The following is a 72,089-nucleotide window of genomic DNA, read 5'->3' on the forward strand; positions in this document are numbered from 1 at the left end:
TATGGCCACATCCGTTGCGGATTGCCAATACGAAGGGACCAAATGCCCATCTCTACTAGCCAATGCTGGGTGCTTGCAGAGCCTGAAATGGTCAGATAATGGTGCCCTTCTGAGTCAAGGATCTTCTCTGGGTTTCCCCTTTCCATGGACCATTTGCTCACCAACTAGATCCTCTCACTCTGATTTTTCAAGACCTTTACTGTCATAGAAAACAGAAAAACACACGCATATCTAGTTTTTCATCTCCTGGTATCATCTTTTCTTCCTTATTCTCTTCTACTGAGGTCCAGTTGCTCTCTCATCTCTCTCCTTAGCAGTGACAAGCAACCCTATGTGCCTGGTTTACTTTGATACAATTTTGAAATAAGGAGGTTTAGCTATGGGGAAAAATGAATAAGAGTATGCATGGAAAAATTCTTGTTTATTTTGTTTCTCCCTTTCTTTACTTGCATTTTTTCATTTTGATTCATTACTTTACCCATGCAAATGCATTTTTCCATGTGTAAGGTTGTATTTACATGCATAAAATAGATTTTGTGCATGTAAAAATATACTCATGCATAGAAACAAAGTGAAATGAATGCATATCCCTAAAAGAGGACTGTGCAAGCTCTATTTTGCATGCATTTGCTATTTAAGATAGCATCCACATCCCATTTAGCCTTCAGACATACATAGCATGTCGCCGTTGCAATACGTTTTGTGCTAGCATGAATGATAACATTGTATATATGTGTTAGAGGCTAATTTTTGAGGAATGCTTATTAAAATTCAGTACGTTGTTCATAAATAATGTTTGAACACGCCTGTTAAATTTTAAAAAATGCTTATGCTACAAATTTTTTAGCGCAAGTTTTAGTACATAGGCCCCAATTAATAAATTCAAAGATTTTATATGGTGTATATTCTTCCAACCAGAGAGCTGTCAGATAGCAAATTTTTCCTTGTTAATTTAATTACATTAAAAAATGTCAGTATTCCACAGAGCCCGGATTCAATCTTAGTTGGTTCTTCAATCTTTTTAAGAGAGGTCAGACATGGTGTGACATATGACAACTTTGAGACTTTAACAGAAAATATCTCAGTGCAGGGAATTGATTATATTAATATTTAACCTTCACCTTGTGTGGCTTGATAATAGACTACCTTCTTTTCATAATCATACCTCTCAGTGAAATAGGAACACTCATTAATAGAAAGAAAGTTGTCTACAGATATCAACTTAACAATCAAGTTACCCCAACACCTCCTGGATCGCTTCAACTCTGACAGTTGACTTACTATAATGACTGCATAGTCAGGCACTGTGGCTGTTTTGGTTTTTTGTTTTATTTTGTTTCATTTTGTTTGTTTGTTTATTTCATTTCTTTTCATTTATGTAAAAATGAAAAAGGAAACAAAGACCAAAATTTAAAAAAATTAAAGAAAATACAAAACCAAAAATAGGTCTGCGGGCAAAAAACACCTCCAAGTCTCCCCAGTCCCACTACAATAACCTCCTTACCCTTCTGTAAAAAAAAAAAAATGTACACAGGACAGGAGCTATCCACAGCTGCTCTTGCCCCACAGCTGCCGCTACTGGAAATGGCACTGGTTGATCGAGGTTGGCACACAAAATAGAACCTGCCAGGCCTAGGCAGAAATGTACAATGACACCAGCTTTAGTCTGCTGATGCCATTTGCAATGGAGGCACCTGCAGGGCAGGAGTGACCAGGGATTGTCCCCGCCCATGAAGAAATTTTCATAAAAAGGTTATGAGGATAGAAGTGGGTCTTTTTGTTGGCAATGAGATAGCCTTTTTTTTTTTAATGAAATGAATGAAAATGAAGAAAATTTAATGCATTAATATTAAAAAAAAAAAAGAAACAAAACAGGACAATTTGTGAAAATTTCCATTTTGTTTTCAATAAATTAACATTCTTAGTGGCTGCCTCAGCAAAGATTCTATGGGGCAGATTTTCAAAGGGTTAAGCACGTAACTTAGGCGTGTAACCCCGAAAACCTGTTCCTGCAGGCGCCGAGCCTATTTTTCATAGGCTCGGTGATGCATGCAAGCCCCAGGACATGCGTATGTCCAGGACTTTGAAAAAGGGGCGGGAAGGGGGCGAGGCCATGGGTGGGGCATCGGTCCAGGGGCAGGACTGAGGCCTTGGCACAGCAGCTGTGCCGGGGGATGGTGCGCCGGCAGCTGGCCAGTGTGCGCAAGTTACGCCTGCCAGAGGCAGGTGTAAATCGTGAAAAAAAGGTAGGGGGGGATTTAGGTAGGGCTGGGTTAGATAGGGGAAGGGAGGGGAAGGTGGGGGGAGTGGAGGGAATGAGGAAAGCCATCGGGGCTCCCCTAGGGCTTGGCGCGCATAAAGGGGCAGATTTTAAAACCTGCGCGCAGGCGCAGATTTGTTCGCGCAACCTGGCTTGAACAAATCTACGCCCGATTTTATAATATGCGCGCACAGCTACGCGCATGTTATAAAATCCAGGGTCGGCGCGCGCAAGGGGGTGCACAATTGTTCAATTTGTGCGCCCCGAGCCGCATAGCCTGCCTCCATTCCCTCTGAGGCCGCTTCGAAATCGGAGCAGCCTCGGAGGAAACTTTCTTTCCGCCCCCCCCCCCCTGCACCTTCCCCTCCCTTCCCCTACCTAACCTGCCCCCCAGTCCTACCTAGAACCCCCCCTTACCTTTGTTGCGCATGTTGCCGCGCACATGTCATAAAATCCAGGGTCGGCGCATGCAGGGGGTGCACAATTGTGCAACCTGCGCGCACCAAGCCGAGCAGTCTGCCTCCATTCCCTCCGAGGCCGCTCCGAAATCGGAGTGGCCTCGGGGAGAACTTTTTTTCTGGCCCCTCCACCTCCCCCCACCTCCCCCTCCCTTCCCCTACCTAACCCACCTCCCAGCCCTAACTTAATCCCCCCCCACCTTTGTTAAGAAAGTTACGCCTGCCTCAGGCAGGTGTAACTTGTGCGCGCCTATGGGCTGCCAGTGCGCCATTCCCCGGCCCAGGGGCTGGTTCGGAGGCCTCGGCCACGCCCCAGAATGCCCCCGGGCTGGCATCACGCCCATGGCCCTACCCCCAGAATGTCCCCGACTGCTGCGCCGCCCCCGACACGCCCCTCAAGCAAAGCCCCGGGACTTACGCGAGTCCTGGAGCTTTGCGCGCGCCGGCTGCCTATGCAACATAGGCGCGCCGGCACGCAAGTCCCCTGCGTGTGTAAATCTGGCTAGATTTACACGCGCAGGGCTTTTAAAATCTGCCCCTTAATGAGTAAATCCTATGGACAATTCAATGGCATATACTGTAGCAATTTTTAAAAGCTCATTAAAATGCATTGAGATGTGTAAAACCATTTTAAGCACATAAATGTTTTTGAAAATCAGGCCCATAGAGAATACATTCAAGGGACAGTAACTTTCATACCGGTGTGCGGGCTCACATGTAAGCACATTTGTCAGCCTGTGCCCAGGGATGCATCTATTTTATAACATACAGGCGTATATGCAAACACATATGCGTTCAGTTTAAGTGGGCACGCACCTATGCATGCAAATGCCGCTTCTACCGCATAAGTGAGGGTATTTTAATAGACATGCATGCTGACATCAGTGCCCGTTTTCCCAGTTCATTCCCATTTATGGAGGGGATGTAAGTCATAAAATTAAAAAAAACTAAACAGATCAGCGGGGTTTTAAGGGTTGGGGATAACAGGGAGAGGGAAGGCTAATAAACTAAGGGGGAGGGGGCTTGGAAGTCCTATCCCTTAACTGAGCAAACTGGGAATAAACTGGGAAAATGGGCAATGATGTTGGCATGCATGTCTATTAAAATGCCCCCACTTATGCGGTAGAAGAAACATTTGCACATATGTGTTCGCTGTTAGGCTAATACACACGTATACGTCTGTATGTTATAAAACAGCCGCGTCCCTGGGCACAAGCTGACAAGCTCGCTTACATGTGAGCCCACCCACCAGTATGAAAGTTACTGTCCCTAGTAGCTAAGGCGTAAACTCCTGGATAGCTGTGTTCTGTAATTAGTATCAGGCATGGTCCAAACCATGTCATGCGTTGCCTATTGAACGTATGTTTCCCAATCCTAGAAAGCATTTCAGAATATGATGGATGATATGGCTTCTGTTTTTTGGTTTGCTTTGGTTCAGGTCATTTTCCAACCAAATTCCATTTTTATATTTTTTTCATTTTCTGGGGTTTCTTTTTTTTTTTTTTTTAGAAAATAGTGTGTGCACTATTCACAGAAAAGAAGAAATTGAAAATTTGGGAAATTTACAGAATAAGTTGATTTTCAGTTCAGATGAACCAAATTGAACCAAAAATTGGCTCATTCTGATCAACTTTCCAATTCAGATGAATACACGTCCCAATTATTCAGTCCAAACTTAAAACGTATCTCTTCAGACCAGATTATCAATTGTCTAACCCATCCCTTTACTTTTGCTTTTGCTCATTCTTCGTCTGATGATGTTTGTCATGTTCTTGCATTATTGTTCAGTACCCTGAGTAAGACACCATATAAATGTTCTAACTAAATACATTCAGATAGCAAGGTGTTCATATCAAATTTCAATCTTCATTTATGTAAATATCAAGTTCTAAACCAGATTTATTTCTAGTTCTTCTATTTATTGGCCAAAATACTGTGGGCCAGATATTCAAAGCATGTTTAGTGCTGCTAGATAGCAGGATAAATATGACTTATCTGACCATGTAATAGCCACTGAATATCCAGTTATGTTCAGCTGCTGGGTCATGTGGCTTCTTCCAGGTACATCCCAGTATGCCATATGGCCACATCATGAAGAAACTGGGCAATCTGACACAGTAAATATCTGGTAATCAGCTAATCAAATATCCTTTTGTAGCTCCTCCAGCTCAATCTCCTCTCGTTGGTCTTTCCTACAGAGGCAGCACTCTGATGAGCAAGACAGTCCATCCAATTACCCCAAGCTATGGGATACATTCCTGCTATTCAGCATCAGGAAGCGTCATTACATACACATATTCCATTTCCTTTAGGTGCACAGGACAGGATCAAACGCACCACAAGTGAAGGAGGGATGGGAGCTATGAGACCTGCCCAATGGGATGTGGTCAACTGGGTCTGGTCCTTTGTGTGATTAGCTATGGTGGTCTGCAGAGCAAATATCTCCCAGACTTTCACCTTATGGTCCTATATGGATGCAATACTATGCACGTACAAATAGTATGAGGGCTTCACGTGGCTCAATTAAGATGAAGCCCTCAGGGAAAAATGGTTGGTAATCCCAGGGTCATGTGGAAGACCCAGGATACCAACTTGAGGCTTACCCACATGTCTAGGCATTTGCATGATCCCAAAGCTCACAAGGTGAGACAGGGGACACACCCCTTTCAAGGACCAATTGGTGGCATTTAGCAGGTTAGAGGGAATTCTGCACCTTCAAATATCTGCTGATGATTTAAACAAAAAAACATCTCCTCCCTCATGACTGCCATTTCAAACATGTGTGCACAAGCTGTGTGGCTCCACAACCATTGAATAGAAGGAAATTGGCAAAAAACAGAAATAAACTTACCAACACACAGTTATTGGCCGGATAATGTGATCATCCTGACAGGCTAACCTTCCATCAAGTGTAGAATTTAATTTGTAAACAAAAATTAGTGACCTGCACTAACCATGTGTCCCCATATGGGGCTGGACTGAATGGTATGAATAGAAGGAAATTGTCACTGTTGTGTACTAGGTACTGCAATGAGTAATAATTCCATTTTGTGTTACTGTCCTCTATTTTATAATATAACCTATAATACAAACAGAGGCCTAGATTTATCAAAAAGCAATATTGCATGCAATATAAAAAGGGGCGTGTTTTATGGACTCTCTACCTGGGTAACATCAAGCTAGTTTGAGAGAACATTGTACAAACCTCATCGTTGACTGAGTTTCCTCACTCCGAAGGACATCAAAGCTTCACAAGACTGTACTGTTCTGTTCATACTTCTCATTCTGCATGTAAAAGTGGCCCCTAACCACTACACTACTACCTAAACCTCACCTCGAGTTACTAGGTGGGCCTCCTATAGAAGCATAAATAGCTGCTTGTTATGATACCACCCCCAGAGGCTCTCTTTCTCTCCCTCCCTCCCTCCCCCCCCCCTCCTCCTCCTCCTGCATCTCATGCCCTTCCCATAGCCTAAAAATGCCCAAAATGGAATTTGTGAAAAAATCGCAATTTGCATTATGGGCATATCTCACAGCTTAACACCAATGAAAAAGGTGTAGTCATTTTCGGCATTAAACTGTGCGATATCATGCGTTATGGCTTTGCAAAGTATGAAGCCAGCCCATTTTTACAAAATTCCCGCCTCCGACTCCTCCCCAATCCCTCCCCTTTTAAAAATTTGCATTGCACCATGCATTATGGTGCTTTTCGCATGCGTTAACACATGCAAAAATGCCATAACATGAGTTGATAAATGATCCTGAGAGATTGTAAGTAGATGGATATAAAGACTGAAATTCTGACTGTTTTCTATAAACACCATTTGCTAAGTGCCTTTGAAAGGTAGAAATGGTGCCAGAAAGTAATCTTTTGCTGATTTTGAGGGCCTCTACCATGGCTGATTGGGAGATCAGGAGATATGGCTTTCAGATATCTGGAGTCCCGAGCCATCGAGTTGTTAGGGTTTCTGAAATGGCTTCAAGATTTCTTATAGCCGTATTTGCAGTACATTCCATTCTACACCCTTTCTTACAATATTTGTTTCTCAATTGGCAATAGTTCCTAAGGATTCAGGAAAATATAGGTTGATATACAATCTTTCTTATCCCAAGGGTTACTCTGTGAATTCCTTCATCCCACAGGAAGAATGTACTGCTTTGACTGCTCCTTTGTGCTACTACGTAGCTGTGGCTGCAGCTGCAGTGCACCCATGGCAAAAGTGGACATTGAGTCAGCTTTTTGCCTAATGTAGGTGAACTCCTATGAAAGGTGCATGCCAATGGGGTGATTTATCTTGTGCACTTATTTCAAAATGTTCAGCATGTTCTTGCACTGGGTAGTCGCACAGCACATTACTTTCCTGAAATTATTTCCCATTGTGGTAGCTTTACAAGTTTGGAGCAGCAGTTTGAGCAACAGTACAGTGGTGTTCTGGTGTGACAGTGCTGCAATTGTCAGGTGATTAATTCACAGTCTGCAAAATTCCCCCTTGGGTCTGTGCTTCTCCATGAATTTGTAATAGTTTGTTTCTACCTGAATAGCAATCCTAGAGCATGCCATGTACCTGGAACTCACAATGAGATAGTGGGCTCTCTTTCTTGTTGAAAGCGATCCTGGTTCTGAGAACTGGCGCCAGAGGCAGATCGGATGGAACAGCCCATGCCATAACATCTGTGGGATTTTGAAGTGAGGATGTAAGGGACATGTTGCGATAGTTCATTGCCTCTGCTACCTGGAGAGCCTGTACTTGAGGGTGTGAAGCAGTGACTTCATTCTTAACTGGTAGAGATTTGGATGCTGGGATAATCCTGGAATCCTTAGTGTTGCCATACATCCTGGAGGCTAAGAAGGATGGTGTCCTGGGGGTAGTGTTAAATCCCATTTAGCAGGTTTGGTCTTCTTTGCTAAAGCCAGGAACTAGTCTAACCCTACAACCTCCTTTATGGAGAAGTAGTAATAGTTGGGTGGGTATGTGAGGTGGGTCTGAGCATCGAAGGGTGATGTTCAATTACTCATGTTCTACTCGTCCACCTCTGGCACTTTTCTGAGCTGCATTCATGATGGCCTTCTTTGTGGCCTTAAGACTGAGAGAACTGGTGGCAAGCACCTCCAGAGTCACTGACTTGGGTGGCATGGCCCTTTCTGCAGTATCAGTCACTGGTAATTTGTTGAGCTTATTGATATAGCATTCAAAGACTGCCCAAAGTAATAGAAACTAGCGCCTTTCTCTAACGGCAATTCCCAGCTTCACAAGATGCCAAGTTGCTATTTTCTAATGTAGCTGCCTATCTAGTGCTTCAACCAATCGGAGTGTATCTTTCTTATTTATTTATTTATTTATTTATTTATTTAAAAGCTTTTATATACTGCAAATTGGGCAGTAGCCTACCGTCTAAGTGGTTTACAATAAAACATTCATAATTAAAAGACAAAACAAAGCAAGTCATAAAATACATCACATTTACAATGCATCATAGTTCATACCATATATAGCTATTTAAAACTAATACAGTAAAGAATTTCCTGTTGAAAATGTGTTTAATGGTTAGCAGATATTGTAGGCAATGGTATAAAGGTAGATTTTAAAAGATTTATTGAATTCTTTGGTACTTGCAGTTAGACAAATTTGTTCAGGAATGGAGTTCCAGAGAGTCGGACCTGCGACGGAGAAAGCTCGTTTGCGAGTTAATGCCAAACTTGCAATTTTTACAGATGGTATTTCTAAAATGCATTTGTCCATAGAGCAAAGCTGTCTGGTAGGTTTGTATATTCTTAATAGGGAGCAAAGCCAAACTGAGTTAGAGCTGTATAGTAGATTATGGATAATTGTAAGAATTTTGTAAGTAATGCGGTAAGATACCAGTAGCCAATGAAGATGCTGCAATACAGGTGTGATGTGTTCCCTACGAGGTAGATTAAACAGAATCTGGGCTGTAGCATTTTGGACAAGTTGTAGGGGATGGATGGCAGATGTGGATAGTCCCAAGTATAAGGAATTACAGTAGTCTAGGTTTGTTAAAATTAATGCTTGTGTGACTGAACGAAAATCTGACGGAAGTAATAGGGGTTTTAGTTTTTTTAACATTTGTACCGTAATTTGAGAAAGGATTTCTTTACTATGGCTGATATGTTATTGGTCATAGATAATCTGGAATCAATGAGCATGCCTAGGTTTTTTGCATATGATTTTATTGGTATTGCTAGACCTTCAAATATGAGATTTTTGGGAGGTTGATGGATTGAGTCCGGAACTGTAGATAGAAAGATTAACTCTGTTTTTGAAGCATTTAGCTTTAGTCTGTTGTGAGAGAGCCAGGTTTTTATTGTTGTTAGGTAGAGTTGAAGTAGAGAGAAGGTTTTTGACCAGGATTCAGAGAATGGAATAATAAATTGGATATCATCTGCATAGATTTTGAAGTTTAGGTTAAGTCCAGCTAAGAGATGACACAACGGTAAGAGATAGATGTTAAAAAGGAGTGCAGAGAGTGATGATCTTTGTGGTATACCAGTCTTGGTGGTGTACCATTCAGATTTTGAGTTTCCAATCATGATTCTTTAAGGACAGTCTGATATAAAAGAAGAGAACCATTGAAACACTGATCCGTTAATGCTTATTTGTGTCAGGTTGGATAGTAGAATATCATGATTTAAAGTATCGAAGGCTACAGATATGTCAAGTAATACCAAGAAATAGTTCATATTTGAGTCGAAGCCTCTAATAGAATCGAAAGATGAAATGAGTAAAGATTCCTTACTATGTCCTTTTCTGAAACCATGTTGATTGATGTGTAATATGTTGTTGTCATCTATATAGTCAGAAAGTTGATGAAGTACAATTGATTCAATGATTTTAGCTATTGAAGGTAGGGTAGCAATAGGTCGATAATTTGATATGTCTGATGAATCTTGATTTTTATTTTTGGGAATTGATAAGATGGACTTTTTTTTTAAGAGATGCTGGAAATATACCTTGTGAAAGTGATGCATTTACTATGTCAGCAATCGAATGAGCAATATGGTCTTTGATGTTTCTGAGTAAGTAACCAGGCCAAGGGTTAAAAAGACTATTTGAAGGTTTTGATTTTGTTAGTATATTGACAATAGTACTGTTATTGATAGTTGTAAATTCAGAAAAGGAACAGGCTGCTTCAGGTACTGTAGGTTTCGGGATAGGAAGTATGGAGAATTCAGTTGAGATATCCTCTATTTTCTTTTCAAAATATTTTGCTATGCTATTACATAAATCATCAGTTGCAGTATGAGATGGATTTTCTTGCATTGCTATTAATCCTTTTACGATAGTAAATAATACTCTCAGGTTTTCATTGGCGCTCTTAATTTTGGTTGTATAGTATGTTTTCTTAGCATTTATTATTTCTTCTTTGTATTTCTATAGGTAAGTAAAATAGGCTTGTTTGCGTGCTGATAGAGATTTTTTTTCGCCATCTACGTCCCAAGTTGTGTAGTTTACGCTTAGATGTTTTTAGCGAGTCAGTATACCACGTCGAGGTAATTTTTGAGGATTTCTTGTAAGGTTTTAAAGGTGCCGAAATGTCCATGTTCTCTATTATACTTTTATCCCAGAAAGATAGCATTTCTGTCACATCAGAGTGTGGTTTCTGACTTATTGTAGGTATTAAGAAATCAAGGAAGGTTTCGGTATTAATCTTTTTGCGTCATAAAATTATGTTTTTGTTGTGTTTTAAAGTAGTACTATTGTTTAATGCTTTCTTATTTTTTCCTACAGCTTTTATCATAAAATGGTCTGACCATGGGACAGGGGTAATTTCAGTTGAAAAGTCAAAAATCGATTGATTGAAGCAGATTTGGTCAAGAGTGTTAAGTAATTTGTGAGTTGGTTCATTTATTAAAGTTGCCAAATTAAGGCCAGAAAGTACATCTATTAGGTTTACTACTGAGGATTGTGGCTGTGGGTTATTAAAGTGCAAATTAAAGTCTCCAGTGAGTATGGTATTTGTTAGATCACAAGGTAATGTTACAATTATTTCAAGAAATGTGGATAGGTGATTTGTAAGTGTACCTGGAGGACTATATATTAAACAGATGTTCAAGCTACTAGTTCAGATTAAAAGAATTTCAATCATACTTTCATTTTTTGGGATTTTTTTTTTACAAGGGAATATAGAAGATTTAACAATAGCCAATAACCCACCTCCTCTTCGGTTGGGACGTGGTTGTGACATGGAAATATATTCTTCTGGGCACAGATTATTTAAGATAATTGTATCATGTTCATATAGCCAAGCTTCTGTTATAAGGACTATATCTGCTGATGTATCTGTTATTAGATCATCTATTATGGGAGATTTTTCCTGATAGACTGAGCGTTAATTAATAATATAGTTAGAGATGTGAATAACAAAACAGAGGGTTCGGTAGAACCTTAGTTGTAGAAATTGAGGCTAGTTGGCGAGGTCTTGTTGTATGATACATAACTTGAAGTGGTCCATATCTTCCATTTCCTGTAACTGTTGGTATATTCATGCTTTGATCTTGAACAGTCCGGTTAATTTCTGAAATAGAACAAAAGCAGAGGTTTAATATGAATATGGCAAATATGAGATGCGCACTAAGGGGCGCACAAAGGGGCATGCCCCTTTTTCGCACACCTTCGGCACGCAACACTCCGTCATCGCAGCTGGGTCCTTAAGCCGACGCCTCCTGATGACGTGGGAGGTAGGGCGGGACAAGCCCGCATGGCTAAGGTTGATCAGGGTGTTTTAGCTCAAATGCACATTAGCAGCGAGTTTCAGAGAGAAAAACTCCCGCGCTGAAGCTGGGAGTGTGCAGAGAGATTGGCTCCGAGGCAGATTGGCAATAGTTGAGTTCAGCGTTGCAGCTGGGTCCTTAAGCCGACGCCTCACCTCCTGATGATGTGGGAGGTAGGGCAGGACAAGCCTGCATGGCTAAGGTTGAGCAGGGTGTTTTAGCTCAAATCCACAATAGCAGCGAGTTTCAGAGAGAAAAACTCATGCACTGAAGCTGGGAGTGTGCGAGCCTCCTTCAGCATAACAGGCCTGGGCGTTAGAGAGCTGGACCTTGTGATACACAGCAGGCCTTGGAGGAGAGCTGTCTTTGGCAAGAATATGGTATGTCTTGCGCTGTGCCAGAGTAAGAGCCGCAGAAGCGGCCAGGAAGGGCAGGTCACTTTGACAGCCCTGGAATGGCACCTGAAATGGGGCAGGTTCAGAACCCTCCCCATGGGGAGGTAGGGGGTGGAGATGAGTACGTAAGGTTGAGGTTTCGCACCAGATTTTTGTCATCTTTGTTAATAATAATAAAGCCATGATCAACTTATTCCAAAGCAATATAATGCAGTGCTTGTAATTCTTGTGGATTAAATGACTCAGGTTGAGGGGCGGATGGGTTCCGGATGCCCAGATTATATGCCTTTTAACTATATTTAGACATTTAAATTTTAAAAGCCTGGCCAGATTATTGTAGATCTGTCAGAATAGTTATATCAAAAGCTGCCTGTGCTAAACAATAGTGTAGCACACCCAGTTCACTGAGATCCATAATAGTGGAAGCTGCTAAATAAGGCGAGCTCTCAAAAATTTTAGACACTCACTATACCCTGAGAATGAAATGTTACAGAAAGTAGAAAGAAGGGGAATGAGGGTGCTTTGCTCTATTCCCACTGCCAATTAAACTATTTAAAAAGATATAATTTTGGTAAAACTGCAGTGTTAGGGTGGTGACTGAGAATATTAACTAATGTCTGTACCACTTTGCTTTTGATGTCAAAGTTACAAGCCAGTGCACAGGAAGCTAAATTGTCCAGACTAGATCCCTAGATCAGTTGCAACTGCCAGTTTGAAGGATGTGAGCTTTTACCTGTGAACATTGATTTTTTTTTTTTCAGCAGGACATCAATATCTCTTAACCTCTCGCCTTCACTCGACAACCCTATCAGCAAAAAGTCAATGGTGATTCAACAGAGCTAAAACAAGCCCCTTCTCTGTAATGTTTACTTTTTATACCACCAAGCTGGAGCGCAAAGCAACCAGCAGGAATGAAATGTAAACAAACAGATGATGTGAACTTCACAAAAAAATTATATATAATTTAGTGAGTGATATTGGAAACAAGAGTTCTGAATGTTGGGTTTTTGCTCTCTCTTTACAAAGTGTAACATAAACTCCCTAATCTATCCCGCCTCGCCCTTCCCCTCCCAAAAGTCAAAGAAATAGCTGGTTCTCTATGGTCCCTGGGAGAAACCTCATACAGTTTAAAGAAATATTTTATTAAAACCATAAGTTTTTGTTTGAGAAAAAAAAAATTGAAATCCGGAGTTTATTTTCCTTCAGCAATGCTGTACAGAGGCAACAGGAATTGAGATTTTATTTTTTCTTCTGCTGTTTGTGTGCCCACTTATTAAAGACATATGTGGCCCGGATTCCTTGGGTAGGTGCAAAGGAGTGGAAAAAAAGGTGTAACCCCCCTGTCCCTTGACCTGTCTCCTTGCCCTCAGGACTCTTTCGAACAGCTGTGCAAAAAAATAAAGGGAAGGTAATTTAACTACCCAAATCCAGATGTTCACTAAATACACACCCTGCACAGCTTTTACATGGTTTATTTCGTTTTCTCAAACCATTTTTCACCAGCCTGTTTTTTCAGCTGGAAAACTTCTGGTGTAATGTTTTCAAAAAAATATTACATTTGGCATTACAAGAAAACAGAGCCTTTAAGACATTAAAAGGACAATATCCTTGTTTGAGTTGGCTGAGAAAAGTAGGGATTGAGGAATTCTAGATCTCTGTACCACCCAAAGAATAGGTAAAAAAAAATTTCCACTCCTAAATACAGTTTACATGGGAACTTGAGAGCTGGTTTAATTGAAGAAAAAATATCCCTCTCTTTCTCTCTCTGCTCTCCAACCTACTGCAGGACATCTTTTGGCCATTGACATATCTCCTTCTAGTACTTAGCACTACATATGCAGTATCTGTCATTTGGAATACCAGCTGAAAGTCAGACTGCATGTTGGAAAGCACCCTGGATATGTTCATTTGAAGGCCTGTCTGCATATTAGGCTACTTGAAGACAAACAACACAGTCATTTGGGAACAGACATTACACTTTCTCAAAGTCTCGCTGAACCCAAAAAAAAAAGTACAATGGGTCACAGACAAATTCTTTGAGCCCGAAGGCATTCTTTCTACAGATGAGATTTATGCAACTGAAAATGCTGTATCTGTCAATCCTACTGACTGATTCGGTTCTTTTCTTTTCCCTCTGCGTGAGAGCACAAAAAAAAAAAAAAAAGCCTGAAAGTTTTTAATTTATCCTGGTACCTGGAGATAGACTTTTTTTGTCCAAACTTCTGCTTCCTACAAGATTGTTGACCTCATAATGCATCAGTGTGGTGTGTGCATTTTACTAGCTCATTCTTTGTGGCCAGCCATGTTACCAACAAACATGTATAGTTCAATGTTGCAGACTTCATGGAAGAAAAAGCATTCTTTCTGATTTCTCATAGTGAAACTGCCTTTATTTTCAAGTTCAACAGCACCTGTCAATATGCAATATCAATATAATTAGCAGCAACATATAAATATTGTCAATGGAAACCATCTGGCAAGAGGATTCATTATGACATGTGGTTAGTGGGGACTACATTTTATCATTAATAGGCTTCAATTTGCTAAGTCCACAGTGTTTCTAGTCAGCAGGGCATTACTAGTCAGACTGAATATTTCTAAGATATTGACATCTAGGGATTGATATTGAAAAGCTAGCCGGCTAACCAAGCCCTGGATTCATCATTCCGCTATAAATATAGCGGAATGATCACCCTTGGCCAAAAAAGGGTGGAGGGGCGAAAGTGTGTAGCCGGCCGCATCGTGGTGGTGCGGTATCGCACGTCAGAGTTGCGGCCGCACTGAACACTTTTGCCCCATAGCGCCAGTAGAAAAGGTGTAGTTATTTCTGGCACTACTGCCGGCGATAATGTGCGAAGCATTATCGCCTGCAATGCTACCGGCCCCTCATTATTCAAAACCCCACCCAAACTCCTCCCTTTTTTATTTTAATGTCAAATTTAAATATTAAAATCGCAATGTGGTAATTATCACATGCATTACTGCGATTTGATGAATGACCTCTAAGTTAGCTGGATATACTTAGCCAGCCAACTTGGCCAGGATATTCAGCAGTATGATCGCATTCCTGAATATACCTGAATAACTTTAAAGTTAGCAGGATAAGTATATCTGGCTAACTTTAGACCTGTTCAGTAGCAGATCTAATTTATTCAGCTAACTTAGGGCCTGATTCACTAATGCTTTTTCCCATTTTGTGTCTATGGGTAAAATGCTTAGTGAATGAGGCCTTTAGCCAGATAAGTGTTAGGGTTTGTGTGGACCCTTGGCCTGAGGTGGAGTTGGCACTACCTGTGGGGGGTGAGCCCCTCAGGTCCTCACCATTGGGAGGCGAGGCCGGATGGGAAGCAGAGGCTGACAGGAACTTCACCAGTACCAGTCCTCATTCCCCGCAGGTTGAGCCCTTGGGTGCCGGGGCCGGCTGGTCTTAGGTGGGCCTCTGCATGGCTGGTCCCGAAGAGCGGCCGAGGTAGGATCTTAGGTCCGAGAAGAGTGGAGCTGGAGATGATAGGCAAAAGGGCAATCTAGTCCAGTTTGAGGTCAAAGGCAGGCAGCAGAAGGCGATGGTCACGTCCAGTCAAGGTCAAAGGCAGGCCCAGATGGGCCAGAGCCGGAGACATCAGAATGACGTCTGTAACTGAGGTGTGGAGAGGAGGCGGCTGAGCTGAGATGTAGAAGCAGGCACTTCAGAGGCCGGAGCCTCCAAGGCAGGCACATGGAAACCAGGACCTCCGAAGCAGGAAGGCTGGAGCCAGGACCTCTGGTGCAGGAAAGCTGGGGCAGGGACCTCCGAAGCAGGAATGCTGAGGCAGGAACTAAAGGCAAGGATGCTAAACAGGAACCTCCGAAGCAGAGACGCTGAAGCAGGATCCAGAGAACTCGTTGCCAAGTCAGTCAGCTGGAGCTAGAGGCGGTCTTTAAATAGGCCGGGAGGCCTGACGTCATCAGAAGGCCTGGATTGCTTTTTCCCGCTGTTGGCCCTTTAAAGGGAGCCAAGGTGGCGTGCGCGCGCATGCCTAGGGAAGGCCCAGATGGAAGCAGCAGTCGATGGTGTCTCAGCCGCCATGTAACCTGCAGGAGGGCTGGAACAGGAGAGGAGTGGTGGCAGCAACTCGCTGCAGTTACAAGGATGCCAGAAGCCAGAGGGAGCGAGAGGCTGCGGGTGAGTGGTGCTGGTTGTGGTTTGCTGTGGCTGGCGAGCGTAACAATAAGTGTGAATATCACCACCTCTTATAAAGCTCTATTACAGGGTAGCAGAGGGTTGTTCTCTGCTGAATGAGATTCAGCAGAGCTGGAAGGCAGCAAATCTTAGCCAACCTGCTGCCACTAAATATTTGCCAACCTAGGCACAGGCATAATGGTTGCCTATGAACAAACTCAGGGATGGTCCCAACCACTACTTAACTGGCAAACTATTTATCCAGATAAGTGACAGCTGCTGAGCATGGCCGGATGTTCAGGCACCATCACTTGGACAGATAAGTCCCTACTTATCCAGCTAGGTAGCACTGAATATCAGGCCCCTGTTGTTTCCCCTTTGGTACAAGCAATTGATAACATGATGCAGCAAGAAAAATGTTGCTTATTTTCCTAGGATGTTCAATATCTTTGTGAGAGACATTGTGGAAGCGTTAGAAGGTAAAGTTTGTCTATTTGCGGAATGTAAGAACATAAGAACATAAGAAATTGCCATGCTGGGTCAGATCAAGGGTCCATCAAGCCCAGCATCCTGTTTCCAACAGAGGCCAAACCAGGCCACAAGAACCTGGCAAGTACCCAAACACCAAGAAGATCCCATGTTACTGATGCCAGTAATAGCAGAGGCTTTTCCATAAGTTGACTTGATTAATAACAGTTAATGGACTTCTCCTCCAAGAACTTATCCAAACCTTTTTTGAACCCAGCTACACTAACTACACTAACCACATCCTCTGGCAACAAATTCCAGAACTTAATTGTGCATTGAGTGAAAAAGAACTTTCTCTGATTAGTCTTAAATGTGCTACTAAGATCTGCAACAGAGTGGACACGCCAGAAGGAGTAGAGAGAATGAAATGTGATTTAAGGAAGCTTGAACAGTAGTCAAAGATATGGCAGCTGGGATTCAATGCCATGAAGTGCAGAGTCAAGCATTTGGGGTGCACTAATCCAAAAGAGTTGTATATGATAGGGGTGAAATATTGTTGTGCACGAACCAAGAGAGGGACCTAGGGGGTGATAGTGTCTAGCGATCTGAAGACAGCAAAGCAATGTGACAAGGCGATAGCTAAAGCCACAAAAATGCAAGGCTGCATAGAGAGAGGAATAACCAGTAAGAAAAAGGAGGTGATAATCCTTGTTGAGGCCTCACCTGGAGTACTGTGTCCAGTTCTGGAACCCATATCTCTAAAAGGACAGAGACAGGATGGAGGTGGTCCAGGGAAGGGCAACCAAAAAGGTGTGGGGTCTCTATCAGAAGACTTATAAGGAGAGACTCAAGGATCTAAATATGGATACCCTGGAAAAGAGGAGGTTCAAGGGATATATGATAAAGACCTTCACATACCTGAAATGCTTTAATAACGCATGAACTTTGAACCTTTTCTGTTGGAAAGGAAACTCCATGGATGATGACTCAGAACCATCAGGACATTTTTCTTCATGGAGAGAGTCGTGGATGCCTGGAATGCCCTCCCAGAGAAGATGGTGAAGACAAGAACAGTTAATGAATTCAAAAGGGGCATGGGACAAACACTGCAGATCCCTAAAGGCTTGAAAAAAGGGAAGGTTTAACATTTCCACTGGGGGTAACCTGCACAGAACGGCAGTTACTGCCCCTAATAGAATGCATGGGAGAAACCTTCATGGAACTGCAGTTACAATCCTTAACAGAATGCATGGGAGTAACCTACACAGAACAGTAGTTACTGCCCCTAATAGAATGCATGGGAGAAACCTTCATGGAACTGCAGTTGCTATCCTTACCAGAATGCATGGGAGAAACCTATACAGAACGGTAGTTACTACCCTTAACAGAAGCATGGGGGTAACCTGCATAGAGCATCAGTTATTACCATAAGAAAATTGTTGGGCAGAGTAGATGGACCATTTGGTCTTTATCTGCCATTACTATGTTACTATGTTACATTGCCATTTTTTTTTCTTCCATAGATACTGAATGGAAGAGAAAATTGATAAATCATCCCCTGAGTAATTGTGGCAAATAGGGATGGTCCAAATGTTTTAGAGGGTAATGTTCCCATTTATAATTTTAGAATCAGGGCCACATAGGACATTTCAAGTCACCAAGAGGGCTGAGATGGTGCCTGCCTACCCTAACTTAAGGTCTGCGTACACTGAGTGGGAAAGGGGGAGTATGGGGGGGTGGGATTCCCCTTCAGAGCTTGTTGCTGAGCAGGGAGGTGGAGAGAGAGGGGCATGCCTGTCCCTTTCAATGACTGGATTGCTGGAGTGCGGTAATCCAAAAGATCTGTATGTGATGGGGGGGTTGGGGGTGGGGGGAAGTGAAAGGCTGTTGTGCACTGAGCAAAAGAGGGACCTTGGGGTGATAGTATCTAGCAATCTGAAGATGATGAAGCAATGTGACAAGGCAATAGCTAAACCGTAGGTTAACTGGAGTGTGCTTGGTGGGGGGAGATGTCAGTGTTCTTCCATACACTTTGTAGAGAACGTTGATTCTAAGCTGATCCAGTTCTTTTTGGGGTAGATGATTAAAAAAAGCTTTCTATTCCAAAAACATAATGAAACTTTATGAAAAAATTTAGAAACTTGATGACAATTTTGGGAAGGATGGTAGAATTTTGAATTTCTACCTCTAGGGATGTGACACTGACTACAGTTTGCAATTTAATATTGCTCAACCCTAGAAGAAATTAGGGGCTTTATGTGTTTTATATCCAATTCTTGACAAAATGTAAGGACAATTAAAATTGTTTCAGAAATAACCAACAACATGTAAGGTACAGAGCACCTGATTTCCCTTTTTGGATGCTTTGCAACAGTATTTAATTAGAGAAGGTAAAATTGATAAACATATTAGAATCAATGACCATTTACAGTTAGGAAGACTGAAGGATAAAGTGAGATAAAGTGACTTATCTAAAGTCTCGCAGATTGTCTATGAAAGAGGTCATACGAGAAGAGAGTGGTTGTCTTCAGGACTCACTATCAACATTATCAGTAGGAAAGTGAACAAAATCATTAAGATTTCTGTTTTTTTAATTCAGTTCCATAGTCATTTCTCAGAAGATGTTAGGTAGTAAAAGACTTTGGTCGCTCCCGTTACTTAGTAACAAAGTAAATGACAGTAGATAAAAATCAAACAGTCCATCCAATCTGCCCAACTTTGCTAATGGTAGTAACTATCACTCCATGCAGGTTCCCCCATGTAGAAATGTTACATCTAAAGTTAATGTTACCCTGTTTCTTCATTACCATCCTCTAGCCTCTAGGGAACTGCAATGTTTATCCCATGCCCTTTGGAATTCCAGTACTGCTCCCATCTTCATCGCCTCTTCTGGGAAGAAAGATATTCCAGGCATCCACCACCCAGATGTTGGTTCTCAGTCTTCCCTCTTGGAGTTTCATACTGTAATCCTAACAGAAAATGTTTGATGTTTGTGCATCATTAGAACTTTTGAAGGTCTGTATCATATCTCCCCTGCACTTCATACTGCAGGTCTTTCCATACTGACTCCACACCATTTCAGTTACATTTCATTGGACCGCATTCATCCTGTCTTTATCCTTTTTGAGACAAAGTCTCCAGAACTGAATCTAAAGTAAAATGAGATGCAGACCTCATGCATATATAGTAAAGCATAAATACATAGAAACAAAGTAGCAACCATATGGAAAGGCCATCAATCTGCCATCATCCTATGTTTTTGGCCTGCATGTCTATAGCAACTCATTGTTGCTCATAATAACAGATAGTAGATGATGGTAAATAAAGACCAAATTAAGCCATCTAGTAATACTATGCCCAATTTAGATTCATCCACCTCGGGCAGATAAGCATAAAAATTCCTATATGCAATCCAACATTAAGTTACCCCCACATCCTTTACCCAACATTGCCTGCCATATTTGTCCCATGCTTACCCAAAGTATGTTAAAACTGCTGACCTCCATTATAATGGATTTAAATTTGGAGCTGCTTATAATTGTGATTTCTTCTTTCTTATTACCACACTGTTATTGAAGTTTATATGATGTAGCTCCTAAAATTATCTTCTGAAGCTGTCTTGAAGTTGTAATCGAAAACTAAATAATTAATAAGCTGAAAAAAAGAATGCTAACCTTGAAGTTGTAATCGAAAACTAAATAATTAATAAGCTGAAAAAAAGAATGCTAACCTTCAATATCTCCATTAGTAAGTAAATACTTACTAATGGAGTATTACTAATGGAGTATTACTCCATTAGTAATACTTACTCCATTAGTAAGTAAATACTTACAAATAGCCAGCTCAAAACCTGGCTATTCAAACAAGCCTTTCCCCAACACCCTTGATGAATATTGAATTGTGATGGATCATGACCTGAATTTGACTATGACCTTGTTCTTATGACATTATAGTTCACTTGTTGTTTGTTCCTATGCTTCTCTGCTCTCCTTATGGATTTTTGTACCCCTTACCCTTCCCCTGTTACTTGTAATTTCTGTTGCTTTTGTTCCATGTAAACCGAGGTGATGTTTCGACTAACATCGGTATAGAAGACTTTTAATTAATTAATTAAACAAATAAATAAATAAATAAATAAATAAATAGTAAGTGATTTCAGGCCTTGTCATCTTTAACTTTGATTCTTACAAGACCACTGTTTAACCCAACATCAGGCCCTCTTTCATGTCATAGTAGTAATTACTAATTACTCATTTTTGTAATAATTTCCCACAGCCATCATGGGGCTGTTGTCCATAAAACCCAGCCCCCCCAAGCCCCATGAAGGTTACCTGCATCATCATGATGGCCTGATACAGTTATAACACTATTGTTTGGGTTGTAACTACTGCTCTGGGCAGGCTACCCCAATGCCTCTTTGCATTCCCTTTTGCCATTAGGGGCCCTCTCTGCTTATCCCAAGCTTTTTAAAATTCCATTAGTGTTTACGTCTTCAACACCTCCTCTGGGAATACTTTCCCTGCATTCACTACCCTATGCATATAGAAATATTTTTAGATGTTGCATTGACTTTAATGGAGCTGGCCTTAAATTCTAATTGCAATTGGTGGCAAAATGGAAATAAGAAAGATTTCCCTCAAACCGCTATCACTCTAAAATAAGCAGCTAGCCCGTAAATTTGAGGAAAGAATGTTGTACAAGCAAGGTGTGTGGCCACAAGAAAAGGTACGCACCTTGCATTGTAAATCCTCAACATTCCTACAAACATACCAGAATAAAATATATTAGGAAAAATAAGAATAAAAACCTGGGAATAAAGCCAAAAGAGGAAGCAAGAGATCTGAGATACAGACAAGCCCATTTTTCGATCAAATCTAGCTGGTGTTGTTTTGAAGTGTTAGTGTCGCCTTTGAGGTAAGGAAGAACTACATTAAGAATATACATCTGCAGTAAATGGTGCACAACATTGTATCCTAAAGTGAAACCACTAAAGGTTAGGAATTTACCTTTAGCAGTACACAAATTGCAAACAGGTCATAGTTAATCATGTCTTGAGTACCTACCTACAGTGCACCTATGCAGGCCAAGCAATTCTATTAAGTGTACTTTGACTGGTTTGTCTTCCAGTGATGTGATGAGCCTTTGCCACATGGCTCCTAAAAAATGCACTCTATTTAGCCAAGAATTAGACCCTGTAAACATTCTCAATCACTTTATTGCCATGGCTATATTATTTATTATGACAGCGAGCAATACACTTTGGTTCAATAGCCTGTTTGAGGGGTTATACCAATCCTTGGACTCGTGTGTCAGCGCTGAGAAATTCCAGCAGAAGTCTTTGTGCTTTTACAAACTTCCCCTGCAACTTCAAATCACTTACAGACTCATGCTCTCTCCTCTTTTGCCCTTTTTTTAAAAAAAAAATTATTCTTTGTTCATTTCATGCAGTTTCAGACCAGCATGAAATGGAGTAAAGGTGAAATTGTTATTGGCAGTGTGCAGTGTTTGTGCTATGCTGTACTATACTCCAAATAATCAAACGGCGCCTGACCTCTGTCATTTGTTTGCAGCAAGTAATTCAAGTCATCAGTACTGTTAAAGAAAATGATTTTCAGTTATCTTAAATACCTATAAAATGAATAATAAAAATGGTGAGAAAAACAAACATTTCAGTTCAATCCTGGATTCCTGGAATGCCTTTTGTGATGTCATAAAGGTCTCGCGGGCATGTCAATGTCTAAAGAAGCTTCTATGAAGCTTCCGCCAATTGTGTCCCAGTTTGCAGACAGAAAAAGACTGAAGTACAAGGATGTACGTACCTCTAAGTTTGATGGCATAGAGATGAACTAATAGCGTGATACATGTTCAGTAAATTATTGACAAACAGCAAAGAATTTTGCTACTCAAACAGGAGAACAGCCTCTGAAATGGAAAACAAAATAACATCATTATTACTTCTACCCAAATAAAGGTGAATTTTAAAAGCTGGCGCATGCCAAAACCCAGGAGATACGCACACAAGTCAAGCCAGCATGCAACGAGCAGACTTTAAAAACTACCCAAGTATGTGCATGCTTGCCATTCCACGTACAAATGAAAAGTCCCAAAAAAGGTGTGGTCTGGACAGGGCTTATGCGTTCCTGGATTTCACATTGAAATTAGCACATAAATATGCATCCACTTAAAATAGCATCCGCGCATATACGCATATGGGGGTAGATTTTAAAAGGTGCGCGCGGGCGTACATGTGTGCTCGCTACCTGACACGCACACATGTACGCCCGATTTTATAACATGTGTGCACAGGCGTGCGCATGTTATAAAATCAGGAGTCAGCGCGTGCAAGGGGGTGCACAATTGTGCAACTTGCATGCGCCAAGCCCACTCCGAGATGCGCTGCCTTCCCCCTTTCCCTACCCCACCCCACCTTCCCTTCCCCTACCTCCCCCGCCCCTTCCCCCCTGACTTTGTCTTCATTTTTTTGTTGCAAAACTTACTTCAAGTTGGGGCTGAAGTAAGTTGTGAGCACCAGCCAAGCAGCCATGCTGAAGCCTCTGGCCATGCCCCCACCTCACCCCACCCCTTTTTGCAAGCCCCGGGACTTACCTGCGTCCCGGGACTTCATGCGTGTCTCCAGGCCTTTTGAAAATAGGCCCGGCGAGCGTAACTCTTTGAAAATCTGGCCCATATGTTATAAAATGGCTGCGTCCCTGGGCACAGAATGATGAACGCATGCGCATGTGCACCAGCGTGCTTGTTTAAAAGTTACTGTCATATAATGTATTCTTAAAAACTGAAGTTCTTTGAGGTACTATAATCTATGATCTCACAGAGAATCCATGCCAGAAGTTAGGATTCAAACCCAAAAATCAGAATACTTTGCCATGACCATTAGATCTTTTCATCTGACTCTACACTTGATGAGACGTTGCTTCTGTTGTCTAAAGCAGAATGTGAATAGTTGGTACATTTTATCACAGCAGTCTGGGGAAATTTGGCATGTGCTCCAAATACAGATATATCACTATCAAAACTGTGAGGAAAAGTTGTGTTTGTTTGTTTGTTTGTTTTTATTTACCTGGAATTACCTTCTTTAATCCTTAATCACTAAAAGGTGAATTTTCAGAGTTGTGCATATGTAAATTGCAAATAGCACATAGTTGCATAAATACTATTTTATAAACTTCAAGCATGCACGTGCATTCCAGGGAAAGACCAACATTTACCCGTATAAGTTGCTATTTTATAGCCTGTGAAAGTGATGTGCATATATACGATACCTGCGTATATTTTATTTACACCCACTAATTATCTGGCGTATGTGAAAATAAAACTCTTTATAGCCAAATACTGGCTGGTGAGGGGTCAGAGTAAATGGGGAAGATCTGAACCTGAAGAACCAGGAGGGTCTTGATGACCTAGAGATGGACTGGGTGAACTGGTGAACTAATTGGTAAAACTGATAATGTCCTTCACGCACACATATTACAAAATCTGATGACTTACATGTGCAAAAGCCGACAAGTGCTAAGCAAAATATGCAAGTTAAATCTTCATGTGTAAATGATTAAAATTTGGAGCACAAATATTTGCATATAGGAGATTTGTGCCAATTATCTGGATATATTTTGTCACTGGGTAAGTGGCAATTTTGCTGCCATTTAGCTGTTAAGTCTCAAAATCTGCTACTTAACCTGCTAATATAGCTAGATAAGTGTTAAAATGTTACTTATCTGGCTATGTTGAAAATGTATGCTGTGTATCTTTTAGATAGGCGAGCTTGTTGTTGGGTAGATTTAGGAATATTTTATATAGTGTGTGCACATTTACACGCAAAATATAAAATACATGATCATGAGCACACGCGTCCCTACACGTGTGTATAAGAGCATGCGCATGCACATGTTTTTAAGTTATCTTCCTTGGCTATTCTCCCATTTTACTATAGGAAAACAACTTAGGGATCGATTCAAAAATGATTCAGTGCTTCACTTAGGTCACCAAATTTTGGCCACCTAAATTTAGGTGAATTTGCAGACAAAGATAGGCACCTACATTTTCAGCTGAAAATGTATCTAAATCTAGGTGGCCAAAAGTTGGTTGCTCACATTTAGACTTGCCAGGGGTGGATCTATCATTACTAGGCAAGGTTAGGCAGCAGCCTCAGGTGGCAACATTTCTGGGGTGGCAAAATGTGCTTCTCAAAACACTCCTGCAGCAGCTGCTTCACCTTGCCACAGACATATGATTACTGAAGTGCCTGTGGGCTTTGCAGCAGACTTCATCCTTCTGTGGCCCAAAGCAAAGCCCATCAGGACCGCAGCAGACCCCCATCCCACCTCGGCTGAAGAGAGGCTCGACGGGATCGTGGTGGACTCCATCCCACTGCTGCCTGAAGAAGACAGTCTGGAGGAACTGTGGTGGACTCCATCCCACAATAATCGAAGGGTGACTGGAAATCAAAAGATCCAAGGTATGGAGAATGGGGAATATTATTATTCTTAATTGTTTTAATTGTTGGGTGTTATTTGATGTTTTGAAATATGTTATCGTTTTTCTGTGAGTTTTTTAATTACATATTTTTGTTTAATTATAGAATAATGTTTTGTTTCACAGCTGTTTAGAAATATAGGGACAGTAACATTTAAACATGTGCGCAGGTGCACATGTGCGCGCATCCGTTGGCCTGCGCCCAGCTAAGCGGACATATTATAACATATGCACAATTGCACATATACATGTATATGACATAAAATAGCCTGAATACACACATGTGCATGCAATTTTAAGTGGACACGCGCCTATGCATTCAAATGCCGCTTCTACCACATAAGTTGGGGGATTTTAATAGACATACATGCCGAAGCCATTACCAGTTTTATCAGTTTGTTCCCAGTTATGCCAACTTCCAAACTCACTAGTTTAATAGCCTCCTGTTAGCACCGACCCTTAAAACCCTGCTGATGTGTTTAGTTTAGTTTAGTTTTTTTTGTTTTACGACTTACACGCATCCATTGCAAAAGTAAAGTTACGTGGCAGGCGGCAGAAGGTGGCAGATGAAATCCAGGAACACCCATGACCCTCTCAGACCATATCCATGCCAGGTCCCTTTCTCAGAACCTTTCATTTGTGCAGGTAGCGGGACATCTGCACATACTTGGGCAGCTTTTAACATCGGCTTGGCACGCCCCGGTCTAACACACTCACGTATCCCACGGTTTTGGCGAGCAGCAGGATTTTAATATTCACCTTTTATTCTTTCTAATAGTATATTATTATTATAATAGATGTGCTATATTTCTTGATTTCATTATTGTCTTATGAGAAATGATGGTTTCTCTGTTTTTCCAATGTTGCACTGTAAATAGACTCTGGCTTCTTGTGGTGTCCAGTTCAGTTTTTGACCGCTTCTTTCTATTTATACTTTATGGTCTTCTTTATTCTGTATTTAGTGAGGGTCTATCTGTGATCTGCATATGTGACTGAGATGAGGTATTCTTTTGGCATTCCGTTCTGGCTTGTTCTGTTTTCCAAATAGGAGGTGCACTGATGTTTTACAGCCTGGTGGAGTATTTTCAATGTTGCCTTTTCATCAGGAGGATTGTTACTGTGAGTGCTGGCATTTAGTGCTGTTTCGGTATGGGAGGTTTGCATTGGAATAGTGTAACTGTAATTCAGTTTACTCATGGCTTTCTGAGAGCCAAGCCCACATTGAATGCATGTTACAATAGGTCTAATAGAATATGGGTTCAAAGTGATTGTTTTTGAAGTGTTTTCTGGTTGGCACCACAACTGTGCATGCAAAATAATATACATGTTGTGATATTGAATGTCCTTTTCATGTAAAATCTGTTTATAAATGCACAATTTTTAATTGTATACAGTGAGGACTGGAAATGAGGGGGTATTAAGGCTGTAAAATTCATCTGGGACACCTAATACACTTGAACTGACCTGGAGAGAGTTTGTCACACACAGACCCCCCCGCTATTCACCCATCCCCCGCTTCTCCAAAGGGCAAATGCTGGGGAAATGTGGGAGGCAGGTCATAGGGTTCACCTGTGAGTGTTGCAGTTGCCAGCTTCCTAGAAATATTATCACTGACACGCTATCAGACACTCCTCTGGGAACTCCGACCCCCTGCTTTCCGCCTCATGAAGAATTTCAAATCACTGAAAATGACAGACTTCAAAGAGAAACCCCTTGGCCCTATGGATGATTTTATCTATACTGTGCATTTTCAGGGGGTGGGGGGAGCACCCTCTCATCCCTCGCCTCAGGCTTGATATTCATTTTCCAAATTTTGAGCACCTAAGTTAGGTGCCTAAAATTGAAAATCAGCATTAAGCAGCAGCTTGCAACCTAGGTACACAGTCGCACATTTGCGTGCTTGCATCAGCCTGTGCCCAGGGACGCGGCTATTTTATAACTTGAGCACGTATGTGCATGCATGTTATAAAATAGCCTGGCTGCGCACACATGTACGCCAAATTTTAAGAGAGCGCACGTGGCGGCACAAATCCTGCTTCTACTGCGTAAGTCAGGGGATTTTAAAAGGGGCATGCACCAACGCCTTTCCCAATTTACCAGTTCATCTATCAATTCACCCAGTTATCAGCTAGGTCCTCCCAACCACCCACCCAGATTGATAGCTTACACTGCCCTCAGATACTCCAGACCCTTTAAACCCCTCAGAAATGTCTCCATTCTTTTATTTTACAAGTTACACGTCATCCATAGCAGAAGTTACTTGGCAGGGGACCTTGGTGCGCGCTGAGGCGGGTAAGTATTTATGCACGTATTTCTCGGCTAAGCCCTGACATGCCCATGTTGCACCCCATCCACATCCATGCCCTGCCCCTTTTTGGGAATCTTTGAGCTATGCGCACCACGGCGTTTACATGAGAATCTGGGCGCTTTTTAAAATACAGTCGGCATGCGCAAGTCCGACTTATTCACACATTCCCCGATTGAGGTGCACGCTGGGCTTTCAAAATTCACCTTTTTAAGCTCCTAACTTGCTTCCCCTGACCTAATTTCACCTACTTTTTGGTTGCCTATGTAGGTGTGGTTAGGAATGAAGGAGCCATACTCCGTACCAGGGCTTAGTTCAGTTAAAGTCTCTCTAAACCTTGGCATGGATTTTTCTAAATGTGTGGGAGAAAATAAAAAAATTTACTGTCTGAATTGGTTATTATCATTTCTAAATTCCAATTTCAAATTTAATCTGTGAATGTAGTCCTTTGACATTATCTCAGGGTTCCCTCTTTTATGGGAGTGGAGGATGGAGGGTCAAAAATAGGCTGCCTAGGATGGAAGGTTCTTCTGTCACTAGCTATCCCCTTCAAAAATACCTGTGGTCTACTGCTTAACTCCACAAGCTCCCAACCACCCATCCTGTCCTTTGGTGTACAGACTAGGAATATGCATTCACTGTACATGAATGGCACATCCAAACTGAAAAAGGCCACTTTTTGTTCACGCTGAATGGAAAAAACTGAAAATTGCCTTGCACAAAAATACAGGAGGATTTTCAGGTGTTTTCATTTTGTTAAAAGAAATGGTCTCCCCAGCACCCACAGACCCCACCAATTATTCCCAAGGCTTCCCTGGGGTTTTCCCCAGGCCCTTTCAATTCCCCTCCATTCCCCCAGAAATATGGTGGGGCTCAGGCCTACCTGGGCCTACAGTTATATCACTGTACAACATAATGGTGCTGGCTGGCCCTGAGACTGGTGCCATAGTGACATCACTTGGAGCTATCCTCAGGGCTGCTGGCGCCATTTTTAAAAGAATCACTAGAGGGCAGGAGCAATTGGGATCTCCAGGGAAGGGGGAAGTGGGGGAAGGGGGAAAGGGTAAGTGGGGGGCAGGAAGATCCCTAGCCATGGAATTTTTTGAGGACATAGGAGGAAGGTCAGAGAGGCCCAGGGAGGCCCCTGACTGGGCTCAGCTCAGCCTAGCTGGGCACACCTGAGGTCTCGACACCAGAGCCATCTACCGGGGGAGATCTCCATGCACTCCTAAATTCAGAATACTCGTAAAACTCCATGCCGAAAAGTTAGGCTGTCATCTCAACTCCCAAAGTTAGTGGCTAAACCCTTTAAAAGCGGATCCCTTAGTAAAGCAGGCCCGTGGTATTAATCACAGATTGATGCACGTACACATCATTTCCTTTGAAATGCGAAAATGAACTGTAAAGCTCCTTTCAGATCTTCTCTACAGCTTCATGTCAACCCTAGAAAGGGCCATAAAATCCTAAACTGCTCACCTGAATCAGCAGATACAAGTTTTTCTGGTACGCAGAACCCCCTTCATGCAGCCAGTGTATGACCTTACTAGATAGGATTACAAACAAACCTTCTGATTTTGCTGCGGTATTATAGCTTTACATAAACAGTTTCAGGCACCACTTCTGATTGCCAAAACAAGGAACTAAATAAATCTTTGCCCAAGATTTATTTATTTTTTTCTCTTTTCATGAAATCATTTCTTGCCAAGTTAAACTGTCATAATTAATGACCTTCATGGGAAATGTTTTCATTGGTACTTTGACGTTGCATCCAACTCTATATTCTCTTGCTGACACTGACAGGAAGCTTCTGTATCAAGCCTCCCACCCCCCTCCCCCGATAGCATTCAGCTCCATGAAACAGCCTTTTAAAGAAACAAAAAGTACATTCCAGTCAGCGTAAATTCTCCGTGGCCAAACCTTTTCCACACACCTTTTCCGTTACTGGAAGGAGTAAATAGCACGGCTGCTAATTTTATATTCACTTTGGGTGCTTAAGACATATTAATGTCCTCAACAAGTCCCATTCATTCAGAGGAGCTCATTCTTCCATTATAGGCGTTAAGTTAAACTTTTTAGCTTACCCAGTGATGCAGGCAGGGCTCCGCCCTCTCTGGGCCACACTTTGAATGTATTATTGTCTTCTTTAAGCATTTCCATAGCAAAACCTTGACAAACATAAACCTTCCTTGCTTACTCTGTGTCTCCCCCCTCCCTCACTTCGCTCTGCTGCTGCTTCTTTTTTCAGGTGTATCCGTCAGGAGATTTGACTTCTTAATGATTTATGTCTGAAAAGGTACAGAGGTGCTCTATGCGGCCCATGTTTCTTGCCTATTTTTAAATGTCCTCACTTCGTGCTGCAGAGGCGGAGCACTGTTTGTTTAAACTTTCCCTTCAGATGTCAGCCTGCAGTGGGTCACTCGACATGACAAGTGCACTTGTTAATCTTTTCCTCTTTAACTAAAAAAAAAAAAAAAAAGAAAATACATTAAGGAAGGTCTGCTGTAAGGTCTGTGACTAATTCTGAACTGGATTTCATAGAAAGTTTGACAGACTTCAGAACATACTTTTTTTCCCTAAATTCATACTATATTCCTAACTTCTCAAAAGGAAGTACAACAGAATTTAAAAGAAAGGCAGAGATAAAAAAAAAACACCTAATCTACCCAGTAATATACATAGTAAGAACATAAGATATGCCATACTGGATCAGACCAAGGGGTCTATCAAGCCCAGTATTCTGTTTCTAACAGTGACCAATCCAAGGGCCTCATTTCCTAAAGTATCGCAGGCCTGCGATACTTTAGGAAATGAGGGGCGGGCCTGTGCTAGCTGGCAGCAATCGCACCGTCTCGGTGCGATCGCTGCTGGTTTCGCACCCAATAGCGCCACCATAGGAGGTGTAGCTATTGGGAGCGAAATAGGACGCGAAAAGGTCCTTACCTTTCCGTCGTTCGCAGTGGCTTCGCGGAATCGGCCCCGGTGATGCCCCGACTCCTCCTCTTCCGGGGCCGACTCCACCCCCATTTTGGTATCGCACGCGAAAAGGGACATTTTGCGTGTGAAACGTCCCTTACCGCGTACGATACTTGTAGAAAATAAAGCCCCAAGTCACAAGTACCTGGCAAGGCCCAAACATTAAATAAATCTCAAGCTACTATTGCTTATTAATTAATAGCAGTGTATGGATTTTTCCTCTAGGAACTTATCCAAATCTTTTTTAAACCCAGTTACACTAACAGCTGTAGCCACATCCTCTGGCAATGAATTCCAGAACTTAACTATGCGCTGAGTGAAAAAGAATTTTCTTCAATTCATTTTAAATGAGCTACTTGCTAACTTCAAGGAGTGCCCCCTAGTCCATCTATTATATCTGAGAGAGTAAATAACCAATTTACATTAACTTTTTCAAGTCCTTTCATGATATTGTAGACCTCTATCATATCCCCCTCAGTTGTCTCTTCTCCAAACTGAACAGCCCTAACTTCCTTAGCCTTACCTCATAGGGCAGTCGTTCCATGCCCCTTATCATTTTGGTCACCCTTTAGAGCTGGGAAAAATCATGGTGCATCCAGTCTACTCAGTTATTCTTGCCTGCATTGTAAGGATGTGGCCCCGTTGCCAGCTGTATAAGCTTGACTGCTTGTAGGATATTCACTTCTTCTTGAAGTCAGTTTTTTGTTTTACTCATTGATTCTCTTCCATCCTGGGTAGATGAGCCTACAAGATCCCATACATAATCCAGCACCTTGCCCTGCTCTGCATGCCATAGCCACAGGCTCTGTAATAAACTGAGGGCCCTAACCCATATTGTCACACATTAATCTGTGTTGTTAGTAAATGGGGCCTATTTTCTAAAAAGTCACATTAGTGTCCCTTAATGCGTGATAGCATATTGTCACATTTTGGTAACTAGGCCTCCTAAAACAGCTTCCAAAACCAGAGAGGCTGTTACCTGAACATTCAGCCTCCTAGATCCCAGTGGCAGTACAGGACATACTGCTATCTCTCTATCTCTCTGTCTATCATGAAGAAATCTGCATTCACAAAACAATCTGAATCTCTGCTGCACTCATATCTACCTGGTAATAGGAAACCTAGCACCGCCCTGGATCAGGAAGCTACGCTGACACCGTTATAGCTCCAGGTAATAAGAAGGAGACTGAAACACCTCTGTTCTGTACCACTGCATGTAGGAATTTGTAGTTCTCAATGATTCTGATTTCCCAAAAGAAAACAACATTAAGGGCCAGATTTACATTTTAGGCAAAAACAGGGCAAGTTGTCCAGGCCTGGCTTTTTCCCTAATTTCTTTGTGATACTGCACAAGATTTACTTTGAAGCTTTTTTTTTTTTTGCAAGATTTTTTAAGAGTACATATGTGGAAATGGATATGCAAAGAATAGACTAGAGTGCTAATTCTACCAAGCCATGGTATTCAAACAACCTGTCTGCCCTATGAGTTGGTTATTCAATGTAGACTTTGAGAGTTGTGATACCTTTTAAAGGAATTATCCTGGGTCTACCACAGGTATTAACACTGACAAGTATTACAAACAATATACCCGTGTATTTCAATGAAATTTATCTTCAATTTTTATTCTTTAACAAACCTTTAAAAACATAACACATATCTGTTTATATCACCCATACACACCACATTCACTCACACAACAATAAACTATTAAAATCCAACAATACAAACTTGTTACACTTTAACAATACTATTGCAACATTCCCTAATTTACAATGTAAACATACTCCTCTTTTATTATTTACCCCAATTTCTACCACTGTTATATTTGACACAAGTTTCCTTTACTATTGTAGACAATCATTTATAATTAGAATTCCTTATTAGATTCATATTTCATAAGTTACATCCCAAACATAATGAACATTTACAATACTCTTTGCTTATATCCCGTCTGAGTTTCTTATTAGATTGCCGTTCTCATTTTCATGAAATTCATAACTTGTATCCCAACACAATCGATATCGCAATTTCTTTAATCTTATCCCGACAGGAAGCTCCTGTTTCTCCTGTGGGGAACTGTGGAACCAGGGGGTCTCAATCAAGAGATAGAATGGAGTATTTTTTTATGACTCCCCTTTCATTTCGGTTTCGGCGTCTTGGTTGCTAGGTAATAATATGGAGCTATCATATCGCGATATTTTAGGGTATTGCAATGGCGCGGGGAAGCTTGAAAAAGAACCGGTAATAGGAAGTAGGTAGTGCGCAGCCGCGGCGTTTTCTGTCAAGGAGAGACGCTTTGTGAAGTATGGTGGTTTTGAAGCAAGAGGTGGTTCATATGCAATAAAGTAAGTGATTTTTGTTTGTAAGTTCTGGATAGAAGATAACTTATGGCAATATTTTGGATAGGATAGGTTAAAGGTGGTTTGTCTGTTACAGAGGATGATATGATGGAACAATGGTCGACAAGGGCTATGAAATACTTGTTTGAGAACATAATGGAATGATATAGTGACATAAATTCCAGGTTAGTACAATGGTTGAAAAAAATGAGAGCTGGTTATGTGGAGACATTGTGCAGCTTGCAAATATTGTTTTCTGCTTTTTATTCTATTTTATTCTTGAATTTGTATAGACGTAAAGCAGTTTCTGATGAAATAGACAACGGTAAAGCAGTTTTTGAAGAAATACATAGCGGTTTAAATGGAAGTTATAGCATTGGAGCATGGGTAAGTGCGTTGATAACAATGACTAGGGAAATAAAAAGATAATTTTTCTAAATTGTCTAAAAAAATTTTTAAATATTTATTAGGAGGAAGAGCATTGGTGTAATAGATGCATGCATTCATTTGGTACATGTTTTTGTTCTAAGGTTTCTGGTAATGCTGAGATTTGGGCAATGAAGTTGAGATTCATGATTGAAAATTATTATGTGAACAAAATCCCCTGAAGAAACCAACGGGAGAAACAGGAGCTTCCTGTCGGGATAAGATTAAAGAAATTGCGATATCGATTGTGTTGGGATACAAGTTATGAATTTCATGAAAATGAGAACGGCAATCTAATAAGAAACTCAGACGGGATATAAGCAAAGAGTATTGTAAATGTTCATTATGTTTGGGATGTAACTTATGAAATATGAATCTAATAAGGAATTCTAATTATAAATGATTGTCTACAATAGTAAAGGAAACTTGTGTTAAATATAACAGTGGTAGAAATTGGGGTAAATAATAAAAGAGGAGTATGTTTACATTGTAAATTAGGGAATGTTGCAATAGTATTGTTAAAGTGTAACAAGTTTGTATTGTTGGATTTTAATAGTTTATTGTTGTGTGAGTGAATGTGGTGTGTATGGGTGATATAAACAGATATGTGTTATGTTTTTAAAGGTTTGTTAAAGAATAAAAATTGAAGATAAATTTCATTGAAATACACGGGTATATTGTTTGTAATACCTTTTAAAGGACCTACAAAATAAAGATGTAGTATACAAGCTTTTAGACTGCACTTGACTGTTGTTCTTCTGTTGCCAGATGTTATTCAATGTAAAAATAATACTTTATTTTATTTGTCATTTACACCTATGGATGCAATGAGCAGATGAGTGGTATAAAATCATTTAGTCATATGACTGCTTCTTGAATTTTGAAAAAAATTCAGTGTCTGTGAATGTTGCTGACATAAAAAAAGGTTGAGCATATTACACCATTTATATATTCAGGCATCAGTCTATAGCAGGGGTGGCCAACTCCAGTAATTGAGACCCACAAACAGACCAGGTATTCAGGATATCCACAATGAATATACATGAGATAGATTTACATGCCTGTTTGTGGCCTGTTTGTGGCCTTTGAGGACCGGAGTTGGCCATCCCTGGTCTATAGCCTTCTTCAAATGTAGTATATCAGACAATGCCGAACAAAGGCAAAAGTTTGCTAGATGATTAACTCACAAATTATCTCTCAGCATAATTGAATTAGGAGTTTCAGGAACTAGAAGCAATATATAGTAGTAAAGGGTTTCAGTTAACGCTCTAAGAGGTCCTTTTTCCCTGTTGAACAATACAATAATATTCTAGGAACATATTCACAAACTCAATTATGTATAAGATAAAACATGTGTTTCAAAACTTTCTATTGGTATAAACTGAATATTGCTGAAATATAATCAGCCTGATATAGAGAAGTGCACCAAGTCATGCTCAAAGTGTCTTTTTGCACTATTTACTTTTTGAAAGAAACAATGATTTTGCAAATATTTGGTTATTATTTACTTGTTTGAGGGGGAACAGCAATCACTGTTGTATTCTCTGAGAGGGAAATAATCATAGCTCTTTTCATGGATAAAACAGAGTTTTATCTGCAGAAATGAGCTTTTGAAAAATTCTACAACTACTGCTATTTATCATTTCAAAATCACTATTAGACACATGAGACACTACACAGAAACAGTCCTGCTCAATGGAGCTTACAATCTAGTCAAGACAAACATACATGAAGCGTATTTATTAGCTCCCTACAGAGGATCCTTGTACAACAAAAGAACACTGGCCTCATGGCCCACTAGAGCCATTTTGAAATCGGAACCCAATGGAACAGGAGGGCCTGGGAATCACTCCCGCCCCTTAGACCTCCAGATGGGATAACTGGTTAGAATTGGCCCAATGGAGACTGGGGGGGAGGGGCACATGGTTGGGGGGGGGGGTGTCTTTTGTGGCAGCAGAGGGAAAGGGAGTAAGACAAACCTAACATAATTTTCTTTTTCTATTGTTTGTTTTTTTTGTTTTTTCTTTTGTGTTGTTTGTTTTCTATTTTCAATAGATGAAGCAAAATGAAACAAACAAAATGAAAAGAAATTTAAAACAGAAAATAACAAAGTGAAAAACAAAACCTACAAAATGTCCAATGCGCATTGCGCACCGCTCTACTATTTTTCTCTGCTTTCCAGACGTTTATCCTATCCCCAACCCTCTGTGATCCCTTTTCAGCTTCCAAAGTGTCTCTAATTGTCCCAGCAACCTTTTTTGAAAAATGTACTGATTTTTTTTTTCTTGTTCTTTTTGGTTTCTTTTCTTTTCGTAAAGGTAACACCCAAACTACATCCAACAAATTTTACAATCAGAATCCTCCTTGAGGTGCTGCATCTCAGCCTGTGGTTTGCTTCAGAGATAAGCCATACAACACCACCAATACAAACACTGTTGAGTAATGTATGGTCTACCATGGACATGCCAACATTACCAACACAACTTTTGAATACTTTGCAGATATTGATTCAGTAATGAAGCTGATTCTTTTAGGTTTTCTGATTTATCTTTTTGAGGACAGTTTTCCAAAAATGTTAAAGTTGGGGTGTGAAAAATGCTCCCCTCTCGCTTCTTTGGGCATAACTACGCAAGAACAAAAGAGTGCTAATTTTGCAACTTCGCTGGTGCTTTAAAGTGGGTGCAAAGTGCCTGGCTTGCCACTGTTCTCCAAATTTTCAAAAGAGTTTCCCTTTATAATTGTGCTTGCAGGCTCTCGGGGTGCAAAGTACCCAATGGGCCTGCAAGCCACATAAAAATGTTTAAAAATGCCCCCACTTTTTGACTGATTTATCTTACACAACATACATTTGTGCTAGTTATATTATGTTGCTACATTATTTGACTTTTCTATGACACCTTTATCGTCTTTATCAATTTATAATGAATTCAAATATAAATCGTTTCAACATTTATGGCAGTAGAAAATGAAGACAGAAAGAACATATTAAAGGGAGAGGAGGATCAGAGACTAAAGCTTTACAAGGATTTGGAACTGGAAATACTGAGAAGGCAAAGAGAAATGTAATTAGCAGGAAAAAATAATAAAATAAGCAATTAAGATATAGTGAATGAGCAAAATAATACAAATGTGGTGTGAACTGTTATTAGGGGAAAACAACAAACGCAGAGAATTACACGGGTGTCATGCCTCATAATTAGAACCTGCCATCGCCAGTTACATGCAGGATGTGTACTAGGCTTATTAAAAAGAAAGACGTTCCCCCATTCTGTGCCCGTGGAAGAAAGTCTTTATTGAATAAGGCCCATCGAACCCCAAACTATATCATCCACGGTTCCAGAAGATATGTCCTCAATAGCACTATTATGGGCTTCCGTCTCTCTTGCTTCTTTTTTTTTCGGCTGCATTCCTAAGTCTTCTTTCTTGAATAAAATCTGTGCAAATATTATGACAGCTCTTTCTTTTTTTTTTTTTTGTAGATCTCCCTCCAGGAACCCATTGATCAGCTGCCCATTCTGTACACATACTTTACATGTGTCCATACAATGTGCGTGTAGGGTTTAGATGGGGATCAGCAGGCAGCACAGCACTACTACATTTTTTTTTATTTTGTTTTTCAAGAACAAATAATATTTTAAAAATGAAGGGAAAAACCTGAATGAAAAACAAAACAGGAGTAATTGTTGGTGATGCCTGCCGTACTGATGGTTTGATTAGAAATGGTGCTGGCAGATTGAGGCCAACACAATTGTTTTTCTTCCATAGAAAATGCTAAAAATGGTGCTAGCCTGGATCTGGGTCTGGCTGGTGCCATTTTGTATGGAATAAATTAACGATGGTGTTGGCCTTGATCTGTCGGTGTCATTTCTAAGCACATCACAGTTAGGGCAGGAGTGAATGGGGATTGCTGCTGCCCCATGAAATAAGAAAAAATATATAGTAAGCGGTGTGGGGAGACCTCATTATTATTTTATTTTTTTTTTATGATGTTGAAACATTTTTTTAAATGAGATGAACAAAAATTCTTTTCTTTTCTTTCATTTAAAAATAAATTGGAATGAAAAGGGACATTATTTTTTAATTTCCTATTTCACTTCAAATGAATGCACATCCATACTACTTATGCTGGGACTTGTCACTGTGGGGCCAATTTTAAATGTTACGCGCATGGGGCACATTTGTGCGCGTTACCAAATATACACCCGATTTTATAACATGTGCGTGCAGCCACGTGCATGTTATAAAATCAGAGGTCGGCGTCCGCAAGGGGGTGCACACTTGTGCACCTAGGGCCGGATTTTAAAAGCCCTGCACGCGTAAATCCGGCCGGATTTACACGCGCAGGGCACTCGCACGCCGGCGTGCCTATTTTGCATAGGCCGCTGGTGCGCGCACAGCCCCGGGACGCGCGTAAGTCCCGGGGCTTCGTAAAAGGGGCGGGGAGGGGGCGGTTTGGGGCGGGACTGGGGGCGTGGTCGAGAACTCCAGACAAGCCCCCGGGTCGGGTAATGGCACACCAGCAGCCTGCTGGCGCGCGCAGATTTACGCCTGCTAAAAGCAGGCGTAAATCTGCCAACAAAGGTGGCGGGGGGGGGAGGGGGGTTAGGTAGGGGAAGGGAGGGGAAGGTGCGGGGGGGGGGGGGGGGTGGAAAGAAAGTTCCCTCCGAGGCCGCTCCGATTTTGGAGCAGCCTTGGAAGGAACAGGCAACGCGCGCCGGGCTCGGCGCGCGCAAGTTGCACAAATGTGCACCCCCTTGCACGCTCCGACCCCGGATTTTCTAAGATACGCGCGGCTACACGCGTATCTTATAAACTCCAGTGTACTTTTGTTTGCGCCTGGTGCACGAACAAAAGTACGCGCTTGCGTAAATTTATAAAATGTACCCCCTTGCGCGTGCTGAGCCCAAGGGGAGCCCCGATGGCTTCCCCCATTCCATTCAAGGCCGCTCCAAAATCGGAGTGGCCTTGGAGGGAACTTTTTTTTTTCGATCCCCCCCCACCTTTCCCTCCCTTCCCCTATCTAACCCACCCCCCAGCCCTAACTAAATCCCCTCTCCCTTTTTTTCAGGAGATATACCTGCCTCGGCGAGCGCTGGCCGGCTGCTGGCGCGCCATGCCCCGGCACAGGCCGCTGTGCTGGAGCACTCGGGACTGCCCCCGGACCACCGCCATGCCCCCGGCCCCGCTCCCAGACCACCCCGGACCGCCGCCCCGCCCCTAGCCCCACCCCCGGACCGCCCATTTTGGAAAGTCCCGAGACATACGCGCTCCACTGAGCCTATGCAAAATTGGCTCGGCGCGCACAGGGGTAGGTTTTCGGGGGTTACACGTGTATCTTACGTGCGTAATCCTTTGAAAATCTACCCCTCTGTGTGTAAGAAGCTTCCAAAAACTTCAAATCCATTTTAGGAATTCTTTGCAGTGAGCATTGTAAGAATGTCCTATGGCCCTGATCAGCTATCAGTCCATGATATTTTTCATCTGCACATGTACAAGAATTTATACCTGGAACTCTTTTCAACCAGTGATGGAACAATGATTACTTGGGTCCCCTGTGCAAATCTTTATTTTGCCTCCCTAACCCTTCTATGCACACCCCCAAACCCCGCATATTCCTAAATTAGAACCATCAAGGATCACCTATTAGTCACTTCACATCCATCTCCCAGCTTCTTCATGATCCTGATGTCGTCACTCTCTCCCCTTCTGGTCAACAGCAAGGTTTGGTTGAGTTTGCTGCCCAGGAAAGCTGGGCAGAGATGCTCCCAAACACACTCTTCCCTCCTTCTTGCTCTCACTTCTCTCAAGATTAATGGCTTGCTCCAAAAATATAATGGGAAGGCTTCTGTGCAAGGCTTTGTTGAAATTGCCTAATTCGTTCTGGACGAATGCACATCCCTACTGGCAACCACAGAGCCTCTCCCTGCAAGGGCCCTAGTGCAACTGCCATCCCCTAATACCTTCCCCAGTACTTTTGCCCCTGCTACATAGGTAACAGGAACATTCTATATTTAAGTATAAAAAACACAGATGGACATAAGCAAGAGGAGTTGGGGGCAGGGACAGTATGGCTGGGAGGGTTTTCTCAAGCCCCACCAGCTGAAGATAAATGCTTCCCTCATCTTCCAATGGGGGGGGAAGAAAGCCACTGCTCAAACCACCCTGCCTCTCAATGAAGCCACAGAGGATGAAGAAAGCCACTGTCTTTGGTAGGCGGTGTCTTTGGTGCCCACCAGGGCTGGGATTAAAGAGAGCGCTGCCCAGGGGCGGCTCAAAGCAATCTGCTGCCCGAGGCTAAGGATGAAATGGTGCCGCTCCCCCCCCCCCCCCCATCCCCATGGCCCGGTGCAGGTGAAATCACCGAGGGGCCAGGGCACGGGGAAGGCAGTGGAGGGTGAAGTGACTTTCCCAGGGTCACAAGGAATGGCAATAGGATTTGAACCCTGGCTTCCCTTGCTTGCAACACACTCTCTAACCGCTCAGTTTTTGGGCCTGTTATTTTTTTTGTTCTCAGTCTTCGGTATCTGCACTAGGGGGTGCCGGCAAAATGTTTAATGGGTCTTTAAATAGGACTCCTCCATTCCCTATTGCCTGCCTCCCACCCTCCAGAATCTGCCCCCTGGGGGTATGAGAGGTTGGTGAATGGTGGGAGTCTGTGTATGTGTGACACACTCTCTCTTAGGGCTGATACAAGGGTATTAGATGCCCTAGACAAACCTTACAGCCTTTCATTCCCCTTTCCCTCCCTTCCCCACATAAATAAAACAAATGCCTTCTTTTCCATTTTAAAATGTATTAACTTCCCCAACCTAAAAAGGCAGATTGTATGTGGAAAATAGACATTCAAAGTACAATCTTCTGAAGTAAAATTATCACTTACAACAACATATATATTATATAGGCATACACTGCAAAGAAACACACTTTCAATAACTATAGTTTAATAGACTTAAACTACATTTCTCATAGTAATCAAGGCAGTTTACTGGATCCCATATGGTATTAGGCCTATGGTAAAGTGCACTGGGTGTGGACTTGGCCCACAGAAAGCCAGGAATAAACTGAACTACAGTTCCAGCATAGTAAGCTTTCCATAACATAACTGCCAGAACTAAACCTATGAAAAAGCCAAGTTATTCCCTCCCATGTAATGTGCGCCCCGACTATCGCCTTTTTAACCTGCAGTTTAGCCACGTCTTTAACCTGCTAAATTACCGCCTACCCTTACCCCTGCGTTAGAGGGTAGGCGGTAAAGTTTGCCCGTGAAATTTCACGGGCAAACTTTCCCCCAGCCCCCGCTCACCTGCCCTGGCCGCGTCCATGGGTGCCGGTCTCCCGTACGGGCCCACGCTGACAGGGACAGGGACATTGACTCACAAATGTCCCTTCACTTTCTCTTTCAGCATGCCTTCTCCCGCTTTGGCTCACAACCCTTCACTCTCTCCTCCAGCATTCCTTCTTCCGCTTTGGCTCATGTTGTCCCTTCATTTTCTCTTTCAGCATTCCTTCTCCCACTTCAGCAGCCCGGGGCGGATCGGGCACTCTCCGCGAGGCGGCTTCTAGCAGCCCCCGCTGGCGAAGATGCATGAACGCACGCCTGTACTTCCAATTTGGGTGCTCAAGGCACCTTCGCTGGCTTGAGCACCCAAATGGGACGTACAGGTGGTGTGAGCTCATCATGCCAAAAAAATTGCCCCGGCAGGCAACTGGAAGATTGCCAGAGCGGCGGAGCCAGGGCCGGGAGGGGGGGGGGGGGCGCGGGAGGGGGCAGGGCGGCGGCTCCCCTACCTTTCCTGCATGTGGGGCAGCTCCGGCTCACCTGCCTGCCTGCCTCCCTCCGTTCCGTCGCTCACTGCCTCCCCAGCGCCATCTTGAAGCTTGTGATGTCACCCCTGACCCTTGAGCGCCCAAACGCCGGTGAAGGTGCATGAACACACTTCCAATTTGGGCGCTCAAGCAGCGAAGGCGCATGAGTGAATGACAGATACCAGCGCACCCATTTTACTGTATAGGCGCTGTATAGCACTCTATACAGTAAAATGGATTGCGCTTCATGGATGCTTCTTGGACGTGCTTTGGACGCGGCTTGCATTTGCATGCCATTTAAATACTGTATCGAGCGGTATGTGATCCGAACTGTGCGTGCGGCAAATGAGGGTGCGCCCGGCACTACCGCACTCTTTCTACCGCATCCTTACTGTATCGGCCTGTTAGTGAGTAATCTAACCTTTATCAGTCTGTCTCATCTACAACCTGCACTGGGAACCTGCAACTGGAACTCCCTATTCTATCGTGTGCTGCTATCATCTACCATTGGGAGATGTATCTCCTCTGCCGAAGGTTCCTGGACTGCTACTACTGGATCACCTCACTACTGCCACCTCTGGTGGTATCATCCAGCTGTATAATAAAAGACAAATCTCTGTGTTTGCGTGTCTTGAGTCTAGCCTAGTACTGTGGTTCCTCACGGGGCTCCTCCCCGTGGGCGTGGCCATCACCACAGAACCCAAGAATCCACTCCAACACCTCAAAACCATAACAGCAAGTCTCTTTCACACACACACATTTTGGACCTTTACTCTGGCTGCACAGCAAGACCTCTTCTGCTGCCGGCTGCAGGGAAAATGGCAGCATCTCAGACCCTCTTCTGCCGCCAGCTGCGGGAAAAAGCTGGCAGCACCTCAGACCCTTTTCTGCCGCTAGCTGCAGGGGAAACGCTGCTGGCACTGTAGGTCTTTTCCTGCCAATGGCTGCGGGGAAAACGCTGGTGGCACTACAGTGATTCTTCTTTGGCCACTGGATTGTCCTTTTGCTGGCAGGGAGTGGGAACCCCACAGCACTTCACAGTTCCATGCCACCACAGGACCTTTCTTTTGCTAGCAGGGAATAGAAACCCCTCCAGCATGTAACTGTTCCATGCTGCCAGCACTGCAGGTTTTCCTGTCGACAGAGTTGTTTGCATGAATGAAGGGTGAGCAGGGCCAGTGCAAGGGTATTAGGTGCCCTAGGCAAACCTAACAGCTTGGTGCCTCCTTCCCCTTCCATACACAATTTTAAATTATGCATTTATAACAACTGATTTTACATGAAAAATAACATTCTGAGTAAAAATAATATACATGTTGTTGTGATAGTTACAGGCACTGTTGTGATGCCAACAAGAAAACTGAAATGTGGAATTCGTATGGCATTAAACCTATTGTAACATGTTTCATGTGGGCATGGTCCTCCCGTATCAACACAGTACTATCTGCCAACACTCGGAACAGTAACAACCCTACATATGACAAGGAGTACCGCAAATATTACACCAGAATCTAAAATATCAATACACTTCCTATCAGGAAAACAGAACAGGCCAAGCTACTACAGATCCCTACAGAGAAACCATATGGTAACAGAATGCTTCATCTCAGTCTCACATGCAGAACACAAATACGGAATAAAGCCACCATAAAGTATAAACAGAAATGTGCAGACAAAAACTGAACTGTAAAACACAACATGCCAGACTCTATACAGTGCAACAATGGAAAAACAAAAATGTCACCATTCCTCATGAAACATCAAACAATAAAATCAAGATATATAAATCATTAATCATATTAGTAAAATCATATTAATAAAATAATTTCAAAATAGCTGATGAATACAATATCCAATAACTAAAGACTCATGTCAATTTTCAAAGCTTTTTCAAACACCAATAAAATATTTCAAAACCGCAGACACACCAAACACCACCCAATAATTAAAAATACGGAGAAAAAATCTCACGCTCTCCATACCTGGGACTTTTAATTTTCACTCTGAGTTTGTCATAGATTAGTGGGAGGAGGTAGTGGCTGTGATACACAGACTTTCTCCTCTCTCACAACATAATGGTTCCAGCTGCACCTGAGATAGGCGCTGAAATGATGTCACTTCAATGCTGTCATCAGGGTGGCTGGCACCATTTTTATATAGCTGGGTACCAGGCCAGAAGGAAGGGAGTGAGCTTTACTCCTGTCCTTTTCATCTTTTTTAATCTGCATTGGCAAGAAGGGAGTAAGTAGAGCCAGGGAAAGGGGGCAGGAAGGGCCCAGGGAGGCCCCAGTTGGGACTGGCTCAGCTCACATGGGTAAACCCAGGCCTCAGGCTAGATTTTACTAGAGGAAAGGTGGTGGTTAAGGGAGGACCCAGCTGGGTAGGCCCTGGCCCTAGATTTTATTTTGCAGGGTGGGTGAGGAGTTGGAGGACCTTGTGGAGGACCTTTATTCAAATTGGATAATAAAAATGAAAATGCCTAAACATGTTTGGGTAGTTTTGTGAGAGGCCATTTTTTGGTTCATTTCATTTAGAACAAACCAAAAAATGGCCTCATTTATTCTGTTTAACACATTCATTTTAAACAAATGTGCATCCCTATTTTTTTTTACTGAAACTACCACTGCTGGTGCCTGGTGGTTCAACACCACCCACCATTAAATGGATTTCAAATCAGTTTGAATTCAGTTTTAAATGTATTTTGGAGACAGCACCTGAGGGCTGTGTTCTTAAAAAAAAAAAATGTATTTTTAACAAGGCAAACCAGAAGAGGTTGTTGTGAGGTCTCTGGCCTGGCATGATGCTCTTGTGGGAGGGCTGGTGCGGCTTTGATAACTGGAGGGTCTAGCTGTATGTAGTCTTCCAAATGAAGGGAAGGTTTTCGTGTGGCTGGCTCTGAAGTGAAAAAACAATAACTATAAAACTTCTGTTTCCTTAGAAATATAGAAAAAAATGGGGTGGGAGCATGAGTTAATTGTGCTTTTATATACTGTTATACTTGTCAGCATGCCAGACTCCACATTTCTTCCAGGGTTGAAATAAAAACCTCCAAATTCATGTGGTTATGAAAGAATATTGCCACAAGAGCTAAACTGCAGAATTATAGAGTGGGAACGAGTCAATCTCATGTCCCTACTGCTTGGGAAAGGTTAGAATTATCTTCTTTAATTTTTGTATGCTGCTTTTCATTTCCAACCACCAGCTGCAGAATCTGAATTCATTGATTTGTACTTATATTTTATTAAAGTATTATTACTACATATTATGTACAAGCATTGGATATGCATAAAATCACTGTTAGTAGGTAGCACAGAGTAGGGGTGTATAGATATTTTTTTCATTTTGTCTTGTTTTTCATTTACCTCTTTTTTCTCTTTTGTTTCATTTCATTTATTGGAAATGAAATAAAATAACAGTACAAATGAATAACCATCAAAAGCCCAGAGGCAGATACTCAGCGCCATTTGTCTGACTAAATTAGCCGGATGAAAGCTGATTTTCAGCATGATCTGACTAATATAGCCAGACAACTTTAGGACTTATGCAGCTAATTTTAAGATAGCCAAGGATATTCAGCAGCACGCCCATGCTGCTGAAAAGCCCTGCAAAGTTTATCTAGCTAACTTTTCTGACTGGATCAGTAGCTGAATATAGACGTTTCAATGCCTAAAAATAAAAAAATTCAAAGTCCCCCATGTGTGCCCCTCCATGAAACTGGGCCAATAAATTGAAGTGAGTTGGCATAGTATATTAAGAAACACTCATAATATTCAGTTTATGGGCAGGTAAAACTGACCCTCAGCAGCACCAGGCAAACTTGTTCTAAAAGTGTGAGAAAAATCACACAACAATCACTATTGAAAAAAACTCATCTCCTATACGACTATCTAACACAATCAAATCCGGACTGCTGCGCAATCACCGAAACATGGCTGAAACCAGAAGACACGGCTCTATTCAACCAACTCCCTACACATACTTACGACATCCTCTCTATCCCCAGATTCAAAAAAAGAGGAGGCAGTCTATTATTAGCCACAAAAAAAGAGCTAGGGCTATCTCTACAGACCACCATCTCATCATCCTCTCTCGAATTCACATTTTTCAAATCTAAACACCTTCAAATTGGCCTTACCTATGCCCCTCCAGGAAGCCTAGAATCGGACCCGTCTCCTTTAATTGAACTCCTAGCCAAACACATCAACACAGATACCCCTGCTATAATAATGGGAGATTTCAACCTCCACGTGGATAAAACCCCTCAATCATCCAGTTGTGAAACCTTTCTCACCTCACTTCAGTATTTAGGATTCAAACAAATTATCAAAGATCCGACGCACAAAGCGGGACACACACTGGATTTAATTTTCATAAATGAAAGCCTCACCACTGCCTCATCTACAACTTGTTCCCCAGTTCCCTGGTCAGACCACAGGTTGATTTCTACAACTCTCAAGTTCATCCAACCCATCCTCCTACCATTACAAAAAACCACAGTCCAATTCAGGAAGTTATGCAACCCAGAAACCCTCAGCCCACACCTATCCTCTGCATTAGACAAACTAGACCTCATGGATGCCAATTCAGCCACAACCTCCTGGATCAAAATAACTAAGGACGTAGCAGACCTAACATGTCCTTTAACCACTAAAGCTCTCCACTCTAATGCAAACAACAGGAAACCCTGGTACACCCCTCAGCTTAAAACCCTGAAACAAGAAATCAGGAGACTCGAACATACATGGCGAAAAAATCCTTCCCCATCAAACCTGGAAGCTTACAAATCTCTCATGCACCGCTACCGGATATCCATCCTCCAAACAAAGAGGGATTTTTTCTCACAGAAAATACACCACTTCATCTTCAACCCTAAAGATTTATTCTCTCTCGTTTCATCTCTCACTAAATCTACCCCCACGACTATCCCAGATGATCAAGCGGCCAGCAAAGCCTCAGAGTTAGCCACATATTTCAAGAAAAAAATCACTGATCTGATCAGACCTTTAAAAGCCAATAACGCTCTTCTGCCGCCACCAGCCCACTACTCTCATTATCAACAGAACACTAGTCTTGAAACTTTCGAGCCGACGTCATCCTTAGAAATTGAAACAATCCTAAAGAAGCTCAAACCCGCCTCGCACCCCACAGATGCGATACCCGCCAACTTACTCATCGCCATCTCAAAAACAGTCGCCAAACCAATTGCTGACATTATTAACTGTTCACTAATGCACGGTTCAGTTCCTGACCCTTTGAAACTCGCAATCCTAAAACCACTGCTGAAAAAACCCAACCTGTCTCCAGATGACCCCGCCAACTATCGCCCGATCGCTAAACTCCCCTTCATTTCCAAAATCTTAGAAAAAATAGTCAACAAGCAACTCTCGGAGTACTTAGAAGATAACAAAATACTAGCCCCCTCTCAGTTCGGCTTCCGAAAAGCCCGAAATACAGAAACTCTCCTAATCTCTCTAATGGACACAATTTTGTTGAATCTAGATAAAAAACAACCTGGCCTACTCATTCTCCTCGACCTATCGGCCGCATTTGACACGGTAAACCACGCAACGCTTCTGGATCGGCTATCTAACATCGGCATCAAAGGCACTGCTCTCAGCTGGTTCAAATCTTTTCTACATAACAGATTTATAAGGTCAAATTCAACAATGACGAATCACACCCAGTTCGCTCATCTTTGGGAGTCCCTCAAGGCTCTTCCCTATCCCCCACCCTCTTCAACATTTATCTATTACCGCTTTGCCAGCTTCTCTCCAAACTAAAATTAACCCACTATATCTACGCAGACGACGTGCAAATATTCATCCCGGTTACGGAATCACTACAAAAAACACTAGAATTCTGGAACAACTGCCTCTAAGCCATCAACAACCTACTCATGAGCCTTAACTTGATCTTAATTCCAACAAAACTGAACTACTCCTCGTCACACAGAAATGTAACTATGCAACGTCTAACATACCCCCTACTAGTCAACTATCCTTCTCTCAAGTTAGAAACCTCGGAGTCGTCATGGACAATCAACTAAACCTTAAGAGATTCATTAATAATACCACTAAAGACGGCTTCTATAAATTGCAAGTCCTGAAACGACTCAGACCGCTCCTCCATTTCCAAGACTACCGGGCAGTTCTCCAAGCAATCATTTTTTCAAAAATTGACTATTGTAACTCCCTTCTACTCGGCCTCCCAACCAACACCATAAAACCATTACAAATGCTTCAAAACGCCTCACCCAGGATTCTGACTAAGTCTAACAAAAGAAATCATATTACCCCCATTTTGAAAAATGTATACTGGCTCCCAATCAAGTTTAGAATCTATTACAAAGTACTAACAATCATACACAAATCTATACACAAGCTCATTCCACTGGAACTCAATATCCCTCTTCAGCCATATATACCCTCCAGACAGGTGAGAACAGCCTATAGGGATACTCTCCTCGCCCCAACCATCAAAACCTCATTAAATAAACGTACTCTATCCACAGCAGGCCCCGCGCAATGGAACTCTCTACCACCAGATCTCTGGAAAGAACCTTGCCCTATCGCCTTTAAAAAGAGACTCAAAAGTTGGCTATTCGAATAAGCTTTCTATCCATACCAATAATTTTCCACTCAATCTTTCCAAATATGTGCACTTTGTACCGTGACTCCTGTATATTTAGCCAGGTCCTTTCTAGAACCTCATTCTTTATTGTACTCTTTGTTCTTTAATCCCCAGTTACTTGATCCAAGTTTATCCACCTGTTCGATGTAATTGCATTCTGTCATGCCTGTTTAATGTTATAATGTAAACCGAATTGATATGTAACTTTGCTACATGAATTTTGGTATATAAAAATGTTAAATAAATAAATAAATAAGTGTTATGACCAGAGGGAATGTGAACCCTTGGACTGACGGGAGGTTGTTGATAACCTTAGGAGATGGCCCTTCAGGTTCCCCCGTCAGGTGGCGAGGCAGAACAGAAGTTGAGACTGGCTGGTTCTTCAGTGCCAAAGACTTGGATGGTCACGGAGAGGGTGGAGAGGCATGAAGTCGGAGCAAGGGACAGTTGGATCTTCGCCACTGGAGACCCACGTTCCCCCGCGGAGAAGCCCGTAGGGACCCGGGCCGCAGGGACTTAGGTGGACCTTTGAGAGGTCAAAGAGGCATGAGGATGGTGTAAGGGCCAGCTGGATCTTCGCCACTGGAAGCCCGCGGTCCCCCCAGGAGAAGCCCATAGGGCCGCTGGTACTTAGGTGGGCCCTTGAAGGAGGATGGTCCAAGAGAAGTCCGAGGTTGAGTACCAGAGGTCGCCGCTTGCCAGTCCAAAGTCACACACAGTGGGATCACCGCTTGCCAGTCTGAAGTCACACACCGAGGAATCACCGCTTGCCAGTCCGGTCACACACCGAGGAATCACCAAGAAGAAGCAGGAACCAGGAACCGAAGCACCAGGAGACTCACCGGAGCGAGCAGACTTGTAGCAAACAAGTTGTCAAGTCGAAGTGTGAGTGGAGGAAGTCTCCTTATATACTTCCCCTAGTCTGGTCCATTAGGAACAGCTGCAAGCAATAAAGAGGACGAGGCCCCTTTAAATCAGCCCAGGGGGCGCGGCCTCGGGCCTAAGGAGGAGGCAGCCATCTTGGATCCTCGGAAGCCCTGCAGACTGACCCAACACCACGAGGGGAGGCCTGGGGCGTCTCCCCCGCCGGTCATCACCAAGGGAAGGTGCAGCAGGGTGTGGAGATGCCCGGGCTGGGTACCTCGGCGCTGCCGCGACGGCCTGACGCCGTGGCTCAGATAAGGGGTCGTGGCCATGGGCGGCTGCGGCATACAACAAAAAGATACATGGAACTTTACAAATCTGGTCCATTCAAGGGTAAATGTTTAGACTGTCCTTACTGGGGCACGGACTTTGCACCAGGTTTGAAAGGAAAAAATAACCGCACAATTTCCTTTTCAAATTTGATATTTACTCATCCATGGGCAAATTTTCTTTGGAAAGCAATGTGCATAGACTTGAAAGTGCAATCTATGCATATTATTTTCTGACCCTGATCAACATATACCCTGGGAAGAAACTCCACTAAATACAACACGTGAACATAATCATATTGAAGGAGGGCAATTTCCAAACAGCCAGTTTACATGCATAAATTTTTCTATTTACCTGCATATATGGCTTAAAAATTACTCTTCTAGTGAAGAAGTATGATGTGCTATCATGCAAAAGGGCACGAAGTGAATGAGGACTTCCAGTGACTCCTGTGACATTCACTTCTTCAACCAAGGAAATAATTCCACTCGGTTTACAGTCCGTCTTATCCCAGCTAATTGTCCATGTCCAAAGTGGATAGGGTTAGGCCTTGGAGTCAGACTTTTGATTTACAATTTACTTATGCTGACATAGAGGAAGAATTTGACATTACAGAAGTGATGAGTGCTGCAAGTGTTTGCTTTTATGATGAGAATATGGTACCTGATTTTTATAAGTTTAATATCGATGGAAATGAAAAATTATAAATTTTGAAATCAAAATCTGAAAGCAAGGGAAAGGGGTGATAGAATCACCCTGATCACTCTAAAACACATTTCATAGTATATTATTATATCTTAGACATGGAAGATAGTAATTTTCAAATAGCCCATAATGGCTAACATCTGCGGCTACATTTTGCTCACAGACCTTAGTCCAGAGTTTCAAACCAGACTTATACATACAAGTCCACATTGGAAAATTGTGGGTTGTGCTGAGTATGTGTGGGATGAACGCATGGAATTTATATCTGCTCAGGAGCAGGTATAACTTACTGTGCAAACCTTTACCTGTAAACTATTGAAAATCAAAAACATCTGCATAAATCCTGAACACCCCCCCCCCAAAAAAAAAAAAACCAAAAAAAAAACCTGTTTAGTGTTTGCATAAAAGCATGCATGAAATCACTTTGCTTGCATATTCAGGCATGGATTTGTCAATAGGCATCCTAGGCCTCAGGGGGGCACAGGAGTAGGGGGCACTGATTGTATATGAGAGAAAAGGGTTTGGTGTCAAATGTGCGTGTGTTTGGGTGGGATGTTAGAGAGGGGATATAAGGAGCCGCAGGACCTGAACATGGTAGAGATGCCTCGTTCTTCTCCTCCCCACCCACATTTCAAATCCTGCCTCACTTGATCCTTGGATTCTATCCTCTGGATCATGGAACATCCCTTCCTTTCCTAGGAACCCATTCCCAACTCTTCTTACTCTCTCCTCCCCTTCCTTTTTCTCCCTCCTCTTTCAATATCTCAGATTCCTTATCTTTCCCATCTCCCATCCTCCCCATCCCTAATCCACTTTCCTTCTTACACTTCTCTTTGCCCCATTTCTGATCCTCCTTCCCTCTTCTCTCCATCCCTGAGATCTCCTTCTCGTACTGATATTTGAGATCCCTTTCCTTCACCCAATATAAAGAAAATAAATTATATAATAATTGTACTGGAAAACTATTTTTATAAGAACATAAGAAGCTGCCATTCTGGGTCAGACTGAGGATCCATCAAACCCAGCATCCTATTTCCAATAATGGCCAATTCAGGATTCAAATACCCAAAGATTAAATATGCTACTAATGCCAGTAATAGGCAGTGGTTTTTTCCTAAGTCAACATGACTAATAACAGTTTATAGACTTCTCCTCCAGGAACTTGTCCAAACCTTTTTTAAACCCAGATAAATTAGCTGCCTTAACCACATCCTCTGGCAATGAATTCTAGAGCTTAATTATGTATTAAGTAAAAAAGAATTTTCCTTGATTTGTTTTAAATGTGCTACTTGCTAACTTTCTGACGTGTTCCCTAGCCCTTGTATTATCTGAAAGTTCTAGTCCTCATGATTTTATAGATTTATATAAAATCATGAAGCTGTCTCTTCTCCAAGCTGAACAGCCCTAACCTCTTTAGTCTTTCCTCATAAGGGAGCCATTCCAGTCCCTTTAACATTTTGGTAGCCCATCTCTGTTCCTTCTCCAGTGCATCAGTTTTTTGTTTTGAGATGCGGTGACCAGAACTGAACACAGTAAAGGTGCGGTCTCACCAAGGAACAATACAGAGGCATGACATTCCTTGTTTTATTAACCATTCCATTCCTAATAATTCCTAACATTCTGTTTGCTTTTTTTAATTGCTGGAGTACACTGAGCTGACGCCTAGATCTTTTTCCTAGGTGGTAACTCCTAACATGAAACCTAACATCGTGTAACTATAAAGTTATTTTTCCCTATATGCATCAACTTGCATTTGTACACATTAAATGTCATCTGCCATTTGGATGCCATCTTCCAGTCTTATAAGGAGTTCTTGCAATTTATCACTATCCACCTGTGATTTAACTATGTTATCTGCAAATTTGATCACCTCACTCATCGTTCCCCTTTCCAGATCATTTATATGTAGAACCCCTACTGGTTTTGGCCACCAGATGTCCCTGTCCCTGTGGTACAACACTTGTTAAGAAGACATCCACACCTTCAGTCCCTACAACCTAGAGGTCCTGGATTGGATGCCTCATCTTTATTTATTTAGTCTAGCCATTTTTACGATACCGTGATTTCAGTTTGTGGAAGCAATCAGAGAGTAAGGATGTATTTTTTCCACACTCTGGTAGGACCTCCCAGCCTTTCCCTAAGGAGTTTTCTTTAGAAAAGATACCTCATTGTGCACGCCCTGCCAAAGGGTCCTTCTCAATATAAGTTACAGAGAGATAGATTTGTAAGCCTGATAACCTTTAGGGGCAAAAGGACTCTCCCTAGGGAAACAGTGAGCCTACTCTAAACCCTAGGTAGGGAAGCACCAGTGATAAATCCTTCTGCGAGAGACAGTGAAGGCAGAGAAGATCCAGTTTAAGCTTTAAAGTATTTATTGGATTTGAGTTAAATGGAGAGTTTCTTTGGATCCCCCTTCTCCACTGGGATTTCAGAGCGGAAAGCGTGCCTGATCCCACTGGCTTTTGCTAAGATCAATTCCCCAGGAAAAAGAACAATCAAGGACGAAAGGAACTATTAAATTAAAGGAAGGAAAAACAAGAATCAGGAGATCCCATCAGGATTTCCTTCCAAGGACAGGCTGGGTGTCCAAGGAGAAGAAGATGTGCAAAGGTAGGATTTTTGCAATAAATCTGGGAATACCTCCACTAGGATTCCCACACAGCCATTGGGAGAGTTCTGCACATTTAAAATCACCATGGGCTCTATCCAGAGGTCTGTAAAAAGGACACCTACCTACACAGAACTATCTTCTATCACCATTCAGATGTATTTTCATCAATTTGGATAAATGGACTTTATTTAACTTTACCAATCAGTAAACTTTATTTTAACACCCAGACCTGGACCTGCCTGCTTATTATAGCCTCTTACCTCATGGGAAGTTCCTAAAGTACAACATATAGACTGGTGACTTTTTATCATTGTCTGGGTCATAAGTAAGAGCTTTCCCTATAAAAAAAGAATCCCCCCAGGGATTGAGGGTTGGCGTGGGATATACCATACTAGCTGAAGCAGCCCCAGAAGAGATACATGAGTCGTGTGCCCTTAGGAGTAGCAATCCTCCCAAAAAAGGGGTTATATATAAATATATTAAAAAGTAGGGATGTGAATTGGGCTTTGGACGATTGAAAATATCAGACGATATTTTCAAAATCATCAGAAATCAGGGGCTCCCCCAAAACGATAGGAAAACCCCACAATATTGATCGTGGGGGTTCTCTTATCGTTTTGGGGGAGGGCAGGAAAAACGGCGCACAAAAATAACCCCTAAACCCACCCCGACCCTTTAAAACTAATCACTTAGCTTCCCCCACCCCCCAACCCCCCAAAAAAACTTTTTACAGGTACCTGGTGGTCCAGTGGGGGTCCCTAGAGCGATCTCCCGCTCCCTTGCCGTCGGCTGCCACTAATCAAAATGGCTCCGATGGCCCTTTGCCCTTACCATGTGACAGGGTATCCGTGCCCTTTGCCCTTACCATGTGAAAGGGGCTACCGGTGCCATTGGTCAGCCCCTGTCACATGGTAGGAGCACAAGATGGCGCCGGCCATCCAGTGCTCCTACCATGTGACAGGGTCTGGCCAATAGCCACATGGGGGGTCGGGAGGGTGGGGGAAGCTAAGGGATTAGTTTTAAAGGGTCGGGGGTGGGTTTTTTGTTTATCGGCTTGGGCGATTGTTTTTATTGTTTTTAAAATCCCCCCTCGGGGGAGGGGGGATTTTAAAAACAATACAAGCCGAATAGGCCTTTCTGCCACTTCGCCCAGATAACAATCGGATTTCCTAACCCCTCCATTATTTAGCCTCCCTTTTGCACTTTTAACCCTTGACCCTTAAAAGCCTGCTGACTCGCCTAGCTTTTTATATTTTAATACTTACATGCCCTCCATAGCAGAAGTAAAGTTACTCGGTAGGGGACCCCTGCGCGTGCTTGTGTGCATAAATACTTACATGCATCTTTCAAGGTAACTTCACAGAATGCACATGTCTCATCCATGCTCCGCCCAGACCCCACCCCTTTTTTAAATTTTTTGATTTGTGTGCGTACTGGGAGATGAACGTGTACTCGTGCGCTTTTTAAAATGTGTGTGTGGTGTGTGCCGGCCTGAGGCACATGCGTTTCTCCTAGCTTTAGCACATTTAGGGCTTTTAAATTTAATTTTGAAATCCCTGTGATTTCTTTCATCCTATATATTTTCCGTCTGCGAAGTATGCCAGGTAAAGAATCCCAGCGGCACCAGCACATCATGGAAGTTTCATAAATTTACTTGCAATTACCATGGGGAGTATGAAGATTGCTCTCTCCATTAAATCCCTATACAGTTTCACAAATCAATTTTGTGTTCAAAACTTAAGTAAAGCAAATGGATGAGAATCTGGAGACTATTGATGCTCTACAGCTATGTTCAATATATTCATGCTAGAGCAACAAGAAGCATACTTTAGAATCTGGTAAGTCAGGACTGATTAAATGAAAACCCCTTTTGAGCTGAAGGAGGGAGGAATGTGATAAAGCTCAGTTTATCCCACATCTCTCATTATCATCCATACATAATCACACACAGAAATCATCAAGATGGCATTGTGAAAAGAAGAAAAAGATAGTATTTGATGCAAGAAAAAACAGGAAAAGAAAAGAAAAAAATGTCTGTTTTCTCCTCTTCTGTTCATCCTTTAAATACAAGGATGCCAAACCTCCCCAAATTTTCCCAGTTGATGCAAATAAGAAGCACCATTTCCCTATGCAAAACATAGAACTAAGCAAAGAAACTTCAGGAACTATGATGACATGCATACACAAATTATGATGCCAGATAAGCACTGACAGGACCATTTTCTGAACCTACTGCAATACCATACACCTTCCTTTATTTCAGGCCCAGGATTGACTCTAGAGGGAACAAGACCTAGGACCAATCACCCAGAGTAGGGTACCCCTGAGATTCAGTAGCAAGAGGGAGGATTTATTTCTGGCCTGTCTGAAATATTGTACATTGCTTTGGGCGATTTTATCTGTAAAGCGATTGGGAAATGATGTTAAATAAATAGTAGCTACTGCCTCTCTACACCACATGGGACACTGCAGCTCCTAGACTGTTAATACTCTTGCGGGGAGGAACAGGAAATGATGCTAGACAGCAAGTGCCAGGGGTGGGGCTATTGTGGTAGCATGGGGCCACCCACAGGATGGGGTCTGTGGCAATTACCTCGATTCACTCTCCTCTTCCAGGAATAGATGTTCTCAGAGGTTGCAGTCTTTTGTTTACTGCTATGGATCCTCTATGCTTGCCCCTTGTTTTCTTGAAATCTGACACCATTTGTATTCTCACCACTTCAGTTGGGAGGCTAAAGTCTCTCAGGATCTTAACACACAAAAATGAAAGCTGGACTTGAAAATTTAGACGGTAACTTTAAAAGGAGTTGGCACCCTTATATGTGCATATGCGCACGAGTGCAATTGCACACTCAAGATTTAAAATACACCCATCAAGTGTATGTGTGCTTCTAATTTTAAGTAAATTTACACGAGCAAACTTAAAGGCAAATTTTAAAAGCCCTGCACACACCAAAATTGGGAGATACGCGCACAAGTTGGGCCAGCGCACACTGAGTGGATTTTAAAAGGCCCCCGAGGATGCGGGTATCTCCCGATGCACGCACAAGTGAAAAGTGTCTGAATAGGGGTGGAATGTGGGCATGGTCTCGGTGGGGCGTCAGCATGTCAGGGTTGGCCAAGAACTGAGCGCATAAATACTTACGTGTCCTTGTGTGTGACGGGGTCCCCTGCTGCATACATTTACTTCTGCTGTGGATGGTGTGCAAATAGCAAAACAAGAAATCTAGGCTAGTCAGCTGGGTTATAAGGGTTGGGGCTAACAGGGGGGAAAGAAGCTATTAAACTGGGGGTTTGGGAAGTCCTATGCCTTAACTGGGTGAACTGGGAATGAACTGGGAAAATAGCTATGGTGTTGGCGGGTGTCCCAAGTAAAATTCCCCCATGCATGCAAACGTTTAAAATTGTATGCACATGTATTTGCGTCCAGCCTATTTTATAACGTGTGCAGATATGCATGTACGTTATAAAATGGTCGTGTCTGAGTGTGGACACACATTGACGAGTGCAGGCACATGTCGCCTGCGCCTCTTTTTAAAAGTTACCGTCCCTGTTTGCATGTCTTCCTTAGGACTTTGTCAGCTTTATTGTGCGCACGTAAGCAGATTTTAAAACATGCTCATGAGAAGGCCATTCCCAGTTTTAGCAATAAGTCCCCCAGTTTGCCCAATCTATCTCAAGATCATCCAGACCCCTCTGGTTCTTCAGTCTGCACATCCCCCAGATGACGCAGACCCCTCACCCAGTCGTTTTAAGCCTAAAAAGAGGTTTCTGCAGACTTACATTTCATCAAGAACAGAAGTAAATATAGGCGGCTACCAGCCCACCACGCACTGCGGCCGCTGGATTTAAAACACGGATTTAAATCCAAAAACCTCTGACATGCCCTGACTTCACCCCTTTCCCCCCCATACATTTGGTTGCTCGCGCATGCACACGTACAAACATAATTGGGCCATTTTAAAATACAAGTCACTCGCGCTTGGCCCAGATAATCGCATATGTGGGCAACTCTTTGAAAATTCTCCCCTTAGATTTCAGCATAAGCTGTATCGGAGATGGCTCAGAAAATGGGATAATACCCTAAGTAAACCAGCCTAATCTAAGCTTTTATCTGAGTTAGGATATGGTCATTTTGCCCAGTGCACAGCTCTGTATTCAAGTCTAATCAAATATCATAAATGTCATATATGTGTTTTCTGCTTTCTCTATGAAATGACTGTCCAAACAGCATTACAATACTGCATGTCAGAAAAGAGAAACTTGTTCTTGCTAGTTGCCAATTCACTTTTATCCCATTTGTATTTTTTGGAGGAAGGATATTGGACCCATGTGATAAAACAAGAGACTTGGCAAAGGTTATCGGTTTTCATCCTCCCCCTCTCCTTCCCCCACCTCATCCTTGTGGTTTGGATTTCAATCAAACTGCAAAGAAAGAAAGAAAAAAAAAAACTGGACGGCAGCGACTGTCCGCCAGTTTAACAGGCTTTTTTAGAACCAGATGTTATCTGTTTCCCATTGTTCTGCCCACACTATCCGGTTTGGATCTGATTTGTGAACATCATTGTGTGCTCGCTATTACCTGCTAATGTTGAAATTAAAACCATACTCCATGGGTTGACAGCATGCCCTAAAAATCAGGCAGAAACCAACGTCGGTCCCCGATGTGGAAGATTTGTAAATCTAATTAGTAAAGTGCAATTTACGGTAATGCTAAACTGTGTCTATAGCACGTACTGTTATGCCATTTTCCTGGTTTGCTCTTCTATATCCTCCTTCCACACTTTCTCTCATTCCTGTTTTCTCACAGCTGCTGCCTTCTCTTGGCTTGATGATTCCGGGGGAGCCCCCGCCCTTGCTCTAAGCAGGGTAATGTACCCTTACCAAAAACCCAGCCCCTAGGGCCTGAACCAGTCTTTCAGTCAAAGTATCACCATACACTCCCTCTGGCCATTAGATGACCCCCATGCTTTCTGGAACCTCTCCCCTTTCATCATCCCTTTAGCAATTTCCTTTAGGAGTAAATAACAAACTCTCAACATCATACACTCTGCCGTCTTTTCTGTGGCACACAGGGGCCACGTACATTTAGCAAAGCAAAGACGTATTAACTATTTCCTGCCCACTTCAGAGCCAATGCAATAAAGTGCACCCGGCCTAGTGCACGGGTTTACGCATGGTTGGGCGCCCGTTTTGGATGCGCTAGACTAAAGCCTGATACAGTAGGCATCCAAAATGTGTGCCTTAACAAATGCATACCCGATGTAAATTCCATGTAGATGAGGACATTAGCTATTAGCCCCGATGCAGTAAAGCGCTGGGTGGGCACCCAACACACACATTTTAACAAGGCAAATTTAACTTCAACCTCGGAGGTGGAGTAAAGTCAATTTGCAGTAAAGGGCTCATGAACATTTTTTTTTTTTTTAAAAAGGCTCTCTGTGTTGCAATAAATGTGTCCTCCTCCTTTCTATCATGATACTTTAACTTACTGCTTTTGGTGAAGAAAAATAACTGTATATTTTGACTTGATTAAAAGAAAACCCGCTTTTCTTATTTTATTTATTTATTTATTTAACATTTTTCTATACCGGCATTCGTAGGACACATCACGTCGGTTTACAAGTAACTGAGAAAGGAAATTACAAAAAACAGGGAAGGGGGCTAACTGGATAATATATAAAAGTACAGATGAAGAGAGTCAAAGAGCAGAGTTACAACTTTTGCATTCATGCTAGGGTTAGATATGCAAGTGAACTATAAACAATGCTAAGGAGGCATGTGCACTTAAGAACTTAGCATATAGAACTTATTTACAGTATGAAAGGAGGCAAGTGCACGTATATACAGATAAATGCTGGTGCGGGGGGGAGGAAAAAGAAGGAGGGAGCGGGAAGGGAGAGGGGAGAGGGAAAAAGGAGCAGGGGGGTGTGGAGGGAAACAGGGGTACAACTGAGCAAGGGTATTTTTAGGGAGAGCTTGCTAAAGGGTGAAGAGGGCGGGGTAGGGAGGAAGGGGTACAGGGAATGTATAGGGGGGGTCAGGGAGAAGGTAGGTAGGTTGAACGGGAGCTGAGGGGGTTCAATGAGGGAAAGGACTAGGTTTGAGAGGAATTGGGGTATGCCTGTTGAAAGAGCCATGTCTTGATTCCTTTTTTGAAATGGCTCAGGGACGGTTCTAGGCGGAGTTTGGCGGGGAGGGAATTCCAGAGGGTGGGGCCCGCAATGGTGAAGGCTCTATCCCTGGTGGTGGTGAGGTGTCCAACTTTAAGTGAAGGGGTTTGGAGAGTGCCAGCAAGGGAGTTTCTAGTGGGGCGATTAGCTTGGCGGAATTGTGGCATATCTTCAAGCCAGGGTGAGTTGTTATTGTATAGTGTGTTATGGAGGATGGTAAGTGTTTTGTATTGGGAACGGAAAGTGATGGGGAGCCAGTGGAGGTCTTGGAGAATAGGAGTGATATGGTCAGTTTTTCTGGTGTTTGTTAGGATTCTTGCCATGGAATTTTGAAGGATTTGAAGGGGTTTAATGGTGGAGGCTGGGAGGCCTAAGAGAAGGGAGTTACAATAGTCAAGTTTGGATAGTATAGTGGTTTGCATAACAGTGCGGAAGTCGTGGGCGTGGAGAAGGGGCTTCAGTTTTTTGAGGACTTGAAGTTTATAGAAGCCCCCTTTTAGGAGTGATTTAATGTGAGGTTTGAAGCTTAGTTGATTGTCTAGGGAGACACCTAAATCTCTGACACTGGGTGGCAGTGTGTAATTTTGTGAGGCATTTTGGATCATTTGGTGGATCGAGTCGATTGGTTGATTTGCTAGGATGAGGATTTCAGTTTTAGAGGCGTTGAGTGCTAGATGTAGATTGGAGAGGAGAGAATTGATGGATGTCAGACATTTTTCCCAGTACTGAAGGGTTTCATTGATGGATTTCTGAATGGGAATAAGTATTTGTACGTCGTCTGCATATAAGAAGAATTTTAGTCCTAATTTGGAAAGGAGGTGGCAGAGTGGAAGTAAGTATATATTGAAGAGGGTGGACGATAAAGATGAGCCTTGGGGAACGCCTTGTGCGAGGGGATTGTGAGTGGATTCAAAGTTATCAAGCTTGACTGTGTACTTTCGGTGATCAAGGTATGAGGAGAACCAGGATAGGGCTGTGTTAGAGATGCCTATCTCCGCTAAGCGTGAGATTAGGATTTGATGGTTCACAGTATCAAAGGCGGCAGAGATGTCAAGAAGGGCAAGTATGTAAGATTGGCCGTGATCCATGCCTTTGAGGATGGCCACACAATTTAGACGTCCATAGCAAGGGGTGCCTAATATTGTGCTGAGGTCGCTGAAGTGTATTATAACAAAAAAAGAAGCGGGATGAAAACGGACACCTGTTGCAATTGGGTGCCCGATGTAATAAACTATTGAGCGCTATAGATGTACGATTCTCCTTTAGCGCTCCCCTTTTAGCACTGCCTCTCAGTTAAATATTGCATCGGGCGCCCAGGGAATGTGGCTGCGCGCACGTGAAGACAATGGGCGCTCAGTACTAGCACCTGTTTCCAGCCCCTACATATGCAGTCCTAAGAGAAAGATATCAGTAAAGAAAAAGCTATCAAATAAAAAGCTCATCATTAGGTACGTGAGCTGCCACAGCTTCTTCCTCCATCCGTCCTTTGATTGACTTCAGGGTTGCTAAAAGTAAAGTATAACCACACTGACTCTAGGGGTAATTACAAAGCCCTGGAAAAATGCACTTTAATGCTGCTCATTTACCCCTACTTCTCTGCACAATCAAGCAATAAAGTGGATCTCAGGCTCAAATATGTGGCTGCACAAGATAAGCTCATTGTAATATGTATTTGTCAGCTATTGGGGCTTACATAACGTTCAGCCTTGAAAAAGAGTAACTCTCATTCAATACTTATAATGTACAGAGGTGCAGATGATTGTGCCATAAACTATGTTCAGTGTTAAGAACAAATCTTAGTTTCTGCTCTAGAAAATAAAGGAATATCTTAAGCCATCAAATCCACTTATAACTAAAAGGTTAGCCATATCAGATGAGAGGTGAATACTAGTTGGAAAGGGTTTATTGAAACTTGATCAGGGATGACTTTAAAATGTTGAAACCCTTAAACCCTGGAAGGAGCAGGGGGGCCCCCCAGATATCAAGGGATTCTCCCCTGCTACCGCCCCCCCCCCCCCATCATCCCTGTCCAGTACCTCCCCTCTTCCCTTGGCCTCTACCTGTATCATTTTCCCTCTCACCTTGGGAGATATTGAGCCAGCACCTCAACAGTAGCAGAAACTCAAAGTCTGTCTGCATGAGCCCTGTGAGCCAGGGCATGCTCACAGGCCCTGCAGTATGCCTGTCCCCTCCTTCTCCTCCTGCATGGGTTTTCTGTTAAGAAGGAAACCCATGTGAGGGACAGGGCCATTGCAGGGCCTTTGCGCACGCACTGGCTCTCAGGCCTTGTGCTGAATTTTCCTCGAGTTGCTGCTGCTGCTGCTATAGGATTCGGCTCAAGAGGAGAGCCAGTGGTAAGCCCTGATGGCAGCATGACACCTATCAAAATTTACTCATTTAGAACAGTAAGAAGTTTCCTACATTTCCTATGTAAATATCTGGGCCTGATTATGAGTGTTTGAGATGTGATTAAAATATAAATGTAGGAAAAAGTAGACTTAGAGAGACGATGTGCATATTTTTCATAAGTTTCAAGCAATTAGGGTTTGCCAAAGTAGTTTTTGAAAGGCAAATATATCAAAAGCAGAACTTTAAGAGCAAGATTTTAATGGTAAATTTTGGTCACTTTCGATAAATAAGGGAAGGCTGTTAAAATGTTGTTAGGCCTGTTATTTGAAAAAGTAAATGAAGAGGGCTTATTTCTGCTTGTTTTATATTTTTTTAATGTTTGTGTGGTTCCCCCTTGGTCTAGACTATGAATTACCCCTATGCTTGGAGTGGGGAATTGTTATGAGTGCATCCTCCAGCAGCTGTTACGACCCGCGGGCACGAGGCATTCGGATCCTGTTACGCTCCGAGGCGCGGGGCCTTCGGATTCTGTCACGGGCATGGAGGTGAGGTCGTCTCTAAAACAGGAGATGTGAGCCCTTGGGCCACGGCATGACCCAGGGAGGAGCCCCAAGACACACCACGGGAGGTGAGCTGGTGCGAACACGGGTAGCAGGAGCAGGACAAGGCTGAAGCAAGGACAAGGATACTAGGTCTGATCCTCTACCGGACCTGCATGCCCCAGGATGACCAACAACGCAATGTTGATTGATGAACAGTCCTCTGACCGTTCCAAGCCCTTTCGGACCTGCCACTGGGTATGGCAAGAGGCGGCAGGCCGGACAGAGGATGAGGGCAGACGGAGTCCTTAGAACACAGAAGACTTAGATGAGGACTGAAGCGAGGACACTGTAGACGAGGACTGAACGAGGACACAGTGGTCGAGGACTGAAGCGAGCACACTGTAGACGAAGGCTGAAGCGAGGACACTGTGGATGAAGGCTGAAGCGAGGATCAAGTGCTGTGTCGAGACTGCGACATAGCGCACACTACACAGTCCACCCGCGGGACTGGTCGTGGACCACGCTGGGCTCGAAGCAGACTCCAGGAGCAGTAGTGGAAGCTGATACCGGAACATGACGAAGATACTGAAGAGGCCTGCACTGGGACATGCCCTACACAGACCCCCGCGGAACTGGTCACGGACCACGGTGGACTCAGAACAGGTTCAAACAGAAACTTGACATGGACAGATGCAGGTTTGCAATAGTCTCTGAAGACCGGGACAAGACTGAAGCAGGATTTGATTCTCAAGGATTAAAAACAACGGACTGAAGCAAAAAGTCTTCCGGAGGGTTGCACTGCGGAGATTAGGATGGCCTTATACCGTGAGTCGCCTTTCATAGCCCACCCATGGGACTTGTCACGGACCACGATAACGGTACGCCAGGAAAGTGACATCAGGAAACCAAGGCATGGAGGCAGAGGCTAGACAAAGGCATCAGGAAGGACATCAGACATCAGGGATATGGAGTCATCAGAAGACACGGACGAAGGACATCAGGAACTGAAGACATCTGGAGGCATGGATGAAGGACATCAGGAAACTGAGGACACCTGGAAGCATGGAAGAAGGATGTCAGGAACACGGAGACATCTGAAGACACCGACATCAAGATCAGGAACAAGACAACATGAAGCCATCATATCAAGGAGACCACGGAGGACCTGGATCCATGAAGGAGCACAGACGACTGTGAGACTCGATCCGAAGGCCTGGAGTGACTGAAGAGGAATCCCTTTATAGGGCTGAAGCAGGAAGACGTCATCAGGTGGGACCAGTAGCACTTCCTGTTGCTGGCCTTTTAAATACAGTGAAGAGGCGCGTGCTGGTGCCTAAGAGAAGCAGGAGAGGTAACACAGGACCACGGACAGCGGCAAGCTCCTGCGCACAGCTGAGAGGAGCAGGCAGGCTTTGGGGCGGCCTCCAGTCATCCGACGAGGACCCAGGGGATGACGTCGCGGCTCCCTGCAGCAGAGTCAGGCCGGCGGCAGCTCTAGGCCGCAGAAGGAGGTGCAGGTGGGCATGGCCTCCAGGCCGCATATGGATGGCGTTCTTGCAGTGGCCTAGACAGGGCCATGAAGATGGAGGCTCCCAATGGCATCAGCCCTGCCGCACAGGGCAGGAGACAGTCGCGGCCTCCGGGCTGCAGAGGACGGAGTTGGCGGCATCCTGCCATGTTAGAGAACTGGTGGGTGGCAGCGGTGGTCAGCCCGTGACTGCCGCAAGGTGGCTCCCGGCGGCATCAGAGGTGAGAAGCCTGCTCACGGAGAATAGCTCCGCGGGCAGGAATCATAACAGTACCCCCTCCTTAAAGACCCCCTCCTCAAGCCTCATATCAACAGCTAGAGGGGACAAGGTATCAGTCCATACTGACAGGGGAAGATCAAGGGTCCAAGAACAGACGTTGGAAGATTCTTGGCTAGGAACTGTAGCGTTGGTAATCCTGTAGCGGAAGTCATGATGAGGACTGTTGAAGATCCTGGCAAGATGTAAACAAGACACTGAAGACATAAGACAAGCAAGGCATGAGATTGCAGGACAGCAGGCTTGCATCTCACGTTCTAGAGATCAAGGAGGCAGAATTCAAAGGCAAAACGTCTAGGAGGAACAGAAGGCATAGCCGAGTATTAACTTGTAGTGAAGCCCAGATCTTGATTCACAGTGGTAACATGAAGAGAAGTTCAAACTGGATTCTATGGCTGTAACAGTGGAACTCAGGAGAATATGTAGACAACTTACTAGCTGACTTTAGAATAGCCATGGTGACAGGAGGACTCGAATGGAAGTCCGAAGCACAGCATTCAGATGCTGGAGAGTTAATTCTAGAGGCAACTTTTTCTAAAGAAGATGGTGAATTCTCTATCGAGAGAAGGCTCACAGCGAGGGTCGTAACTGGGAGACTCACAAGATCTTCACCATTGGAAGCTCGAGATCCCCCCAGGAGGAGCCCTTGAGGAACCGAGCCACTTGGGCTTAGGAGTAAACACCTGGGAACAAGTGTGCGATAAACGTTTCAAAGGACATGAGTTGAGCCAGAAGTCGGAACCAGAAAGACCCACAATCTTCACCATCAGAGACCCGAGATCCCCCTGGGAGGAGCCCTTGAGGATCCGAGCCGCTTGGACTTAGGTGGGGTCCGTGGCAGGCGGACGTCTGAAGCTAAGAAGGTAGCAGAGACTAAGAAGCACAGGATTGTTGCTTCCCGGCTGGCATGGCTAAATGAAAAAAAGTCTTTATAGTTTGGTACAAGGGTGTTGCATATTGGGAAATCCATAAATACTTCAAGCACTCACAACGTAGTGAAGTCTCTCTCAGAGTTGATGGTCAGTAGGTGTCACTATAGTACTAAGCAAGGAACTGTTTGGTGATGATAATTGTTCCGATGACTGTGAAGCTGTAGTCCCTATAAGCTGGAACAAGGAACATAATAGACTATAGGTGCCGCTGTGGCACTGTACAAGGAACTGTTAGTCAAAGGAAAATACTCCTTTAGGACAAAGGCCAGAAGCCACTTGAGATGGACGGAGCTTCATGAGACTAGACTTAAGATGGCAATGGATTCCAATGGGTACGAGGAACCACCACAGACAGAGGGTCAAATGTAGGCACTGGAGGGCATACTTGCAGAAGTGAGTCACTAATGGCAGAAGGTGTTCCCTTCAGAGAATGAGTAGACCAGCGGTGCAGGCTTACTGGACCATTAAAAGAGATAGTGTCGTCCGTAGCTCAGCAAAGGGGCTGCACGGCAGAATAGATGGCAAAGGGTCAGGAATTTCCAATCCTGATTGAAGACTTGAAATGCTGCGTGTAGGACGTTGGAAAACTCATGGTGGCGAGCTCATGGGTGCAGGATAGCTCACGATGGTGATCCTGAGTAGAATTCATCTTTATGGAATGGAAGCTGGATCAACTATGGATTCAAGGAGATTCACAGGGAGGTGACATCTGTGAAAAACCAACAAATAGTCCATAGCTGGAGTCTCACTTGCAGATTTGAAGAGGGACTTCTAATTGAAGATGGCTCCTAGGGCAAGCGCTAGGACAATGCAAGCAGGAGCAAGGTCAGAAGCGAAGGGATGAAGATGCATCTAGGGTGCAGGCGCCTCCTGCTGGTCATAAAAACACTAGGCGTAACCTGTAGAGAAAGCTTCCGGCTGAGAAGACTCCAGAGCCAGCACTAGGCCAGTGCAAACACGGGATGAATGGACAGAGATGAAGTGAAGACAGATCTCGGGTGCAGGTGATCCTCACTTCATCACTTCAGGTCCTGGCTTTCCCGACCAGCAGGAGGCTGGTCAGGAAAGCCAGGACCTGAAGTGATGTAGAGTACAGTTCGAAGACATGTACTCCCTAAAGCTTGAAGATTCTCGAAGTTGAGGATGCTGGTTATTGAATTTGGAACCTGGGTGCAGGTGCCTCCTGCAGGTCGTATGAAACCCAGGGAGCTGAACCAAATCGGAGTGAGAAGAACAGAGATGAACACTGGAACCATGGCAGGCATCTCCTGCCAATCGAGGAAGTTCCAAGACGAGTGAACGCAGAGATGGTCTGGATGCAGGCACCTCCTGAAGGTCGTGGGAAACAGACAGCTGTAGTGGCGAGACATCAACAACAACAACAAAAAAAAGATTTGACTAAAGCAAGCGTTAAATGTCCAAGAAGCTAGGAGCAAAAATTCCTCTGGCCAAAAGCAAGCTGAAGAAAGTCCAGAAACTGAAGAAAAAATTTCCAGGCCAAAAATCAAGGCAAAAAGTCCAAAGAAAACTGGAGCCCATCAGGCACAGCTCACCAAGCTCACGACCTTCAGATTCTGTTATGAGTGCGTCCTCTGGCAGCTGTTATGACCCATGGGCATGAGGCCTTCGGATCGTGTTACGCTCCGAGGCACGGGTCCTTTGGATTCTGTTACGGGCACGGAGGTGCAGTCATCTCTAAAACAGGTGATGTGAGCCCTTGGGCCACAGCATGACCCAGGGAGGAGCCCCAAGACACACCGCAGGAGGTGAGCTGGTGCAAGCATGGGTAGCAAGAGCAGGACAAGGCTGAAGCAAGGACAAGGATACTAGGTCTGACCCTCTACCAGACCTGTATGCCCAGGATGACCAACAACTCAATGTTGATCGATGAACAGTCCTCTGACCATTCCAAGCCCTTTCGGACCTGCTGCTGGGTACAGCAAGAGGCGGCAGGCCGGACAGAGGATGAGGGCAGACAGAGTCCTTAGAACACAGAAGACTTAGATGAGGACTGAAGCGAGGACACTGTAGACAAAGACTGAAGCGAGGACACTGTGGACGAAGGCTGAAGCGAGGATCAAGTGCTGGATCGAGACTGCGACGCAGCGCGCCCTACACAGTCCACCCGCGGGACTAGTCGCGGACCATGCTGGGCTCGAAGCAGACTCCAGGAGCGGTAGTGGAAGCTGATACCGGAACATGACGAAGATACTGAAGAGGCCTGCACTGGGACATGCCCTACACAGCCGCCCCATGGGACTGGTCATGGACCATGCTGGGCTCAGAGCAGGTTCAAACAGAAACTTTACATGGACAGATGCAGGTTTGCAATAGGCTCCGAAGACCGGGACAAGACTGAAGCTGGTTTCGATTCTCAAGGATTAAAAACAATGGACTGAAGCAAAAAGTCTTCCAGAGTGTTGCACTGCAGAGATGAGGATGGCCTTGTACCGTGAGTCGCCCTTCATAGCCCACCCGTGGGACTGGTCACGGACCATGACAATGGCACGCCAGGAAAGTGACATCAGGGAACCAAGGCATGGAGGCAGAGGCTAGACAAAGGCATCAGGAAGGACATTGGACATCAGGGATATGGAGACATCAGAAGACACAGACGAAGGACATCAGAAAACTGAAGACACCTGGAAGCATGGACGAAGGACGTCAGGAACACGGAGACAACTGAAGACACCGACATCAGGATCAGGAACAAGACAACATGAAGCCATCATATCAAGGAGACCACTGAGGATCTGGATCGACGAAGGAGCACAGACGACTGTGAGACTCGATCCGAAGGCCTGGAGTGACTGAAGAGGAATCCCTTTATAGGGCTGAAGCAGGAAGACATCATCAGGTGGGACCAGTAACACCTTCTGTTGCTGGCCCTTTAAATACAGTGAAGAGGTGCGCGCCGGCACCTAAGAGAAGCAGGAGAGGTAACACAGGACCACGGACAGCGGCAAGCTCCTGCGCACAGCTGAGAGGAGCAGGCAGGCTTCGGGGCGGCCTCCAGCTGTCTGACGAGGACCCCGGGGATGATGTCACAGCTCCCTGCCGTGGAGGTAGGCCGGCAGCGGCTCTAGGCCGCAGAAGGAGGTGCAGGTGTGCGCGGCCTCCAGGCTGCATACGGATGTCATTCTGGTGGTGGCCTAGACAGGGCCATGAAGATGGAGGCTCCCAATGGCGTCAGCCCTGCCGCACAGGACAGGAGACAGCCGCGGCCTCTGGGCCGTGGAGGATGGTGTCGGCGGCATCCTGCCGCGTTAGAGGACCGGTGGTTGGCAGCAGTGGTCAGCCCGTGACAGCCGCAAGGTGGCTCCCGGCAGTGTCAGAGGTGAGAGGCCTGCTTGCGGAGAGTAGCTACGCGGGCAGGAATCTTAACAGGAATACCACATGAGAAATTATATGTACTAATATGATTTATCTTCAGGTTCATAGCATGAGTGGGGGATGAGACATGGTCCCAGTCCCCTCAATACCACAATTCTGTGCCCTTCCAAAACAACCTCTCACTTGTGGCACCACAGACCAGATAAAATCATCACACCAGAATAACACAGTAATTAACCTTTTTTACTAGTATTATGTAAGTAGAGAGTAAATCCAACCAGAATATTAAATAGGAAAAGTACAGCATTGAAGTGTATTAGAAACTTGTAGTTTCTTATTTTATATCAAGCAATGCTAAAATAATGCTGGGTATGGCCTGTTAGCCAGGGCAACAAACATACTCATATAGATAGTAAAAAAATAGGGAATGCTAATAGAGAAAGGTGGTGGGAAAAGGCAGTGAAGTACCCAACTTTCAGAAACTGTCTTTACCCCTGAGTACTCAAAAAGGGGAGAGGGAGGGGAACAGATACAACTCAATATCACCAGTTTGTAAAGGATGCACCCTGTCCCAAATACATAATTGTGTGGGGGAAAAAAAATCAAGAAAATGAAGATGGTGGAGCTGGCTAGATGATAAACCAAATAGACAAGCACTGCAATATGTGCAAGATCTCTCTCTCCTGAGGAGCTTCCCGAGATGGTTTACTTGGTACTAAACAAAAAGGTGGCCTGGTTTCAGGCTCTTACAGAAAGACTATGATCTATCAGCTTCTGTTTCCCAGTGCTATCTCATGTGGCTGTACCTGTCAGCTAGGGTTTATGCTTGATGTCAGCTGAAAGGCTAAAGCAGTTAAGATGAGATACTGAATTTGTGACAAAGGCAAGGAAATAAACCTTCTCCCTCCCCTGCTAAGATACTTTCTGTGCAAAGTTTAGATTACTTAACTCAGTCTCTTAGGAGGGTGATCCAGCCTTGTGCTCCTGCACCTGGTTAGAAAGTATCTCACTCTCTCAGCTCCTGGCTCCTCTATTTCTTGTTGGGATTTTACATGTAGGTCAGCTGTGAAGCAAGAACAGCTGTCTGTCTCTCTATTTCCTCACAGCATAGACTTCTGTCTCTCTCTCTTGATAATTAGATCTTCAGGAGATCTGATTGCAGGGCTTCCAGATGCAATCTGGCTCTTGCCTCCAACTTCTCGCTGTCCCCACCCCTCACACACAGACAGAGTCAGCCAATTTGTACCTGTCTTCCTTAAATGGTCTCCTAGCATTCCTTTAGCTTTTTATTCTGCTGGCTATGTAGTGCTGTTTTCTGGGCAAGCTAAACAGTACAGCTCTTTTCTCAACTTGTTAACACTGTGAGTGCTGGATGCTGGTTCTTGCAGAACATCTGTCATTCACAGGAGAGCACATGGGTTTTTGACGTATTTTTATATTCCTTCACCTTGGCAGTGGCGGCTTGCAGTCTCTGCAGGGTTGAAAACCCTTTTTTGACAGGTCCAAAACACATCACTCACATCCAGATGCAGCTTGATCCACATTGTAAGGCACCAACACATAATAAGCTCATGGGGGCAGGAACCTGGTTTATAAAAGCTTGCTATATTTAAGAAAAATAGAGAAAATATCAAATATACTTCCTTAGGAAACAACATGAGCTGCATGGCCATGGCAGTGTTGGACTTATAGCAGACTCAAGCAAAAGTAAATCTATTTGTGTCAGAGGGCTCTGGGAACTGAATAAAAGATGTGCCTGTATTTTGGTGAATGGGGTTTGTGAGCAGATAGTAGGATATCTGTGAAACTTGAACAGTAGCTCTCATCTTGCACACTCCACCAGATATCTGTTAAATATCTGATAAATATCAGAGTGAAGTTTTTTTTCCTAATATCAATCAGGCCGATACGGTAAAACCCACTCTCCCAACGTGCATCCAAGCCACTCTTCTGTGCGCCATCAAGTATTTAAATGAAGGCCCACGGTAAAAGAAGCGGCAGCTGTCAGCGGGTTTGACAGCCAACGCTCAATTTTACCAGCATCGGTTCTCAAACCCGCTGACAGCCACGGGTTTGGAAAACGGACGCTGGCTAAATTGAGCATCCATCTTCCGACCCACGGGCCACGGGCCGATTTTTAATTATTTTTTTTTAATTTTTAAATTTTTTTAAATTTTGGGGCCTCCAACTTAATATCGCTATGATATTAAGTCGGAGGGTGTACAGAAACACAGTTTTTTCTGCTTTTCTGTACACTTTCCCGGTGCCGACAGAAGTTAATTTCTGTAAGTAAAATGTGCAGCTTGGTTGCACATTTTACTTTCTGTATGGCGCGGGAATAACTAATAGGCCCATCAACATGCATTTGCATGTTGTGAGCGCTATTAGTTTCTGGGTAATAGCGCATTGAAAATGCGCGGCCAATAGCGGGCTAACAGTGCACTCCACGGAACGCACTGTATTGTATCGGCCTGGATGTTTATTATAGTTACTATTTGTGTTTTTGACTCTCTTCAATCTCTAGAGGCCAAAAGGAATCAAGGAGAATTGAGACTGTGCATGTAATACAAAATGTTAATGTTTTTATCTGAGCTCATATTTAGATCAATGGTATAAACTACAACTGTTGGGTAGTTTCCAGTGTCTTTCAGATTAGATACCTTTAAACAGTATGCACTAGGAATGGTTTGATGTCTAACTGTTTTGCTCCTGACCTAACAACCTGGTTTGACCCCATAACTCAGTTTTACACCCAAGAATTAAAACTGGCCATCTTGACTTTGGAATCAGTTGCCTTTAGATGCTAGGGTATTGCAGGATTATTTTGCTTTGTGCAAACTAGCAAGGATGTGACTATTTATGTTAGCTGTAGGCTAATATATATTGTGCTACTTCTGTCTTGCATTTAGTCAATTTGGATTTTATATTTACTTGTCTTTTTTGGTTTATAGCCAAGAAGATTTGATGAACATTGCACAAATCTCATCTTTGGGTGAGTTTCCTCACTCCGAAGAACAGAATAGAACAGTGCTCTTCACAAGAGAGCACTGTTCTGTTCTGTTCGTACCAGTGGCGTAGCCAGAATTGATTTTTTGGGTGGGCACAAGGTTAACATAGGTGGGCACAAGGCATGCAGGTCTACTAGTTGTTTTCTTACTGATAAATAATGCCATATACTGCACCCTAGAATGGCTTTCTAAGTAGTTTGCAACAGCCATTATGTGTCATGTATGAAACTTTAAAATAATTTACTTCAATTATTTCAAGTATAGAAAACAATCAAATCCAATCATATAATAAAACAAAAATTAATGTATTCTTTCATGAACCATCTTTGCGAAACCCAGAAATCTTCATAAATACAATAAAATATAATTAATCATCAGAACAGGTGCAGCGCAAAGCTGTGGCAATTCACATTACAAGTAACATGAAAAAAAAAATTCAAATTCTGGTGTAATCTCAGCAAAAAATAACCCTCCACTGCTATTTTGTGAAGTAACAAACTCTTGCAAAGAAAGAGGCATCTGGAACCTTGCCAAACAATCACAGCACTGACTCTCAGGATTCAAACAGCAACCTTATGAAAAAGCAGCAATGCAAATACTACACCAGGCCCTAGAACATTAATACATCACCTACAGGAATAACAGAACAGGCTGGACTACTACTACAGAGAAACTATATGCTAGAAATACTCATTTCTGTCACAAACAGGCAAAACTGAGACCGACCCTTACCTAATATAGAAATAAGAGACTATAAATTAGAAACAGAAACATGTAGATAAAGCCAAAATAGAAAGCCTGAGAAACTAAAATGTCTGAACAGTGGAATACTTAAGAAAGAGCAAAATACAAAAATATAAGAATGCACATTCCCAAAGATGACATATTTAAATTGCTAACATCTCTCTCTCTCTCTATATATATATATATACATATATTTTTTTTTACCTTTGTTGTCTGATCTTTGTATTTTTCTAATCAGTTGGTCCTGGTCTCTCTTTCCCATTTTTTCCCTTGTCGCTCATTTCCTAATTCCTCTTCAGTGTCTTTTCTACTACTGTCTTCTTCCCTTCCACACACACACACACATATATATATAAATGCTTTCTCTCACAGACTCCCTCACACACTCAGGCTCTAACTCTCATATGCTCTCCCCCCCCCCCCCCCCCACAGCTCACATTCTCTGCAGACACACATACAAGCTCTCACTTTCTCACCCCTCCCCAGGCTTATATTCTTATGCACACACAGACGCACATCCAGGCACCCATTCTCATCCACACACACAAACCCATTCTCCCATTCTCACCCACACATACACACATTTAAGGTCCCATTCTCACCCACACATACACACTTTCAAGCACCCATTCTTACCCACATATTCAAGCTTCCATTCTCACCCACACACACAAACCCAGGCTCCCATTCTCACCCATATATATACACATTCAAGCTTCCATCCTCACCCACATATTCAAGCTTCCATTCTCACCCACATATTCAAGCTTCCATTCTCACCCACACCCACACACAAACCCAGGCTCCCATTCTCACCCATATATACACACATTCAAGCTTCCATCCTCACCCATATATACACACATTCAAGCTTCCATCCTCACCCACATATTCAAGCTTCCATTATCACCCACACACAATCAAGACTCCATTCTCACTCCCATACACACCCAGGGTCCGATTTTCACCCACACACACACAAGGCTCCCATTCTCATCCTCACATACACATTCAAGCCTGTGCACAGTTTCCGCTTCCTCCCCCCAGAGCAGGAAGATCAGCTGGCCTCCTGCTATCTTCGGGCCATATGGCCGACCGATCTTCCTGTTTGGGGGGGGGGAGGAGAGCGGAAGTGCCGCGCACAGCTTCCGCTTCCTCCCCCCAGAGCAGGAAGATCAGCTGCCTCTCCTGCAGCCACTGGCCTCCTGCTATCTTCGGGCCGTATGGCCGACCGATCTTCCTGTTGGGGGGG

The 72,089-nt window shown here is 43.3% G+C and overlaps 1 long non-coding RNA gene across 1 annotated transcript; it reads right to left on the reverse strand.

Moving 5' to 3' along the window:
* Positions 1-8,110: 8,110 nt before the first annotated feature.
* Positions 8,111-29,663, reverse strand: LOC115097466. The gene is made up of 3 exons (XR_003858286.1): positions 29,348-29,663; positions 22,291-22,393; positions 8,111-11,253 (listed from the first exon to the last, which is right to left on the reverse strand). It is a non-coding gene; the product is annotated as an uncharacterized LOC115097466 (long non-coding RNA).
* Positions 29,664-72,089: the final 42,426 nt, after the last annotated feature.

The sequence above is a fragment of the Rhinatrema bivittatum genome, chromosome 8, assembly GCF_901001135.1.
Source record: "Rhinatrema bivittatum chromosome 8, aRhiBiv1.1, whole genome shotgun sequence".
NCBI lineage: Eukaryota > Metazoa > Chordata > Amphibia > Gymnophiona > Rhinatrematidae > Rhinatrema > Rhinatrema bivittatum.